At 41.2% G+C, this 63944-nt stretch overlaps 1 protein-coding gene and 2 pseudogenes across 5 annotated transcripts; all 3 read right to left on the reverse strand.

The window, feature by feature from the left end:
* Nucleotides 1-3081: 3081 nt before the first annotated feature.
* Nucleotides 3082-41007, reverse strand: LOC139469449 (transmembrane channel-like protein 7). 5 transcript variants are annotated; one of them, XM_071251624.1, is made up of 20 exons: nucleotides 40786-41007; nucleotides 35522-35727; nucleotides 33735-33929; nucleotides 32736-32937; nucleotides 32289-32361; nucleotides 29355-29660; nucleotides 27075-27223; nucleotides 26708-26858; nucleotides 25876-26031; nucleotides 23185-23327; nucleotides 22529-22601; nucleotides 21982-22079; nucleotides 20880-20975; nucleotides 18501-18576; nucleotides 18020-18150; nucleotides 17215-17379; nucleotides 16156-16234; nucleotides 13598-13733; nucleotides 11791-12278; nucleotides 3082-5266 (listed from the first exon to the last, which is right to left on the reverse strand). In XM_071251624.1, the coding sequence occupies exons 2-19, from the start codon at nucleotides 35631-35633 to the stop codon at nucleotides 11809-11811; spliced, it is 2811 nt and encodes a 936-aa protein (XP_071107725.1). In that variant the 5' UTR covers nucleotides 35634-35727; nucleotides 40786-41007; the 3' UTR covers nucleotides 3082-5266; nucleotides 11791-11808. The 5 variants fall into 5 exon arrangements, with proteins under 5 accessions (XP_071107725.1, XP_071107727.1, XP_071107724.1 ...); XM_071251626.1 differs by lacking the exons at nucleotides 11791-12278; nucleotides 40786-41007 and adding exons at nucleotides 8643-8661; nucleotides 37361-37458; XM_071251623.1 differs by lacking the exon at nucleotides 40786-41007 and adding an exon at nucleotides 37361-37458.
* Nucleotides 8683-10463, reverse strand: LOC139468823 (uncharacterized; annotated as a pseudogene).
* Nucleotides 10493-11337, reverse strand: LOC139469545 (uncharacterized; annotated as a pseudogene).
* Nucleotides 41008-63944: the final 22937 nt, after the last annotated feature.

A 63944-nucleotide genomic window follows, 5' to 3' on the forward strand; every position in this document is an offset into this window, starting at 1 on the left:
CCAGCAAGGTGGGCTAGCTTTGGTGGCTGGTGGCTTATAGCTCGTGTTTTAAACAGTTATAAATAATATTGTTAGGATAAAATATGTTTGACAAATTTGTTTTTATATATAACTTAGTATTCATGTCTCATTTGTATGTAAATATAATGGCGATGCGACTCACTCACACACATTATTACTGCGGTCAATGGACCAGTGTGCACTCGTTTATCATTCTCAGCTCCCTGGGGAGTCTACAACCCATGTTACCTGTGAGGCGCTAGCAAATATATCCAGGTATAGAAATGGTGACACTGGCCTTTGACTAAATAGGCCAAAAGAATTCACTTGCAGGGTCTCATCCTAGAAATTTTACTTTAACCTGTTTATTATGAGACATGAAACAAAGTACTATCCCCACTATTCACACGACTCTGTTGGCTACAGGCCTTCTGAAAATGTCTTTTTTTCATTCTTGATTTATTTTTCAATTCATATTGACCACATGAAAACATGACAATTAGATTGTTATAAAACTACTGTTGGTTGACAAACAAATTAAGTTGAGTTTTTGAGCATTGAATTTGGTGCAATGGACTCAGAGATAAAGGGAACCAATATAGTTTGCAACATTGTCAATGCCCCTGAAGTTGAATACTGATCATGATTCATAGAGCAACTTTGAATCTGCTCATAGACTGAATCTGCTTGTAAACTGAATCTTCTCGTAGACTGAATCTGCTTGTAAACTGAATCTTCTCGTAGACTGAATCTGCTTGTTAACTGAATCTTCTCGTAGACTGAATGTGCTTGTAAACTGAATTTACTCATAGACTGAATCTGCTTGTAAACTGAATCTTCTCGTAGACTGAATCTGCTTGTTAACTGAATCTTCTCGTAGACTGAATGTGCTTTTAGACAGAATCTGCTCATAGACTGAATCTGCTTGTAAACTGAATCTTCTCGTAGACTGAATGTGCTTGTAAACTGAATCTACTCATAGACTGAATCTGCTTGTAAACTGAATCTTCTCGTAGACTGAATCTGCTTGTAAACTGAATCTTCTCGTAGACTGAATGTGCTTTTAGACTGAATCTGCTCATAGACTGAATCTGCTTGTAAACTGAATCTTCTTGTAGATTGAATGTGCTTGTAAACTGAATCTGCTCATAGAATGAATCTGCTTGTAAACTGAATCTTCTCGTAGACTGAATCTGCTTGTAAACTGAATCTTCTCGTAGACTGAATGTGCTTTTAGACTGAATCTGCTCATAGACTGAATCTGCTTGTAAACTGAATCTTCTCGTAGACTGAATGTGCTTATAGACAGAATCTGCTTGTAAACTGAATCTGCTTGTAGACTGAATCTGCTTGTAGGCTAAATCTGCTTGTAGGCTAAATCTGCGTGAAGACTGAATCTGCTTGTAAACTGAATCTTCTTGTAAACTGAATCTTCTCGTAGACTGAATGTGCTTGTAAACTGAATTTACTCATAGACTGAATCTGCTTGTAAACTGAATCTTCTCGTAGACTGAATGTGCTTGTAGACTGAATCTGCTCATAGACTAAATGTGCTTGTAGACTGAATCTGCGTGAAGACTGAATCTGCTTGTAAACTGAATCTACTCTTAGAGTGAATCTGCTTGTGGACTGAATCTTCTCCTAGACTACCATGCCCAGTATAACATATATACCTCACTCAGACACGGTATACTGACTCCAACCGACCAGTCCTTGTTTCAACCCCTTAATGCCGAGCACCAGGCAGGGTAACAACAAGTACCGTCTTTTAACGTTTTTTAGTATGACACGGCTGGGGGTCGGTGCCGGACTTTCCGCTCCCTGGGCCTGCACTCTACCACTAGACCAGGGAGCCAGTCTGTGGGGTACAACAATCGCTTGTGTTGATGACTGATGTTGAATTATTATACAGATGATTTCAGTATAATTTATGTTTTCCTAAATAAGGGGCTTTTATCCTATGGAGATTATGTCCAGGTGGGCTTTTTACCTATGTGGCTCTTATCCACAGGGGCTTTTGTCTGCCCACCTTCAGCGTGTAGCAGTCTCAGTGGAGGTGTTGCAGAGCTTGTGATGAAGTTTCCTGGATATCAAAATGGCTCCATGGATATTGGTAATAGGTGTCATTTATGGCTAAGGAAAAAGACAAGTTTGACCTATAACAGGAAAACAGAACTCAGAAATTATTAAAAAATAGATTTTTTAATGTTCCTCATTCAAGGATAAACATCTGAATAAAATATTATATATACAATTATAAAAAGTAACTGTAATACGATACATGAACACAAAAGCACAATATCCACAATTGTAGAGTTTCAATATTGGTTTCTATGTTGTGACCATTTGTTGCAGCAACTAAACTAGTCCAGCTGCTGCAGCAAGTCAACTAGTCCCTCTCTCACAGCAACTGAAGTTGTCCCTCTGCTGCAGCAACTGAACTAGTCCAGCTGTTGCAGCAAGTCAACTAGTCAAGCTGTCATGGCAACTCAACTAGTCCTGCAGTCACCTCAACTGAACTACTTCCTCTGCTGCAGCAACACAACTAGACCAGCTGTCCCAGCAACTCAACTAGACCAGCTGTCCAGGCAACACAACTAGACCAGCTGTCCCAGCAACACAACTAGACCAGCTGTCCCAGCAACTCAACTAGACCAGCTGTCCCAGCAACACAACTAGACCAGCTGTCCCAGCAACACAATTAGACCAGCTGTCCCAGCAACACAACTAGACCAGCTGTCCCAGCAACTCAACTAGTTCTGCTGTCCCAGCAACTCAACTAGACCAGCTGTTCCAGCAACACAACTAGACCAGCTGTCCCAGCAACTCAACTAGTCCTGCTGTCCCAGCAACTCAACTAGTCCTGTCCCAGCAACTCAACTAGTCCTGTCCCAGCAACACAACTAGACCAGCTGTCCCAGCAACACAATTAGACCAGCTGTCCCAGCAACACAACTAGACCAGCTGTCCCAGCAACTCAACTAGTTCTGCTGTCCCAGCAACTCAACTAGACCAGCTGTTCCAGCAACACAACTAGACCAGCTGTCCCAGCAACTCAACTAGTCCTGCTGTCCCAGCTATTATGTCAGTTAGCTGTGGAAGTATAGACCTTGGAAAATAGACCTTGAAATGAGAACCACCAAGCCAAATCACTTCATTGTCCAGCCTTGTGATGTACTTGGTAACCCCCGGAGATAAAGGTGTGTGTATGCTAAGCTGCTATGTACAGGAATAATGACACTGCCCACAGGCATTACATGTCTGTTCTGATTTACATACAGTTGCATAAACAAGTCGGTATTAGTGCATGAGTTTAAATGCTTGTGGTACACACTCCCCTGAAGGACACGATCCTGTCCCTAGTTCTTACATCCTGCTACAAATACGACTGTGTAGAATGTAACACAAACATAGCTATATTTCACCAACCAATATGGAGCGAACTTGAATAGATATAAAATACTTCACCACTGGTACATCAAGATAGAATCTTAATGCTTTGTAACAGATTCAGTGGAGTTAGATTGTCACACCATCAACTGGTTCTACTGGTGATGATAATGCAATGACCAGTCACTGTTTGTTAAAATAAGCATATGTCACAGTGAATTGGCAAAGTTAACTCAATAGACAATGACCTCGTGAGTAAAATCTCAGAAACTGTAATCCCCATGTACGTTATTGCATCAGAAAATGAAGATTGACTTCAAAAAGTGATCTGGCTCTAATACCCATGCTGAATCCACCCTACCCACAATCATGTATATGCTGAATCCACCCTACCCACAATCATGTATATGCTGAATCCACCCTACCCACAATCATGTATATGCTGAATCCACCCTACCCACAATCATGTACACGCTGAATCCACCCTACCCACAATCACGTACACGCTGAATCCACCCTACACACAATCATGTATATGCTGATTGTCACACCATCAACTGGTTCTACTGGTGATGATAATGCAATGACCAGTCACTGTTTGTTAAAATAAGCATATGTCACAGTGAATTGGCAAAGTTAACTCAATAGACAATGACCTCGTGAGTAAAATCTCAGAAACTGTAATCCCCATGTATGTTATTGCATCAGAAAATGAAGATTGACTTCAAAAAGTGATCTGGCTCTAATACCCATGCTGAATCCACCCTACCCACAATTATGTACATGCTGAATCCACCCTACCCACAATCATGTATATGCTGAATCCACCCTACCCACAATCATGTATATGCTGAATCCACCCTACCCACAATCATGTATATGCTGAATCCACCCTACCCACAATCATGTATATGCTGAATCCACCCTACCCACAATCATGTATATGTTGAATCCACCCTACCCACAATCATGTATATGCTGAATCCACCCTACCCACAATCATGTATATGCTGAAGCTCTGTCACAGAATGACAACACTGTTACATTTGTCAACCAGTGACAGTCTATGTCAGACAAGCCAGGACCATCTTCAGGAGGCAAGGGAGTACAAAAGTCCAGTTTCCACCCTTGCCGAAGTAGGCTGGAATTTCTGGGCTCGATCGTAGTGCCACCATTGGCTATTACGAATAATGTCCCTTCTGTGTCCCTCCTATTGACAATCAGATTCCACCTCTCCTATTACATGCATTTGCTTCAAACAAAATGGCGCTCCCACTCAAGACAATCTGACTGATAATCAAACAGATCTTTCTTCGTGAAGTGCATCAAATCAAGTGAGCATCTTGATTAAAAACATGAAAAGATTTGGGAAGAATTTGTTGATGCCGAGCTTGCAATACACATGCTTTGCAAATCCTGCAATTGACCGAAATTTGCATGGCAGTTTACGAACCAGATGTCAATTTCATTACAGGATTTTCATCTGACTATGCATGGACTCATTAGGCCAGCCATAAGATCACTCCATAATTCCAGCCTAATTCGGCAAGGGTGGAAACAGGACTTTTATAGTCAGTATAATCCCTTGTCTCAGGAAGATGAGCCAGGACCTGTCTCACTACTACTGATGGAGAGTGTCTGAACCCTGACAGGCTGCAGCATAAACAACTGTAATACTTCATCACCACATTGTGCTGGTCACCATGACAACACAATCTCGCTGACACGACACATCAGTAGATGGAGGAGGAACGATGACACACATTTCACATCACCTCCGAGGCCGATTCACTGACTGGAAGATTGTCAGACATGTGGGCTGAATCTCACATTCGAGCTGACGTCTCCACCAACTGTCGTGCGAAAGCCCTTCCTCCTGAAACACAGAAAAGAATTTGTTTCTGCTGATGTCTTGAATACATAACACACAAGCAGACAATACACACTTGAGTTTAGGTAGATTGGGAAAATATTGGATTCATCTCGTCATCTCGTAATTATCCTCTTAGATATGTTATAAACAAGGAGCAGAAACACGTCAGGAGAATACATCAACATGACCAAGTGAATTACATTGTGTTGAACCAGCATCAGGCAAAGTACTTGCTGCCATAATTCATAAACACAATAAGAGACTTGTTAACTTTTGAGGTTCATTATATCAGTAATAGATAGGAGTAAAACATGTTCACACAAATCCGGTTCGGCACAAAACATTACATCAATTACATCATATGCAAGAAAAAATGATAATCAACACTGAAATAGCACATTGACTGTCCAAAGCAGGTACTACATCAATTAAGCAATAACTGTCGGCTTGAATCATTTCCAATATCAAAACAGCACTCTATATGGAATATATTTGTCCATGCTACAAAACCACTCAAGATGACATTGAAATAGTGGCATGGTTTACTGGGTCTCATGAAGCAGTCTTACACTAGCACTATCTCCCCCACACAGACCTACCTTCACTGTAGCAGTACCACTGCTTTGTTTACTGGGTCTCATGAAGCAGTCTTACACCAGCACTATCTCCCCCACATACAGACCTACCATCACTGTAGCAGTACCACTGCTTTGTTTACTGGGTCTCATGAAGCAGTCTTACACTAGCACTGTCTCCCCCACATACAGACCTACCATCACTGTAGCAGTACCACTGCTTTGTTTACTGGGTCTCATGAAGCAGTCCACACTAGCACTATCTCCCCCACACACAGACCTACCATCACTGTAGCAGTACCACTGCTTTGTTTACTGGGTCTCATGAAGCAGTCTTACACCAGCACTATCTCCCCCACACACAGACCTACCATCACTGTAGCAGTACCACTGCTTTGTTTACTGGGTCTCATGAAGCAGTCTTACACCAGCACTATCTCCCCCACATACAGACCTACCATCACTGTAGCAGTACCACTGCTTTGTTTACTGGGTCTCATGAAGCAGTCTTACACTAGCACTATCTCCCCCACATACAGACCTACCATCACTGTAGCAGTACCACTGCTTTGTTTACTGGGTCTCATGAAGCAGTCTTACACCAGCACTATCTCCCCCACACACAGACCTACCATCACTGTAGCAGTACCACTGCTTTGTTTACTGGGTCTCATGAAGCAGTCTTACACCAGCACTATCTCCCCCACATACAGACCTACCATCACTGTAGCAGTACCACTGCTTTGTTTACTGGGTCTCATGAAGCAGTCCACACTAGCACTATCTCCCCCACATACAGACTTACCTTCACTGTAGCAGTACCACTGCTTTGTTTACTGGGTCTCATGAAGCAGTCTTACACTAGCACTATCTCCCCCACATACAGACCTACCATCACTGCAGCAGTACCACTGCTTTATTTACAGGTCCTGGAGAAACATGTGACAATAATATGTAAAACTCTCAAACCTAAATGCCTGTAATATTGGAATAAAAATGGCGTGCAGTTAGTAAGATATGAAAAAACAACTATCTCCAGAAGAAAGTATGAATGACTCCATTAAACAGTAACAGGCCATATGCGTCTGTAATGCACACGCTTGAAATGATTGAGTAAGAGGTTAGTATAACAAAATACTATCTGAAGAATGTTAGTCAATAGCAGTGTTTTGCAGCATGTCTAAACTCTTACTGAATACAAACAGAATGTAAAGCTTGACATGCTAATAGATTGCACGTCCTATATATCCCTGTTCAGGTTCCACAAAGTATCCTTCACACAACCAAACGTGCAGCGTCAGGTTTCAAATACTAAATTTGCTTGCTTAATGTAATGCAGGAAACATGATGTCACGCTCTCGAAAGTGCCAACTTTCATTCTCTCTCCTTAAAGCTTGAAACACACTCTCTTAGCCGATGTCTATCATGTTTTCTGCCTGAAACGTACTGCCACACTGAATATTGTAGTAACCCCAACTTTGCATTTTGAACCTTCAATTGCACACATAATTATATAGAAATTCCTACAGACAATAAGTCTATAAATTTCAGCTTCTGGGGCAATGTGGCCATCAAATCATCTGTTTCAATATCAGAGATGATTATTGTGATTTGATACCACTGATTGACCAATCAGAGTCAAGTTTTTTCCAAATTCATGGTAGAATGATGATTACACTGGTCAGTACAAGCACACATCCAGGAGCTGTGTGAAGTACTTGAGGCAGGTAGCCAGTGGTTGAAAGCAGTAGCCACATCCCCCCCCCCCCCATCCCCCTCCCCCCTACACACACCTAGTCCCACATCCCCCACACCTAGTCCCACATCCCCCACACCTAGTCTAGAGTCCCACATCCCCCCATACCTGGTCTAGAGTCCAACATCCCCCCACACCTGGTCTAGAGTCCCACATCCCCCCACACCTATTCTAGAGTCCCAGATCCCCCCACACCTGGTCTAGAGTCCAACATCCCCCCACACCTGGTCTAGAGTCCAACATCCCCCCACACCTGGTCTAGAGTCCCACATCCCCCCACACCTGGTCTAGAGTCCCACATCCCCCCACACCTGGTCTAGATTCCCACTGCTGACTCATGGTCAGCACACAATCTCAAAGAGATGACTGCCCATATCTGTAAATTACTTGAAACTGCCACACTGTCAGATCCCCACATGAGTTAAAGCATGACACACACCTGATTCGTGCAAGTACAAAATACAAAGCGATATTTTGCTGAACATTACCGTATATATCAAACTACTGAATAAATCGAAACTCAGGGAAACATATATTGCAAATAGGTCTATGATATATATACCATCACACAGTTAACAATGTATCAGTTATGATAAATCCCAAAGTCCATACCACAATCATACCACAGTCATTTAGTATATCCCAAACTGCCAAAAATAGAATTCGGCAATAAACACAAGCCTATGATGCAGTAAATCACCAATTCCTTGTGAATGAACTCATTCAATCATCAGCATTCACCAAACTGAAATAAAAGTTTTTAGTTTTTAAATTTCCTGATCAATTTACTTTTCTACAGAACATCAGCATAACACCTACCGTGTTGGGTGGATCTGCAGCCAACATCTGTACACTATATAGGCTTAGTGAGCAGAGAACAGAAGCAGCTATGTAGGTATCAATCTTCACTAGGACCAGCATACTACATCTACCTGCTCAGGGATGTTATAAGCCAGATGGAAGGGCTGGTACTATTATTGGACTGTGTAAGGGCTATAGGCCTAGTGTGGTAGTGCTCAAAGCTAAACTCTCAAAATTTGTGTCATACCCTTGGTTAACTCGGGGACCTACAAAAGTTGGGTAAGAAATTATTTAGTTTTGTGAATGTCTTTTTGTGCAAAGTAAAAACATTATTTCTTATACATATCCTAATAGTTGAATCTTGTATGTTTATTCATAGAATGTGTCAATGTTTACCATCTTTGCAATTTAGGACACATTGTGGGAATGCCAGTTAGCGTAAACTAGCAGAAACAGTGACACCGTGACTTGGATGTGGAATGAGCAAGTTAGTGCGTGAGTGATTGATTGAGTGAGTGAGTGAATGTTGTTTACACCATAGTGAGCAATATTTCAGCCGTATCATGGCGTCTTTAAAATCATACAATCTGGGTCTGACAGTCTATAGCGGTTAGCACCAACGGGGCACTCCATCAGGCATGATGACACACGCCAAGTCACACAACAAACTCCTCAGTCGTTAGTTGTTACAACAAGCATGGGGTGATGGGAACAATCCCAAAATGCCCTGAAGGAAGGACCATGAGAGTCTTCCCCGGTAAGCCCTGAAGGAAGGACCATGAGAGTCTTCCCCGGTAAGCCCTGAAGGAAGGACCATGAGAGTCTTCCCCGGTAAGCCCTGAAGGAAGGACCATGAGAGTCCTCCCCCGGTAAGCCCTGAAGGAAGGACCATGAGAGTCTTCCCCGGTAAGCCCTGAAGGAAGGACCATGAGAGTCTTCCCCGGTAAGCCCTGAAGGAAGGATCATGAGAGTCTTCCCCGGTAAGCCCTGAAGGAAGGACCATGAGAGTCTTCCCAGTAATGCTCTGAAGGAGGGACCATGCAAGTCTACCCCGTAATGTCCTGAAGAAAGGACCATGGGGTCTTCCCCAGAATGCCCTGAAGGAAGGGCCCATCGGAGTCTTCCCCAGAATGTCCTGAAGAAAGGACCATGGGACTCTTCCCTGGCATGTCCTGAAGGAAGGACCATGGGAGTCTTACCTGGAATGCCCTGAAGGAAGGACCTTGCAAGTCTACCCCCTAATGTCCTGAAGGAAAGACTATGTCCTGAAGTCTACCCTGGAATGTCCTGAAGGAAAGAACATGCAAGTCTACCCTGGAATATCCTGAAGGAAAGAACATGCACGTCTACCTCTCAATGTCCTGAAGGAAAGAACATGCAAGTCTACCCTGGAATGTCCTGAAGCGACCATAGGAGTCCTCCACAGAATGTCCAGAAAGAAGGACCATGGGAGTCTTCCCCAGAATGTCCTGAAGGAAGGACCATGGGAGTCTTCCCCAGAATGTCCTGAAGGAAGGACCATGGGAGTCTTCCCCAGAATGCCCTGAAAGGAAGGACCATGGGAGTCTTCCCCAGAATGCCCTGAAGGACCATGGGACTCTTCCCTGGAATGTCCAGAAGGAAAGACCATGGGAGTCTTCCCTGGCATGTCCTGAAGGAAGGACCATGGGAGTCTTACCTGGAATGCCCTGAAGAAAGGACCATGGGAGTGTTCCCCAGAATGTCCTGAAGGACCATGGGACTCTTCCCTGGTATGTCCAGAAGGAAAGACCATGGGAGTCTTCCATGAAAAGTCCGGAAGCAGGACCATAGGAGTCTTGCCAAGAATGTCCTGAAGGAAGGACCATGGGAGTCTTCCCCGGTAAGCCCTGATGGAAGGATTATGAGATTCTTCCCCTGAAAATCCTGATGAAAGGACCATGAGAGTCTTCCCCGGTATTCCTCGAAGTAAGGACCATGCAATTTTCCCCTGGAATGTCCTGAATCAGGACCAGAGGAGTCTTCCATGGAATGCCCTGAAGGAAGGACTATGGGAGTCTTCCCCAGAATGCCCTGAAGGAAGGGCCATGCAAGTCTTCCCATTAATGCCTGAAGGAAGGATCATGGGAGTCTTCCCCAGAATGCCCTGAAGGAAGGACCATGGGAGTCTTCCCCAGAATGCCCTGAAGGAAGGACCATGGGAGTCTTCCCCAGAATGCCCTGAAATAAGGAACATGCAAGTCTTCCCAGGAATGCACTGAAGGAAGGACCATGGGAGTCTTCCCAGGAATACCCTGAAGGAAAGATCATGGGAGTCTTCCCCAGAATGTCCTGAAGGAAGGACCATGGGGGTCTTCCCCAGAATGCCCTGAAGGAAGGACCATGGGAGTCTTCCCCAGAATGCCCTGAAGGAAGGATCATGGGAGTCTTCCCCAGAATGCCCTGAAGGAAGGATCATGGGAGTCTTCCCCAGAATGCCCTGAAGGAAGGATCATGGGAGTCTTCCCCAGAATTGCCTGAAGGAAAGACCATGGGAGTCTTCCCCAGAATGCCCTGAAGGAAGGATCATTGGAGTCTTCCCCAGAATGCCCTGAAGGAAGGATCATGGGAGTCTTCCCCAGAATGCCCAGAAGGAAGGACCATGGGAGTCTTTCCCAGAATGCCTTGAAGGAAGTATTCTGCACTAGTGAACATAACCAAATCTGCATTTGCTGTGGTGTGTGTCAGGTGACCACAAGCTTAGTGAAAGCATGGACCATCAATGTTGATAAGAAGGCTAATGCTAAAGAACATATGCATGATTTGAAACTTAACTTATTTACATGAAGAGAACATGACTGAAACCTGTCTTAGAAAAGTAAATAGTAACATGCCGAAATAATACATTCATCTTTTCAAAGTATGGCACATGAGAACAGTGTCCTCCTTAAAATCTCACTGTGTTGATATATACATAGTCTAGATTGCTAGCAAGGATGTAATAATGGTGTACCTCCAGCTTATTTAAACTAGTAAATAGCTATCATAGATAACGTTATTCAGTGAGTGTCTAAGAACAAATAGCACATGTTTATGAATACATAACCTCTGAAATATTGTTACACAACATAAGTATTTGAATGCAAGAACAAATGTACTTTGCTGGTAGTGGGTTTAATCCTGCTGAGAACACATTCTGGAATAGTTTGAGATAATCAAGTATTGACGTGTTTGGCAAGTCTAGGCAAGACTATTGGCAGTGACCTACTGTCTGCGGACAGTGACAGGCATGAAAAGCTGCTGCTGCTGCTGCAGAAGAAGGGCCAAGTAGAGATGAAGCTTAGGTCTTACAGGGGTCAACATGCCCTGACCATTGGTCAGCTATACATAGACATGCTTAGATGCACAAGAAACATGCCACAAAACTTGAATGATACCTAGATGTGAACATGTCATCATGTTGCCTGGCTCGAGGCATCATTATTATCCTGATTGTCATCTTCTTCTTCTTGCTGCCAAGAAACAGCTGGCTCAGCCTGGGCCGTGACGACACTGTCTACTTCCTGTGCACAGACAGCTGGCTCAGTCTGGGCCATGACAACACTATCTACTTCCTGTTCACAGACAGCTGGCTCAGCCTGGGCTGTGACAACACTGTCTACTTCCTGTTCACAGACAGCTGGCTCAGTCTGGGCCGTGACAACACTGTCTACTTCCTGTCCACAGATAGCTGGTTCAGCCTGGGCCATGATGACACTGTCTTTTTCCTGTTCACAGACAGCTGGCTCAGTCTGGGCCATGACAACACTGTCTACTTCCTGTCCACAGATAGCTGGTTCAGCCTGGGCCGTGATGACACTGTCTTTTTCCTGTTCACAGACAGCTGGCTCAGCCTGGGCCGTGACGACACTGTCTACTTCATCGTCTGTTTCAAGTTTATCATGTGCAATTACATAAAATGTTTGAGATTCTGAATGAGCAAGAAATGCAAGACAGATATTCACCTGTCAGATATTCACCATCTCATGAACTACAGTCATGACTCTGACTAATGGGCTAACACAGACTGATGTTTTAAACAGAATAACAATTCAGTCCAATCAGACAGATTCCCTGAAATCATAATTTTCAGACAAATAAAAGATAACAGAGAAAAGTTAGAATCATCTTTACTTCTTTCCGACGTTACCGTATTTTCTTGAGTATAGTGCGCACTTTTTTTCCAAAAAACACAGCTGTGTAGAAGAGGGTGCGCATAATACATGCCATAATGAGTTTTGATGTTTTTTCCCCCAACACAAAGACATTACCGTGAGCATGTACCACTGGAAATACCATTTGTCAACAAATCCATACTGAAGTACGCAAATTAATCATGTCATAACACTGTCTGTCTATAAAAAGTGTTCATTGTATATCTGGACTTCTGTTTGTAACTTATTTAATAGATTTTATTGAAAATTCCTTTTCATATTGTTTTAATTAATTTCAGCGAAATTGTGTGTGAAGCAATAGTCAGATTATCATTATTGATGCCTTGAAGAAATTTTAGTTGACAGAGAATGGATACATATATCATAAATGCCATACTTTGACTCGTTAACAGTCATATTTGTTATAGTTTGACGATTCTATGTCAACACGTAGTTCTCGCAATCACCTGCGCGGAAGCCTTGACGGTGAAAAAAATATTGTGAATTTTGTGAAAAAAAATAACCGGCAATAGCGATCAGCTGCTACGCTTAGGGTTATTTTTATTTTAAATGTATTTAGTAAATGCTGCAACTAAAATAACAAGATATTGGAATATATTATTCCTGATAAAAAAAATAATTTTCAGATACACTTTTTTCCCGATCCTTGCACTAAAATCATGTAATGTTATATCATTGGGTGTATCTTGACTGAATCACCGGTAGATTCCAAGAAAACGTGTACAGCTGTTTGCTGTTTCTGGCTTAGTTTACGAGAAAATACACATTTAATCTTAATCCAAAATGCTGAATCCGCTAGAGGGGGTGCGCATTATACTTTGGTGTGCACTATACTCAAGAAAATATGGTATATATTAATATTATTATACAGTTTTTATCAGTAAACTTAAGTACTCAGACCACCAACGTACATGAGTTGATATTATGACACTCCAGAAAGAACATGTTGAACAAGTCACACGGGACAGACACGGGACAGACACAGCTGTAGATGACAGATATGTATATACAGGTACATATGTTAGCTCACCTGGTGACATGATGTCGGAGGAGGTTCCTGCACCAGGCTGCAGTCGGGTGCGCTTGTTCAGACCACCATCATCTTTCTTCCTCTTGCGGCTCACTTCCTGGAGAAGGTTGAGCAGGAAGTTCTTGTCTTTACCCTCCTGAAAATGTCAGTGAATGATTCTGGTCACTCAACCAATGCTGACATCTTGCAAAGTAACATAACCATCACTGGGAAATAGACTGTCAGTGTACCTCCTGTGAGAGGATGTAGGGAGCCATGGGAGGATGTAGGGAGCCATGGGAGGATGTAGGGAGCCATGGAAGGATGTAGGGAGCCATGGGAGGATGTAGGGAGCCATGGAAGGATGTAGGGAGCCATGGGAGGATGTAGGGAGCCATGGGAGGATGTAGGGAGCCATGGAAGGATGTAGGGAGCCATGGGAGGATGTAGGGAGCCATGGGAGGATGTAGGGAGCCATGGAAGGATGTAGGGAGCCATGGGAGGATGTAGGGAGCCATGGAAGGATGTAGGGAGCCATGGTAGGATGTAGGGAGCCATGGAAGGATGTAGGGAGCCATGGGAGGATGTAGGGAGCCATGGAAGGATGTAGGGAGCCATGGAAGGATGTAGGGAGCCATGGGAGGATGTAGGGAGCCATGGAAGGATGTAGGGAGCCATGGGAGGATGTAGGGAGCCATGGAAGGATGTAGGGAGCCATGGAAGGATGTAGGGAGCCATGGAAGGATGTAGGGAGCCATGGGAGGATGTAGGGAGCCATGGGAGGATGTAGGGAGCCATGGGAGGATGTAGGGAGCCATGGAAGGATGTAGGGAGCCATGGGAGGATGTAGGGAGCCATGGAAGGATGTAGGGAGCCATGGAAGGATGTAGGGAGCCATGGGAGGATGTAGGGAGCCATGGAAGCAAGAAGACTGCTGTCACTGGCAAGTGATACACACCAAGGACAGGTTCTGATTTCCCATAATTCCGCAGCAGTGACTTTTTGTTACAACCTGCTACCATGACAACATTATGTAAAACGGTCTCCAGGAACAAGATGTGTACTTAGAGCTACAGATAAGCTGCGTATTTGCATAAAATACCCCAAAAAAATATTCAAAACCCAATTACTTTCTATTAACTTGCGTACAGAAACGCATGCATTAAATGGAAAACGCAAAAGTTTGTAAACAGCACACATAAATACCCAATGAAGCTTTTTCAGCATGCGTATAACGAAACACAATTACGAGCTAATTTACTTTCTGAGTCAAGCCTATATTTAGAACTGTTATATACATCTAAAACATTATTTCAAATTTTTTTTAAATCTCAATATGCTTACTCATTTGGGGAAAAGCCCAATAGAGTGATGAATAGATGAGTGAAAAGATATCGGTTACCCAATGAAAAATGTAATAAACCAATTAAGATAGAAACCTTTGAGTTAAAACTCCATTGCTCAAAAAGTTATCTGGACCTCTGGTACTGCTGTCTCTGCTGCAGCCATCAGCAGGCTTCCCCTTCCCCATGGACATACTAGCCTGGTTATTGTGTTATTTCCATGCCTATTACAAGCATAAACAACAAGACAAAAAGTGAACAGGGCTCACGAATCCCCCAAAATCAAACTTTGCACTTCATCTCTCCTATAAATATAGAAACAGTATCCCTACCTGGTAAAGAATCAATGAAGAAGTCTTCAAGTTAAAGGTCACACAAATGTTGCAGTAAAAAGTAAAATGTTAAGAACATGCAAAATATCATATTTTTTCAGAAAATATACATAACAAAATTAAAGTTTGCACTGCCCCTCTCCTATTGGTATAGAAACTGTACCCCCAATTGGAAAAGAATCCATGTAACAGTTTTCAAGTTATAGGTCGCACAAATGTTGAAGTAAAACATTTTTTATAAGTTCACAAAATGAAAAACATCATATTTTTTTCACAAAATAAACACATCAAAATCAAACTTTGCACTACAACTCTTCTATAAATATGGAAACTGTTCCCCAATTTTGAAAGAATCCATGCAGTAGTTTTCAAGTTATAGGTCGCATATGAATACAATAATAAAAAAAAACTGTATTTTTTTAGAAACACATCTCCAAAGGTATAAAAAGTGTTCACCAAGTTTGAAAAGAATCTATGAAGTGGTTTTAATGTTATAGGTCACACAAAAAAATGTCCTCAGAAGGACAGAAAGATGGACGGAATTCCTAAGCATAACTATATGCCCCTGCCTGTTTAGGTTGGGGGTATAATAATCATCCATAACTGTGATGCATAGGACATAGGACCCATCTTCTCATGTCAGGAGTGATTCCAGGTCAGAACAGGCCCCCAGCAACGTATCCTGGTCCAATGAGGCAATGTCATTGATCGTGGTCAGACCTGGTTGACTGCATGTCATTGTACCTTGACGACGTGGGGTAGTGCTCAAAACACTCATCACTAGTTTGTTTGGTTAGACAAGATTATTTACAGGCCACTATCATATAGATGGAATATTGCTCAGTGTGGCCTTAAACAACAAACAAGCAACTAAAAAAACGAACACACAAATAAACGGACTTACTAGCGCCAGTTGCTGCTGCAGAAGTTTCACCATCTCCTTGTGGCCAATCATTGCAATTCTCATGTAGTACGTTCCCATACTGAAACAACAAAATAGCCAAGTCTTGATTCTTCTGGACAGTAGCTGCTTGATCAGTACAGGTAGTCAGAATTTCCCTCATGTTTGTATTCCTTCCAAGTTTTAAAAAAACCCACATAGATCTGAAGTGGATGAAGCCTCTCTCACTCACCACAGTAAGACTACCAGTCCAGCAATGAAGCGTCTCTCACTCACCATAGTAAGACCACTAGTCCAGCAATGAAGCCTCTCACTTACTACAGTAAGACCACCAGTCCAGCAATGAAGCATCTCTCACTCACCACAGTAAGACCACTAGTCCAGCAATGAAGCATCTCTCACTCACCACAGTAAGACCACCAATCCAGCAATGAGGCATCTCTCACTCACCACACTAAGACCACTGCTCCGGCAATGAAGCATCTCTCACTCACCACAGTAAGACCACTAGTCCAGCAATGAAGCATCTCTCACTCACCACAGTAAGACCACCAGTCCAGCAATGAAGCCTCTCTCACTCACCACAGTAAGACCACCAATCCAGCAATGAGGCATCTCTCACTCACCACACTAAGACCACCAGTCCAGCAATGAGGCATCTCTCACTCACCACAGTAAGACCACGGCTCCAGCAATGAAGCCTCTCTCACTCACCACAGTAAGACCACCAGTCCAGAAATGAAGCCTCTCTCACTCACCACAGTAAGACCACGGCTCCAGCAATGAAGCCTCTCTCACCACAGTAAGACCACCATTCCAGCAATGAAGCATCTCTCACTCACCACAGTAAGACCACTAGTCCAGCAATGAAGCCTCTCTCACTTACCACAGTAAGACCACCAGTCCAGCAATGAAGCATCTCTCACTCACCACAGTAAGACTACCAGTCCAGCAATGAAGCATCTCTCACTCACCACAGTAAGACCACGGCTCCAGCAATGAAGCATCTCTCACTCACCACAGTAAGACCACCAGTCCAGCAATGAAGTCTCTCTCACTCACCACAGTAAGACCACGGCTCCAGCAATGAAGCCCGGAGACGAGATGAAGTGGATGACCTCATGCAGCCAGGCGTGTTCCTCCTTCCAGGATTCGACCAGCTCAATGACGACCTCGTACGTGGTGTTCTTGCCCTGGTAGGGACCACAATTCTGACTTGGCTTGATACTGGTGGACACAAACAAATTGTAAACAATTAAATATTAACTCATTTCTCATAGTAATATTTTAGTTTGATCTTGTTGTATCACCAAACATTTGCCCACTCCATATCTCATCCATATTTAACTGAAGGATGGCCATGGTCTAAATTCACTAATCAACCAGTCCCGAGTATGTTCAATGTGAGATTCACTCGTCAACCAGGACTAACAATATGATCCACCAGTCTCCAGGACTTACAATATGATCCACCAGTCTCCAGGACTTACAATATGATCCACCAGTCTCCAGGACTTACAATATGATCCACTAGTCTCCAGGACTTACAATATGATCCACTAGTCTCCAGGACTTACAATATGATCCACTAGTCTCCAGGACTTACAATATGATCCACCAGTCTCCAGGACTTACAATATGATCCACCAGTCTCCAGGACTTACAATATGATCCACTAGTCTCCAGGACTTACAATATAATAAACCAGTCTGCAGGACTTACAATATGATCCACCAGTCTTCAGGACTTACAATATGATCAACCAGTCTCCAGGACTTACAATATGATCCACCGGTCTCCAGGACTTACAATATAATAAACCAGTCTCCAGGACTTACAATATGATCCACCAATCTCCAGGACTTACAATATGATCCCACAGGCCACTGCTGTGGTCGTGAGGAGGAAGAAACAGAAGAGGAAGCCGAGGAAGATGGTGTGTGATCGCGCCGCCCGCCACGGACGCATTGAAGGCTGACAGTTCTGTAAAACACTGACCTGAAACACACACCAGAAAACTTACATAGTCTCCACAATGAACAAAGTTATCCACTTTCAACGACACAAGTTCCTTAATTGCCTGTTCTATAAATGCTGACATTATCCACTGGGATAAAGAAATCAGAGACATAACTTTTAGTAACTCTCACCAAACATATAATTTCAGGTTTAGTAATGATTTCCATGAAAATATGTTCATCACTTCTTTCACCTCGTCAGTCTGAAGTGTGTCAAACATACAGGTACAAGGACAATCTCTTGAAAACATGCTGACACTTTATGATGATAAAAACATGTTTACCAACACCATGTATCCTTACTATCAAACTATAAGGAATGATACCTACCCTTTTCACATAGAAAATGATCCACAACTTTATGATCACAATGCACGAGAGCAAAGGACTGTAAAATGTTCCCAGCCTGAAAAAGAATTATGAAACATTAACAAAACTCACTCGGAACATGTGATTTGTGTGTTAAAAAGATCTGGGTGATGATGCACAAACAGGTGAGCTACAGCCACAAATAAGGATTACCATATTCACCATACTTAGTAAGGGTGAAACAATACATCGGTATGTATTTTTCTGTATCGATATAAGACGATACACTTGCTAAAATAAATTACTTATTACTTGTGATGACCTCAGCATTTTTGTCAGTCAAATATCACGAATGTGTTGTTATTAGCGTTTCAAGTTAAATACTAAAAATAGCTTCTACAAACGTGTCTACAGCTAGCTTTTCCTTTTGAACCTGCTCTGAAATATTTATAGTAAGAAATTTCCACCCGATTTGATGTAAATATGCGTATCACGATATGTTTCGTATCGCAACTATGTATCACGATATGTATTGTATCGCAACTATGTATCACGATATGTATTGTATCGCAACTATGTATCATGATATGTATTGTATCGCAACTATGTATCACGATATGTTTCGTATCGCAACTATGTATCACGATATGTATTGTATCGCAACTATGTATCACGATATGTATTGTATCGCAACTATGTATCATGATATGTATTGTATCGCAACTATGTATCATGATATGTATTGTATCGCAACTATGTATCACGATATGTATTGTATCGCAACTATGTATCATGATATGTATTGTATCGCAACTATGTATCACGATATGTATTGTATCGCAACTATGTATCATGATATGTATTGTATCGCAACTATGTATCATGATATGTATTGTATCGCAACTATGTATCACGATATGTATTGTATCGCAACTATGTATCATGATATGTATTGTATCGCAACTATGTATCATGATATGTTTCGTATCGCAACTATGTATCACGATATGTATTGTATCGCAACTATGTATCACGATATGTATTGTATCGCAACTATGTATCATATGTATTGTATCGCAACTATGTATCACGATATGTATTGTATCGCAACTATGTATCATGATATGTATTGTATCGCAACTATGTATCACGATATGTATTGTATCGCAACTATGTATCATGATATGTATTGTATCGCAACTATGTATCACGATATGTATTGTATCGCAACTATGTATCATGATATGTATTGTATCGCAACTATGTATCATGATATGTATTGTATCGCAACTATGTATCATGATATGTATTGTATCGCAACTATGTATCATGATATGTTTCGTATCGCAACTATGTATCACGATATGTATTGTATCGCAACTATGTATCATGATATGTATTGTATCGCAACTATGTATCATGATATGTATTGTATCGCAACTATGTATCATGATATGTATTGTATCGCAACTATGTATCACGATATGTATTGTATCGCAACTATGTATCATGATATGTATTGTATCGCAACTATGTATCACGATATGTATTGTATCGCAACTATGTATCATGATATGTATTGTATCGCAACTATGTATCATGATATGTATTGTATCGCAACTATGTATCATGATATGTATTGTATCGCAACTATGTATCACGATATGTATTGTATCGCAACTATGTATCATGATATGTTTCGTATCGCAACTATGTATCATGATATGTTTCGTATCGCAACTATGTATCACGATATGTATTGTATCGCAACTATGTATCATGATATGTTTCGTATCGCAACCTTGCTGTATCGATTCATCCCTAATACTAGGAGCTCCGCTCTTGTAAGAGCCCCAGAACATCCTCTAGACCAATCTGTAAGTAATGTTAATACGTGTCCCTGTATCAGACCAAACATTTACATGACAGACTGTGTTTTCTTGTATATTACACATCTCTTACAGAAACCAGCAGCACAGAAGGAGTATATAGCTGAAAAGTGACTATTATCAAAAAGGTTTGAGTTTGAACCATGTCTGATCTCTGAAAACAATTTTCCTTGCTGTAAATGATCTTGATAAGTGACCCCCTTTATCAATCTTCAATTATGAACTTATCAATGGTCTGGGGCACTTATTACAGTGGATACGGTACATTACTATGCCACATTACTGGTAGGGGTGCTTGGTATTACAAGTAAAAGATTTGAAATATGTGAAATAAAACAACCCAGTTACTTATCATGCAAACAAATGCTCACTTCTGCACATGACATACGTTAATATGATCCCTCATCATCATTACAGCAAATTGTGAGTTTAAACCATCTCACATCATCATGTATGATATTTCATACGTAAAGGTAATTTTTACATAATTAGCACATAGTATAGTTCTCACCAACACAATGCCTGGGAGTATATAAGGTCCAGCGTGTCACGGCCGATACCAAACTCTGCTCTGGTAACTCTCTTGAAGCAGAACTGGGAAATTATCCTGTGAATTAGAAATTGGGCACGTATTTAACCTGACACACAAGTACAGCCTGAGGTCATTGAGGTCAGGAAATACAAGCTGTGGCAAAGCATCGAGGGAGGAAGATTGTATGATGCTTTGGAAAATATCACAACGGGGGGACATCAGAATGGTCTTTACTCTTTACACTTTACTCCATGTGCAGAATAAAACTCGGGCTTTCGATGTGACAAGCGATTGCATTAACCACTAGGCTACCCTACCTCCCCAGTGTACAAGACTATGTCAAGAAGAGCTGCTGAATGTAAGTTAATGTTACCAAGATAAACAAAGCACCACCATGTGCCTCAACCCCGTGTTATTGAAAGGCCAAGCTGAGTATATAATCATTTTTTCATTTGATGTTTACACGATATACAGCTTTCCCATTGGAAGAGAGGCTGGTCACATGACCGAGAAACTGATGTTCATAAGAATGACACAATTTGACGTTCATCTGTATTTCACGAGACTGTATTCTTGAAATGATGTAAACATTTAGAGACTACTTCCACATTCCTGGGTAAACCCATGGGAATTCCCTTGCATGTATACATACAAAAGCATTCTTTCTGATCACTTAGATCCCCTAATCTTCAACTCAGCGTTTAAGCATACATTGAGAAACGTCAGAGAGTTTGACTGCATGATCGTTCATGAATATCCTCGCTATGACCCATCCTAGTGAACAAAATGTAAAAATGCACATCCACTTTTGTAGTATGGACTTGCATCTATTTGTCACACCTTCCAATGACCACCCAACTGATCCATGATGTGTAACACTTGTAACCGCCACAGCTTCATTAACAATTTCTAAAATCACTCCCCTCAAGTTTATCATAGAGTGAGGGCCTAACACTGAATGAATGATGTCGCAAGCTCTGACGTTCATACAGTTTGACCCTCACCTCTATGAAGGTTCACACTCCACACACAAAGTGAAAGACAATTCTGATTGAATTGCTGACAGTTTGTTTCCTCTTACCTTCTAATGAACTCAAAGAAGAAGGTATACAGGAGGGTGAAGATGAAATCAACGATGACAAGACGATATATCTCCTGGCCTACAAACGACTCCCAGCACTGAAAATGTACAAGAAATATTATATAATTATTTGATACAATGTTTATAAAACTATTCTTAACCAGCATAGACAGTGAGTGAGTGAGTGAGTATGGTTTTACACCACTTTTAGCAATATTCCAGTAATATCACGGCGGGGGACACCAGAAAGGGGCTTCACACATTGTACCCATGTGAGGAATCAAACCCAGGTCTTCGGCATGATGAGTGAACGCTTTAACCACTAGGCTACCCGACCACCCCACCAGTATAGAGAATACAAGTTAGTTCACATTGTTTCTATATCTGGTGACAACATAAATATCTTGGAAAAAATATGTTTACTTTTGCCAAATACGATTGCCATAGATGTAAGTGACATTGATACATCATGGCTTAGAGCAGAAACATCATCATGATAATAGACATATAGTGGGACACAATGAGTAACCCTGTGCAGTAGACTTACATCCTTCTCTTGGGCGGTCTTAAACCAGAAATACACCAGGACTGCCAAGTTGGTCGCTCGCAATGTCATTGTCCTGAGGACACAAAGAAGTGTATTAGATTAAGTGGTGATTATTTTTTTTATTTGAGGCCACTAATATACTCATACATTCATACACTAATACACTAATTCATTCATACACATTCATACATACATACACAAATACACTAATACATTCAAGCAAGTAGTTCTGTCATTTTTATCTACAACAAAACAAAGACCTGACATAGTACCTATGTCATCAAGCACAGTCCTTTTTTATTTCCTTTTTGTTTGTTGTTTGATGCCCCACTTAGTAATATTCCAAAATACATGACAGTGACAATCTGTGTTTGATATTATGAGCAACTATCAAAGAGAGTTTGCTGTGTCAAGACGTCTCTACTTTTTTTTTCACATGGGCAAGTTTCCATACATAATCCTGTTTATTTCAACAGGAAATCAACTCTCTCAACTTCAGCATTCACGTTCATCTGCTTGTGTCACAAGAACCATAATTACATCTTCAGTAAGCAAATCTAGCTCGACCTTCATCAAGTTAGTTATAGCTAGTACTGTTTAAAGTCATATCCTATATGTTTGAACACACCCCTTGCGGGTTGCGATTCACTACCAACCTGAGCATATGGATGTACAGCTCATTTTTGGGCTTCTCGTATTTCTCCAGATATCCCACGAGTGAGAAGACGGTCGGCGTGATCATGTTCAGCGACGTGATAACCAGGGGCAGGGCCAGCTCACTCAACACAGGAATCTTGTTCTGAAATATACAGCATGAACATGAACTGGACACAGGGTCTAGCAGGTGAGGTGAAATGGGGTTTAATGTCACATCCAATATCATTGCACTTATATAGGGACATGCATGCACATGTGTGTGTATGTGGCTGCTTATACTAGTCTGGACTGATACCGATTTATAGTGCTAGTCCACTGAGATACCATACCATGGTTTTTAACCAGATAAAAATATGTATGTATGTATTCTTTTCTGATATTTGCACACAATGGACAGACTAGCAAAAAATGGTATTCATCTTCTATCTCTTGGCAAGTACAATATTTACACAATCTGTTTTCCCTTGGTTTTGCTAAATGTCTACCTTTTCTATTAGAAGGTCATGAGAACTACATCTGAAATGGTTAAACATGAATACCCCACTCAGACACAGTATACTGACTCCGAGCCAACCAATCCTTGTTTCATCCCCTTAATACCGAGCGTCAGACAGGGTAACAATAAGTACAATCTTTTAACATCTATCTGAGGGCGGAAGCTCTACCACTAGACCACGGAGGAGGTCCACAGGTTCTAGGAGGTGCTTACATGCAGCCATAGTGGGGGACTGGATTGGACTTAAAGCCATTTTGAAACGTATTGCAGTAATTGGTTCGTTGGTTTGTTGTTTAAAGGGCAAGTTCACACGGAAATGAACCTTTTTTTCTTGTACTTTTTCCACATTAAAAGTGTTAACATAGAAGTGTCATAGACAAAAATATAAAAACATCATATTTAATTGACATATTTTTTGCACTAAAACGATTTATATTTTTCACATTTACCAAGTGTTCTATTTCCATAACAAAAACACCATGGCTTATGTCCCTTGCAATATGACGTCATTGGTGCCAATTGATAAACATTATGACGTCATCATGCTTTGTTAGAGCCGCTTCACGTGGTGTAGGTACAGTTTTGTGATTCTAGCATCTCAGATGCCAGCCAGAATTGTGTTATGCTGAGTCACCACTGCGCCGGAATGTGTCGTAGACCATGTTGTTTTACCGCAAACTGGTCCGTGATATCTTTTGCGTTGAGAATAGACAGGGACCCAGTTGAATTGGCACCAATTACGTCATAATCTAAGGGGGATAACTCAGGCCTATTTCGCTCGTAAAACGAAGGCCTCATAACGGCATATCACTTTCACACTATTGTGAGCTTCCTACTTTCACTGTGGAAAAAAATGAGTGTATATTTTCAAACACAGATACTAACTAATTCTAAAATTGCGTTTTGTTTAGAAAAAGAAAGAAAGTTATTTTTGCGTGTACACTTCCCCTTTAACGCCGCACTCAGCAGTATTCCAGCTATATGACGGCTGTCTGTAAATAATCAAGTCTGGACCAGACAATCCAGTGATTAATATCATGAGCATCGATCCACGCAATTGGGATCAATGACATGCATCAACCATGTCAGCGAGCCTGACCACCCGATCCCGTTAGTCACCTTTTACGACAAGCATGGGTTGCTGAAGACCTATTCTACCCCGGAATCTTCACTTGTTTATTGCAGTAATACCATGGGGAGTGAGCTTATTGTGGGAGGAGAAAAGAGATGTAGGTCCACAGTGAAACCTGGGCACATGGGTCCAGTGCTGACAGTGAAAGGATTCTATTGGCTGGAATTAGAACCTATGACCAGCAGATCCTGAAATGACCATAAGGGACACAATCCTGTACAGCCATTCACAGAAAGTCACATTAATCATCTATCTAACGGTTTTCAAGAGGGATCTTTTACTAAATCAGTGAGGCCAGGTTCTCAGTAAGCCCAAGCACTAAACACTCCTTCTCAGGCAGGGGGTGAACATGTTGAAGAGATGGGGAAAATGGATAGGGTTCTAATCTAAATCAAGACATCTGAGAGTGTCTGTGGTACAATCTGATCTACATTTAGTAGTTTCATACAAAAGATTTGTTGCCGAAAGACATCAAAAGGTGAGTGAGTGAGTTGGGTTTAATGCCACTTTTAACAGTATTCCAGTTATATTGCAGCATGTCAGCTTAATGTGGGAGGACACAGGTATGGTACTGACAAACCTAGAAACATAATCGGGGCAAACCGGGATTCAAACCCCAAATCATAGGTTTCTGGCATGCCCAAGGGATGCAACTCTGCACAGCGAATAGCGGGGCCTTAGACAACTGGGCCACCCATGCCCCTCCATCAAAAGGTATTCTGCCATGTTGAATGAGCCATACTAAATCTTTTTATCACAACCCTTGTGATTAGACTGTTCACAGCCAATGAAACACATCTAAACAAATGAGACTAAAATGTCAAAAATGTGTGTAGACTCTGTAGAAGAGGCCCAGTATAAGAAGCCTGCCCCTACAACACACCCATTCCACCCCACCCTGCCCCACCCAAAGGTAGAGTACAGGGTAAGGGAACCTACCGTCACAGACTCCGAAGAGGAGATCCAGAACATCCACCAGCCTGCCCCTATTGACACCCACTCCACCCCACCCTTCCACACCAAGCCCCAAGGTAGACTGAGTGTGGGGCAAGGGAAACCCACCTTGACAGACTCTGTAGAGGAGATCCAGAACACCAAGTAGCCCGCCCCACCAAGGAGTCCAATGACGATGAGGTTCAGGGCCACCCGTATCCAGAAGATCTGACATTTCTCCCCGGTGGTCTTCGCCTGCTCTTTCTTCTTCCCTGACAAATATTCCTGCAGAAAGAGGGATTTACATGATATTGTCCATGTAGACTTACGTTTATGTGGTAAATAACCAATACAAATACAACCCTTACATTTTAGTTGACCAAAACTCTCACACTCTCATACTCACCAACTCATTGTAGATGCTCTTATACTCTCATACTCACCAACAACTCATTGTAGATGCTCTTATACCCTCGGATTCACCAACAACTCATTGTAGATGCTCTTATACCCTCGGATTCACCAACAACTCATTGTAGATGCTCTTATACTCTCATACTCACCAACAACTCATTGTAGATGCTCTTATACCCTCGGATTCACCAACAACTCATTGTAGATGCTCTTATACTCTGAGACTCACCAACAACTCATTGTAGATGCTCTTATACTCTCAGACTCACCAACAACTCATTGTAGATGCTCTTATACTCTCAGACTCACCAACAACTTATTGTAGATGCTCTTATACTCTCAGACTCACCAACAACTCATTGTAGATGCTCTTATACTCTCACTCACCAACAACTCATTGAAGATGCTCTTATACTCTCAGACTCACCAACAACTCATTGTAGATGCTCTTATACTCTCAGACTCACCAAAAACTCATTGTAGATGCTCTTACTCTCTCAGACTCACCAACAACTCATTTTAGATGCTCTTACACTCTCAGACTCACCAACAACTCATTGTAGACACTCTTATGCTTGAGTCTAGCAGCTTCCTTGGATGTCACACCATAATCCCATCCACAAAACACTTTGCTGACAAAGAAGAAGTTGAACTCGGAGCTGCCCTCGATGTAGTACTTCCTGTAGGACTGTAATATGCTGCCACACAAACACAACAGAGGTGTGAGTAACCATGGCAACATATTGAATGTAAGTTTATTTACATGTGTAAGGCTCCCATGTTCTGCTGTCAGCAAAACACAACCATTAGTCTGAGGTCCTGTCTGATTTACTGACAGAGATGTTCCAAGGTAATGTCAATTTGAAAATTACACAGTTGACGAGTTGAGTGAAAGTTAGAAAGTGTGTTCTCACCTCTGAGCCAATATAAGCAAACAAAGTAGGTAGTAGCCTCCACAGGTGAAGACATAGGCATAGATCATCTTGTACTCCACGCCTGAGAACAGTTGTATAGTGATTCCCTTGTAGAAGCCGTAGTACATCTCCGTGTCATGGAACCAGCCCTGTTGGCATCAGACACACCATACATCATTCGCAAATCAATTCTGAATTCTAAGACATAATTATTAACAGATCTAAGGGGTTTATATAAACCTGCTCTTATTGATAGTTGTCCCTAAGTCTGGAGCAGATAAAACTTCCCAAATTTATGTTGATACAGTGACAGTTGAACCTCGATGTGTCGAACTTTGATGTCTCAAACTCACCTTACAGTCCCCTCAAATTCCTTCTATATTCATTTATGCTTAGATCTGTCAAACTGGATGTGTCCAATTTCCAGTTGTCTCAAACTCATTTTGGAGTCCAAGTATCCAAAGTATAAAATTCCACTGATGACAATTTTAAATATACGATAATGCCCACAAACCCACACTCACCAAAATTTTAACTTTTAACTCACTTCACATACTGCCATTGTGATTGATGCAATTACATCATGGAACATGCCAACATCCGACAGAGCCAACAAGCACACCTTACATCAATGGTGCATGCAAACATCCAACAGAGCCAACAAGCACACCTTGCATCAATGGTGCATGCCAACATCCAACAGAGCCAACAAGCACACCTTACATCAATGGTGCAGGCTGACATCAACAGAGCCAACAAGCACACCTTACATCAATGGTGCATGCCAACATCCAACAGAGCCAACAAGCACACCTAACATCAACGGTGCATGCCAACATCCAACAGAGCCAACAAGCACACCTTACATCAATGGTGCATGCCAACATCCGACAGAGCCAACAAGCACACCTTACATCAATGGTGCATGCCAACATCCAACAGAGACAACAAGCACACCTTACATCAATGGTGCATGCCAACATCCAACAGAGCCAACAAGCACACCTTACATCAATGGTGCATGCCAACATCCAACACAGCCAACAAGCACACCTTACATCAATGGTGCAGGCTGACATCAACAGAGCCAACAAGCACACCTTACATCAATGGTGCATGCCAACATCCAACAGAGCCAACAAGCACACCTTACATCAATGGTGCATGCCAACATCCGACAGAGCCAACAAGCACACCTTACATCAATGGTGCAGGCTGACTACAGTGCACACATCGGCACCAAGTTACTTAAGTGTTTTTACATGACTGCTGATGACACATGAACATTGTTACATGAGCAAAACGGATTAAGTACTGTTAGTGAATTAATTAATCGAGCAATGACAATGACCAATATAACAAAAGGCCCGGTTTGGGAAGGAATGGAGGTACTAATGAAGTAGATCAGATTTTACTACACCTTAAAAGAGAAAATTAACTGTGAAGACTATCAACACCAAGTACAAAGTATTTATCATTTGTATTACAATATGTTTGAAACCAGGTACGAAACCAAAAATGACTAGATTACATGTGATAAACTCTGAAAACATGTTTGCTTTTAGGAAATCCACTTTGTTGGTTGTCTCGAACCCCAGATTACTTGAACGTTTTTCAGGGTCCTTTTGAGTTCAACACGATGATGTTTGACTGTACAGCGAATGCAATGGCCAGTATAGGTAACTATATACTACATGGGACCAGAGTAGAGGAAGAGGCCTTAAACACTTAATTTACATTACTGCATTGAAAGCAGTGTCAAAATACCCTAGAATTGAGGAAAATAAAAACTTTGAACAAAATAATTATTTTTTCCCAATTTGCCTGTCAAACGTACATATAACAAATGTTATCATTGGGGTAACACTTTCTTAGTAAAGTACAGATTCTAGTACATTTTGGGGGTTGAGTCCCGTCTGGGATTCGAAACCCACACTTGCCAGAGTGAGGCACCTAATCGCCAGCACACAAAGTCAGAGATCTAACCGACTCAGCCACCGAGGCTTCCACAAAAATGAAAGTCAGACAACTGGTAGTCAAGATCACATACTTTGAGTATCCCTCTGACAAGTGTAAATTGGGACTCAACCCAAAAAAAGTACGAGAATCTGTACTTTCTTAAGAAAGTGTTATCCCAAATAAAACATTTGTTACATTTGACAACTTTCTAAATGGCATTTTGTATTCAAAACATACATAGATTAGAATCCTAGACAACTACCTCTACTGAAACAATACAAGTGTCATTCATTCCAACATCCCAGTGGAGCATGGTCTTACCGCCCCTGTCAGGAGCTCTTCCCCGGTGAAGGACGTGCCATTCCGCTCCGGGTAGACGTTTGCTAGTGGTTTCAGCTGTGGGGTGGCAGTCTGCGGAAGGTACCAGCGCTGCAGGACCACCGGCAGCACCACAAAGCCGAACGTCAGGAGGAAGATTGGGAGGTTGATGAAGAAGAGCCATTTCAGGAAGAGGAAGTAAGATGTCACACCCGTGCCGAAATGTCCTTCGATCTTCTTGAGGTGTGAGCGCCAGAGCTCCAGCGAGTACATCACCTCGGCAAGCTGGTACTTGAAGTGCTGCCACCCCTGAAGGAAGACAAACAGTACATGTGTGAATATACTCACTGCCAAAAGAAACATGAACCACAGAAACATATAGAGAAGAATGTACGTTAAGAAAACATGTTTTCAATGTGTACCAATTCAGGACAAAACTAACAATCGGTCAAGCGTTATTATAGAGTGTCTTTATTCTCATCACGATATGCTGCACATGATTTCCAAACTATACACGCAAATTCTGCACGAGACAAACGGTGCATCTCAATTCATGGGTCAATGATGTCATATGTGATGCGTTCTTGAGCATCGGTTCACACAAAATAACAGTATGTTCGTTTATGCATTGAACCAATCTGATATCTCTTGAATATGACAAGTGTTCATCTATTAACCAACATGTATGGTATTCACGTTTCTCTTGGCGGTGAGTATATTTTATGTGATGCCCATGGGGACTGACAAGAAGAATACTTTTCAATAAATGTAGGTCATTTGAAATTCAGTTTATTCATGTATGTTCATATGTCCACAGCATCAAATCATAAACATCACACAGGGTATTAATATTACAACCATGTGGGTTCCCTGTGTGCCCTCAAGGCACCGGGTTGGGGGGTCGGGTAGCCTAGTGGTTAAAGCGTTCGCTTGTCACGCCAAAGGCAGGGGTTCGATTCCGGACATGGGTACAATGTGTGAAGCCCATTTTTGGTGTCCCCTGCCGTGATGTTGCTGGAACATTGCTAAAAGCAGCATAAAACCATACTCACTCACTCACTCAAGGCACCGGGAACTTTCACAACCTTTCATAGACAATGAACAGCTCTTGCATTCTAGAGATGCCAGAGCTCATCATAATATCAGGGATATTTTGTCAGAGCTTCAACCTGTCAAGTATGAATCTGTAGACCAGGACTGATTCAAGGCTTGATGCATAACTTCCACTTGAAAATATCATGGCCCCTATCTCTATATATTTATTGACATTTTTGGGGGAGGAAATCAAAACACTTTTGCAAAGATGACTTTGGCATGTATGAAGGCAAATTGGAATTAACAAAATACAATCTCTACTCTATTGCAGCATGAGATAAATAGCATACACTGTACTATTCAAGAAATAGAATGTGTTCAGACATCATCTGTTGTCTATCAATGATGGTTAGGGTTGGGGTTGGGGTTAGGCCCCAAATTGTCGTAGCTCAAAAGGCTGAAGCATGGTCACAGTCACTGTGAGAGTTATTCCCCTTCATTTCTGACATCACTGATGGGCCACCGGTGGCCCAGTCGTCTAAGGTGCCGCAATTCGCTGTGCAGAGTTGGGTCCCTTAAACCTATGATTGTGGGTTCAAATCCCGGTTCTCCCTAACATGTTTCTAGGTTTGTCAGCACCATACCCGTGCTCGTTGGTTTCACCAAAGTGGTAAACGTCTGAGACCTGCATCAAGAGGCTTTCATCCCACATCAAGCTGACACGCCGTGATATGACTGTAATAGCGGTGGTAAACCCAACTCACTCACTCACTCTGACATCATTGAGATGGAAGTGGGATTTAACGATTCCTCAAACAGTTGCAGCATTAAATGTGTGTAGCACCATGCAGCACCCCGCAGCAGATGTGTCACCACGCAGCACAATGCAGCATATGTAGCACCATGCAGCATATGTAGCACCATGCAGCATATGTAGAACCATGCAGCATATGTAGAACCATGCAGCATATGTAGCACCATGCAGCATATGTAGCACCATGCAGCATATGTAGCACCATGCAGCATATGCAGCACAATACAGCATATGTAGCATAATACAGCATATGTAGCACCATGCAGCATATGTAGCACAATACAGCATATGTAGCACAATACAGCATATGTAGCACCATGCAGCATATGTAGCATCAAGCAGCATATGTAGCACCATGCAGCATATGTAGCACAATACAGCATATGTAGCACAATACAGCATATGTAGTACCATGCAGCATATGTAGTACCATGCAGCATATGTAGCACCATGCAGCATATGTAGCACAATACAGCATATGTAGCACAATACAACATATGTAGTACCATGCAGCATATGTAGTACCATGCAGCATATGTAGCACAATACAGCATATGTAGCACAATACAGCATATGTAGTACCATGCAGCATATGTAGCACCATGCAGCATATGTAGTACCATGCAGCATATGTAGCACAATACAGCATATGTAGCACAATACAGCATATGTAGTACCATGCAGCATATGTAGCACCATGCAGCATATGTAGCACCATGCAGCATATGTAGCACAATACAGCATATGTAGCACAATACAACATATGTAGTACCATGCAGCATATGTAGTACCATGCAGCATATGTAGCACCATGCAGCATATTTCTGGCGAGTGATGGAGATTATTCCAACATTATTAATACAAATACCTCAGTAGCCTGGATTCACTTAGTCTGACCACTAAGAAACTGTGCCTGCCCCTACCAAGGGGATGGGGGGGGGTCACGCAGCAACGTACAACACGATCTCTTGTCTAATAAATCAAAGGCAGCAACTTTGATCTTGCCTCTTTCCATGATGGAATATGATACTGATATGCTCAGCTTTCGACAAGAATTCTGATACGTAAAACTGAGACAAAATACTCACCATTCCAATTGAATATTTCAGCTGAGTACATCGTCCTGGCCGTTTCTTGGCCTTCCTTGAACTGAGGCGCCTCCTGCAATCACAGACATGTGATTCAATAGATGCAAACCATCCCACAGGAAACCTGTACTAGTTGGGCCATGTCATGGTGCTGTCAAGATTTATTTGAAGCAGTCATAAAATCTAAATTTAATACTGCCCAATACTACATTACATAGTAAACTATATAATCATACTATCACACCTCAATTATAATGCTGCCCTTCTATTTGTAATATTCCACAATATTACCATGATCACAAACCAAAAGGAAATCCATGATTAAGCCTCAATATCCACCCATGCTAAGATTTGAACCCAGTTCTTCTGCAAGGACCACAAACACATCAACCACTTGACTACCCCATTGCACTACTACATCTTGTGTGAACATCAGTGACACAGTACCTAATCTCCCTCTTGCCAGCCAACGTTGTGGTCATCCCCCTGATCATCCCCTCCAACTCCTCCCCAGGTTCAAAATCCTCCCCGTCACCAAGAGTTCGACTGATCTGCTCCAGGGCGTTCCCCGCACCAAGTCTCACCGTGCCGTGGTAAGACTTGTTTCTGCGATGACGTAGTGTGTGCTTGGCATTGGACACCTTATTCTCTGTTGTGGAATACAAAGGAGTAACAAGCATTATGACAAGCTGCTGCATACCAGATCTAAGCAGGACCTTTCATGTCCAGGCCACTGAGTCAGGTTTACAGTTAAATCAGCACTACCTATTGTATACATCCTAGACAATATCTTAAGCATTCATCGGGGCAAATAGCCTTGCTCCAAGGCTGTACAGAAAGATAAGTCCATGGATGTGTAGTAATTCTATCCTCCTAATAGGCAAGTCTCTTACAGGGACAACTTGTTTCTATGATTTACATAATCTAGAAATTATGATTTAAACTAAAAATTATTGCCTTGAAGACTTGTGCAAGTTTACAGGCCAAATATTGTCTGACAATGCTTACACCAGGCTCTAACCATGGTAACCAAATTAGTCACTAAAATTGTGTCAATGCCATACATCATAAAACTTAATGCAGTCTGTAATGTTTCAGATGAGAAAAAACACATAGAGTGACAACCAGCTAGTCTGCAGCCACGCTGACATTCAATCCTCATTTATGTCATCTACTACAATAAACACACAATATATACTGATTCAATGTTAATGTATCATTGCTGTTCAGCCTCTCAAGAATAAAATATTTCCACAGGATTAACGTGTACAAAACTCATAGGAATGTCCCAACCCTACAATATGTGAAATTATAGCTTTGTCTAAAATACCTATAAGCTATGTCAAATATTCATCAGTGATAAGCAATGCAAGCTCCACAACTCAAGAAACACCAGACATTTGTCAATGTCAAAAGAATCACTTCATTCAACAACTGACTCTGTACCTAACTGCCTGCTGGGCAAGCACTCCAGTAGTTCCGCAGTGTCCTGGTAGTCATGGCGCCGTGCGGAGCCTTGGGCCTGGTCGTAGAACCCCTCGGAACGTGGGCGGCGGTTAGAGGGGCGGGGGTCAACAGGCTGGTTGTCCCCAAACTGGTTCCATCTGCTGTCTCTGTGCTCCATCTGACCATCATTAGCATCTGTGCACAGACAAACAAAGCATCAACAGGCTTCAGCTGTCCCCATCTACTGCTGTGCTTATAATATATATCCCTTGATATATATATATATCATGGCAAATAATATCTCGGCCATGGAGCACTAGCTCTGTGGCGATTATGGGTTAGAATAGGTCCCCAGATTCACTTGAAAGGAGACAAGCAGATCGGGTGGTTGGGTTCGGGGCTTAAGTTTATTGCCTGTCAGTACATATTGCATAGGGCGGAGCTTGTAGTGTCAATCACTGATTTGTCTAATACAGAATATTTGCTGGAATAGTGCTTAATGCAGAGTGAGTGAGTGAGATAGAGTGAGTATTAAGTGACACCAGATATCGGGGAATCAAACCCAGGCCATCAGCGTGATGAGAGAACACTTTAACCACTTGGCTATCTACAGCCCGAGTTGAGTTGAACAACAATCATAACAAGAAGAAAACACTGACCACCATCTGCCTCCCTTACAAAGTGATTCATGACTACACACAACACGATAACCAAGATAACAAAACTATTACTAAAGAAGAGAAAAAGGTTAACACTTTCAATACAGGCCAGTTGACTGCAAACAGGGTGAGAATATTTTCAATCACACTCTGGGAAGATTGATACTACTGAGGACTAGCGAGGGACCTTGGTTTGAGCTGCTGTCAGTGATCTTATTGATGCTGATGCTGTGACACACAACTGTTGCTTGGTGCACTGTAACATGAGCATGAGTAGACGGCACCAGCAGTTTACAACCCAGTATGCTGTCAAAGATGAAATATGTTAATTGATGTTTCATATAAACAGGATATTGTACCCTTGTAAGGGAACTGATCCCGGTGTTCAGAGTGACAAGTGAACCAATGGCTACCCCCATTATCATGATTATCATAATTATAGCGAAATGTGTTCATGACAGTCGTCGTGGACCAAAATAAAGGTATGGTGGGGAATGGGTCCAGGTAACTTATCTTAATAGAATGGAGACTTACTTCCCTGGATGACGAGTATGATTACCATGATGTGTTGTCTGAGCTGTGTGTGACAATGACAACCAAATGCATGGAATATGGCATGATGTTATAAAAGCTGAATGTCCTAGCATTGTAAGACAATGCATAACATATTGTCAACAAAACAGATATTATTTAATTGTCTGCACAATTCTCTTTTCACAGTTACTTGAACAGCTGCAAGCCAGCTTGATGTCACTCTTCAAACTTCAGAACATGTCTGGGCTTCAAATCCCACTTTAGACTGTTTTTAAAACATATAATTGGTTAACGATTTTTCTCTCGAACTATCTTTAACCACAGAGAGTGAACATGGTGAAAGTGGGCAACATGAACTGACGAGGTTGGCACTGCGTGGTCAACAGTGTGAATAACAACCCACAATGCCAGGGTACGATGACACACTAACTCAGACAGGTTACCATGGCTACAGTGTAGCTGTCGGTAGTCTCTTAGTCCTTCATGAATTCTACACATTCTACTCTCATACAGATTATGATGTGAAAATGTCAGTGAAATACCTTGTAACCATGGTAACTTGATAACATAACAGTTCAAATTAATGAGACTCACATGTTTCCATGGGGATGTCGTAGGGGCCTGCATACCCATTTTGGTCATATTGGCTCCCTTGGCCACCACGAGGGTCCATGTTCTCCACGTAATAGGCTGTCTGACGATCCATAGTCAAGGTTTTGTTCCAACGATGCCTCACTTCTACAATGTCTTCATGGTCAGTGTCTGATCTGAGAGGATGTCAACACTACCACGTCCAGGACCTGCGAACCAGACAACAACATGCACAGCGTCTCATCCTGTCACCAGCACTGCATCTAGCAAGGTGCAACAACACACCCAAACTCTGATGCACCATGATATGCAGTCTTAGATATGATACATGAAACATACAGCTCTGTATAGTGATACAAAATACCTATTTTCTGCTATTGTAGAATAATCCTCTTGTTGTACTGTGCACAAACTTGAGATACTAGAAAGGATTGAAAAGGTCTCATCAGTTGCTCTTACAAGTGATGACTGAAGTGACCCTCATGAATGTGACTTCATTTTGTTCTTTAAAACAAAAATACACTTCTTCATTCATAAACTTTGTATACCTATTTCTGGCATATTGATATACATATCATGTTGTGACCAGTATATTGAGATACGTATCATATGGGATATTACATCCGTATCCCAGCAACCCTAGCATCTAGGTGTATTACTACTCTCCACAAGAAAGAATACTTAAACTTCAATTTCTACTAACAATGTCTTTATTCCCATGAATGGTAGGATTGATTAAAGCAGTCATATCAGACAATTTTCACCCAATCAGACACTACCTTGGTACATGTATATAGTTTCTGTGGATGTCATTGGTGCTAATATTGAAGGACACATACCATCATTAATCTTTGTGACTAACAGTATTGGGTGATCAGACTTGCTGACTTGGTTGATGCATGCCATTGATAGCAGTCACTGGATTGTCTGATCCAGACTTGATTATTTACCGACCACCGGCATATAATTGGAATAATGTTGAGTGCAGAGTTAAACAACAAACAAAACACAAGATACAAGTTAAGGAAGGTAATAGTCTTCATTGACTTGATAAAGAGAACGCAAATGCAAAGCTACTCCATGTACACAACCTGATCATTAGGAAAACACATTTGTGTGTTTATTTTATAGCATATAACACTTACATGTGATTATGATCAACATTTGCCACTGAAGGCACTCATAAACATTTGTGTAACAATATAATTTTATATTGTTCAAGAGTTGAAATATTACACTGATGAGTCAATAATATGACAATATGTTAAACATTATGTTGTGGCGACGTAATCACACGTAATTACGTCATCACAAATAATTACGTCATCAGGCGTGTTATAACGAAAATATATCCTGCTGGACCATTCACCAAAATCGGTAACGGAAGTTAGTCATTGTAATGGTGAACATTCTGAACAAACTTATTGGTAATGCAATGAACATACATATTCTAAGAATCATAATAGATCCCTAGAAACTTATTACCGCGACTTTAAATAGCATTCAAAGTCAAAATCGTGACAAGTAAAGGGGAAGGCCGCTTCTCCGTCCGTTTACCGTTCCAATAACGAATTAAACTGTTCATAAATATTTACGGAACATACCAGAATTTCGGAATTTGAAAAGGTCCATAAATGTTCTTATAAAAAGTTGTCGTGAGCAGACACAAAGTTGTAGCGGTATGTGTGGCGACCGCTTCTGTCGATGAGATCGATAACAGTGTTGACACTAACAGGCAGTACTGGTTATTGAAAGTTTCAAGGGAAGTTCTCCCACTTCCGTGTTGTTGATCACGACAGCGCTGTACATCGTTGTCCTCCGATATACATATGTAACACTTACCGTATATAAAATTACTGATAGCAGACGCGTCACACTTAAACACCTGTACTATTTAGTGTGTGTAGTTTTCTCCCCGAGTAATGCCGAGATCGACTGAGTGTTTGGGATGTTTTGGTATTAAGAGCGAGCTGATTGGCTGATAAAGCATATCCGGGTCAGGTCACTTAGGAGCGAAAATAACCGGTTTGCAATGTCATATTAGATCATCCATTCACATGTTTCCTTACGTGTGATGGATCTGCATCGCTGGGTATATTAGTGAATGTTGTGAATTATAAAACACTCACGAAATCCAAAGTAGTGTGAACTTACCTAGTTTGAAATTTTATAATAGATCGTTTATCAGAAACTCGGGTAACAATTGTAAACGGACTAACTACCAAGCCATCGATCGGGCCAGTGAAAGTAAACGTTATCATAAAGAGTGAATCGATACTGTGTATTCAGTGTCTGGCATATATACAACCTACAACCATGGCCTATCATACGTCACCGTTATCCTGTCAGGGAGTCTACACAAGTCTAATAAAGCCTCCCTGATTCTGGTCACATGTAGTATAAGTACATTTGCATGAAGGCCTCGGGACCACATACACAACCAGGAACACACAGCAAGGACGGACACTACGCCATACACGAGTGCCACACTACATAAATACAAACACACAAGGACCGTGTCAGTTCATCACAACCAATGTTCTTCTTTCATGTGCATGTACTAAGTAATGCGATAACTCTTGTAATAAACGTTCATTGTTAGTTCCCCAAACTGACTCTAGTGCATAACATAACATATTTCCAAAAGTTGTCCGGGAGATTATATTTTTTCATAATATAAGCAAATAAATAGAAAGCGTGATTTGTTCTCTCTGCCGTAATTGCAAACTGGACATATTCTTAGTGATCTATCAATAGCCAAATATCTCCCTCCACTGATTTTCAATTTTATAAAAAAGACGCGCTAAATGTTAGAATGTTTGTAAACAGATAAGATTGAGAGATATTGTTCTGTATCTAATATACAGTCTCTTAAGTTCTCTATGTGAATAGTAACTTCAATTAAAAAGTGATTGAAAAAGAAACATATTGATACATGTATCCTTTATTATGTGTACTAAAGACTGTTGATTGCCAACCGTTTGAAATGTCTAAGCAAATTTAAAACCATGAATAAAACAGTTATCAACGGATATTAGAGGCCATGTGTGGCAACCAAAATTATCTGAAAACACTAATATGTTACGAGTACGTGCCTTTTTAGTTAATCTGTCTTCGTGCATATGAAAAAAACAATATTTTGTCATTCTAATGAGAGAATTTATATAAATCGGAAAACGGACTATTTCTCCATATGGTATATCCTTTGGGGTTTGTAATACGATATTAAGAAACGTCTTACAGGCTAGCAGATGGATGTTTTCCGTTTGTCCTATTGATGGAATCCCCACACCTAAGAATCATTTAATAGAATTTGCTGACAGTGTATTTGCTTATAAAATGCCGTAGTTGAAAAAAATGTCAATTTCACTTAAAGTTATCCTTAGTTCACGGAGTGATCTTTTCCCCTAAATGGCTAGGTCTGGTAAACTACTGCTGAAATTTCCCGAAGAAGTAAAGAGTTAATCATAATATATTTGTAGCAGGGTACAACTTCATGAGTTTTCGTTTATAATATCCATTTTCGAAACAGGACCTCCCCGTCTTAATACAACAATTTTCGTTTTATCCAAAATTACCTTTATCGAAATGAGTTTCAAACACATTCAATGGTGTCTGTAATTCATTGGCGCTGTCATTTGGACAATCAAAATAGTGTATTACATTTACCTTTTCTCCTAAACAAGATTTAACATATTTGTAAATAATCAATAAAGCGTTCAGCATTGTACTCTTCAGACCATAAGGTTTTAAAAGAAGCCATAATTATATAACTTATCCCGATTACTAAATCAAAACCTTTCTACAAATTTACAGAAGCCACATAAAGTTTGCATTTCTTTTTGTTTAAACATTCAGTAGCTGAGTCACCCTGTCTGTACCCTGCCTGAGTTTCTGGCGTTCTATTCCTGATGTTTGACCAGAGCGTTAGTCGTTTACATAGTACACTGGTGTAGACTTTGCCTGAGACGCTGAGACGCGAGAGACAATGGTAGTTATCTGGTAAAGTCCGAGTATTTATGAATAGAGTTAATAACTGCTTTCGTCCAATCATCATCAATTATACATTGTATATATATATATGTGTATGTGTGTTTTTCAGGAGAGAGAGAGAGAGAGAGAGAGAGAGAGAGAGAGAGAACCATGTTTGCCGCCCATGAGAAGACAATATTGGAACCATCATCAGTGAGATGATGTTTCATCAACTAGCATGCTATAATCGCTACATTATTACCCCTGTCAATGGATCAGTGTACAAGATAGTTTCTGGATTAAGTCATTCTGTGTAGGATGCTATTTCATCTGACTCTTCTATTTCAGACTTTCAGGTTTGAGTCCTATATGTTCACGTATAAAGCCATATCTCTTACCAAACAATAACACCCATTGCCTTACAGTTTACCCGTAGGACAGTTGGATTCCATTTCTACAGGATGAGGTAAATAACGTGATTCTTTCTCACAACATAAATTCAAATTCAATTCAAAAGTAAACAAACACAATTTATCTTGCCAAAAAAAGTTGTTTTTAGACTGTCCGTTCGATTTGTAGCTTAGCTTTTCACTTTGAGATTACTATCTTAAACCTTAAGACTACAGCCCGACCTTTACATTTGTACTTACATCTGTCTTAACATAAGTGGGGGTTTGTGTTGGCGTGGAACCCAGGCCATCAAAGCCATCGGTTACATGGAGTTGTTTATTTCAACGTGACCCACATTCTCCTACTGTTGACACCAGTTACTGTCTTTCTTCTGATGCTACTTGCACGCCCGGACACAAATAAATAGATACATGTCTAAATACACTCACATGTCTCATAGCTAATACAAGCGTAGTTCGTGGTGGATATCTTGGATGGAACCAGTTTCCAATATACAATTTGTCCTCCTGTTTCAATGATATATGGTCCAACGAAAGAAGCAAGAAATAGAGACTTATGATCGTGGTGGTTGTGATTATCAAAACTGTCGAGAGAGAGACTGACAGACAGACATAGAGAGAGAGAGAGAAAGACACACACAAAGAGAGAGAGAGAGAGCCAGATAGAGAGAGAGAGAGAGCCAGACAGACAAAGAGAGAGACAGAGAGAGCGGAAGTCAGAAAGTGAGAGTTCAGACAAGAGACAGACAGAGAAAGGAAGCGAGAGACAGACAGAGAGTGCAGAAGAGAGGAAAATGAGAGAGGGGGGTGGGGGCGACTGAGTGTGGTAAATATGTGATTATTGTTCCAGAGGGAGAGCGAGGGAGAGAGCTGTCTGGTACTCACTACTTGATTGCTGTAGAGTACTTTAAACTTCCTGGTTGTGAATTCGACAGCCGCGGCCCGCCCGTGTCAATACTTGTCCCCGGAGCCCGGGTGCAGCTAACCCCCAGCGTCACGATCGCGACCCTAACTTGGATGCACCCACATACACGTGACCTCTTATGTGCTCCGTACTAAACATTCGTCACCAATCGTGTTATTCCGGGTCAAGCCGATAAACGATCTTGTTGCAGGTGACGTAAGGGGCGAGTGGTGACGAATGACGAGGCGCCCCAGTTAAGGTGGTGTTCTTATGAATACAGGCATGAGACGATGTCACTGATCTTATACCGAACGGCATAGAGACACGCCGATGTGTCCCCCTGCTACATGGGCGGATACAACTTTTTTGAATGGATGTGTGTGTGGGGGGGGGCATTAAGATCTATTTATTGTCTTTGGTGGTAATTAATACAGAAATAAAGATTTTTTTCGAAATAAAAAGGGGGGGGGGGGGGGGGTGCGCCCCCATGAGCTATAACGCTGATCACCTATCAGCCATCACGACCACGAATCTATCCCCTAGCTTGTGCCACGTTGTTTGTTTGTGTACGGCGAGTTTACTAGTGTCACGTTACATGTGTCATCAGGGCGGCAACACAAGTGAACCCGAAGCCCTGATTATGACTGTTAAAGTTATACCTTATTTGATATGTACTATCAAGCGCCCCTCACTATAAAAACACCACCACCACTACTACTAGTACTACTACAACTACTACTACTACTACTACTATTACTACTACTACTACAACAATCGTTACCACTACAAACCCGAGGGAATTCCGGGTAAGAATCTAGGTCCCCAGTAGAAAATGCTTGTTGTAAGGGAGGGTTGACTAGATCGGGTGGTCAGACTCACTGACTTGGTTGACTGCGCGTTATTTATCCCATTGCATGGAGCGGTGCGCATAATGTCAATCACTGGATTGTCTAGTTCAGATGATGACAGACCGCTTTCATATAGCTGGAATAAGCTATTACGTTATTACTAGGGGACACGTGTGTTATTATCCAGTTCTGTGAGGTGCCACGATTCCGATGCGCCCCTCGGTGTGTCAGAAACCTACGATAGTGGGTTCCAGTCCTAGACTCGCCCGATATTGTGTGTAGGTTTGCCAGCACATACCCGTGCTCACGGGGTCCACCTAAGTGGTAAACATCTAAGACCTACATTACTTTCCTCCCACATCTAACTGAAACGCTATGATATATAAGTAGCGGCCATAAAATTTCCGAGTCCCGTGATGGGATTCGAACCACCGACCTTCTGATCCGAGGTCGGACGCCTTGTCCACATGACCAAAGAGGTTAACCCCGTCAGCAAGCTGACAAGGTTAGGATGTCATCTGTGGGATGACTCCACGCCCTGCTACATATACATATGAGGTACTATTTAAACTGAAGTTAATCCAGACACACTGACTCTAAAAAAACACTACTTCACTGGCCGATCACCACTGCGAAAAGTTGATTCATTATTAGATTTTAACTGGTCTCTGATATGACTGTCAATTCGAAGCCTAATTATATAAACCAACATCCACTACTTGTCTTGACCAATTGCCCCCCCCCCCCCCCCCCCCCAAACACACACACACACCTCTTTCATTTCATGTAAACATTGAAATTTCCGAATGACTTTTATAAAATCGCAAGAACATATATAGTTCTAATTAAAATAACGAAATTGTATGCCTTTTGACTATCAAACAGGGGTGTTTTGTTGGTTAAAAGGCATCCAATTTAAATTATTTTAATCAGAACTTCAAATGGACGTGATACAACCTACAACATGCCCCTGAATTTAAACCTTATTAGATTTTAATTTCCTTATGCAGCCCTACAATGCCTTGTGCTGCAATGTTGGTGCGACTCGCAAGGCTGTGCAAGTCAATATGTTCATATACTGCGTCCATTCAGACAAGCAACAGGTGGCAACGCCATGAATGACATCCCCTTACTAGCGTTGATACACCGCAACTGGAGCGTCTCTAATCCACGGCAGTCGAGGTGTGGATTGTCACAGACATGTATGCGTATAGGTTAGAGCACTGAAGGACCCGTTTTAATCATTGAAACAGTCCTCGACTTTTGATTACCTGGGCTATGACAGATGTAACCATGGGTAATATTGATTGAACTAATTAAGCACCTAAAATATTTAAACACGAGGTTGGTTTGATCACCGTAATTATACTGGTACCATACAGAACTCTATGCTTGTCAGTGAGAGCACTGTATGGGTCGCCCCTGTTTGATTCATGTGAAGCATATTCCCGGAGCCTTTCAGGGTTGGTGGGTTACCCTCGTGGTTAAAGCGTTTGCTCGTCACGCGAAAGGTCCGAGTTCGATTACCCATATGGGTACAATGTGTGAAGCCCTTTTTTGGCGATATTGCTGGAATATTGCTAAAAGAGGCATCAAACCATACTCACTCACTCACCCCGATCCTTCCACACATGCAACGACTTAGATCCGGAATTGTTTGTCCCAGGGAAAGGATACACCTCCTATGGGAGCAACCCAAGCATGTTTATCAATCACTTCAATATTACCTAACTTCAATATTACCTCACTTCAATATTACCTCACTTCAATATTAGACCCGTGAAGATTCCGGGGTAGAATAGGTCTTCAGCAACCCATACTTGTCGTACAAGGCGACTAACGGGATCGGGTGGTCAGGTTCGCTGACTTGGTTGATACATGTCATCGATCCAAATTGCGTGGATCGATGCTCATGATGTCAATCACTGGATTGTCTGGTCCAGACTCGATTATTTTACAGACCGCCGTCATATCGCTGGAATATTGCTGAGTGCGGCGTTAAACAACAAACAAACAAACAAACAAACACTTCAATATTACCTCACTTCAATATTACCTAGAAAACATATCACTGCTCAAGATCAAGAATACATCATTTCAATATGTTCCAAAATAAACCAAATTATAACACGTTTTCATATTTTCCTTCACAAGCAGGTTGACTTTTTATGTGTTGATGTAAGTATTTTCACTCAGTTTCTTCCGACAGTTGCCGTGGCAGAACATTACATTCGTTAACCTGTGAGCCGGACTACCGGGTTCGAATCCCACCGGCAGTACACATCCAAATTCTCAATCGCCAGCTTAACTGAAGAGAGTAAGGTGTGTATTGACTATAGCGGCGTATGCATTACGATGAGTGAGAAAGATCATGGACTTATGTATAGGTCATTGGGTAAACGCATAGTAGTTGCTGCGGAGAATTTTTATTCGAATGCAGTATCTTCAACTACCTTGATATCAGCCGAGATGAAAACGCAAAAATAATTAACGCTTGCACATGAGATTGAAAAAAATGAATGCTTTAGTTTGCAGTAAAACCTATAATTACCGCAAATTCGTGGATTTAATTTATTGTCAAGTCAAAGATATTTATTGTATTTAAGGCCTAGAGCCCATATCCAAATGAGTTACATATAGGTAGTTTTACATATTCGGATACATCCTAGTGTTTAATCAATTCGTTCTGAGATAAATTGCATTTTAAACATATATAGCCAGTTTTAATGTGACAGCAGCATCATTTGAAGAGAGTAGAAAATGTAAAGTTGAATAATGAATTATTCAAGCCAATGCCAACAGACTTTACAAACCTTAAGGTGTCAGGTGCAGGAGAGTTAAATGTCCTTGATGTGGTAACCATCGCACGTCCAGGCGCTTGTTTGAGGTTCTGTGAGAGCACCTGGCGGGCATGGAACCGCAGGTGTCACAGGACATATGGACGAGGGTTGTGTCCCATTTAATATAAGCAACCTTTGCCCGGACTGTGTGGACGGCAGTGTAGACTTGCTGTAGTCTTCCCTTCCAAGAACATTATTCCCCTCAGTATTCACCCGCTGACCGGACAAGAAGCAGCTCTGAAATGTCGTGGCAAAGAATAAACGTTGGTATCCATAAAAAGGGTCATGTATGCATGTACATTATCATACCATCATATTCATTCGAGGAACCTCAATCGATTTTGTTTGTAATGTTTTACAAAAGAAATGTCTCAAGTAGGAACAATCTGCCCAATCGGTTACAATGACGATGGGAAGTTGATGATGCTGTTGACAGTTTTGACTGAATGAGTGAGGCTGGTTGTATAATGATGAGTTTAGTATTATTACATCTATGTCGTGAGGGAGGATCAAGAACGGGGTTCATATTGTATACCCATAAGTGGAATCGAACTCAGGTTTACGGCGTAAAAAGCCAACATTTTGACTTGGCCACCTTATCGATAAGATGGTGGAGAGGTGACGATGGTAAACGTGGAAACAAAGAATTGATTGACTCACCGACACAGCAGCGCCCAGCAAGTCACTATCACTTAAACGTCAATACTCAAGGTTATTCGAACACTTACACTGTCGCATGCATGCTATGAAACAATTACATAAAAAGAAACCGAATCGATAAAAAAAAGTCTATTGAACATCTGTTATTTCCGAACCGCCCGACCGATTTTTAGTTGATGCCATGGATGTTCAATAGACTTCTGGTATCGATTCCCCACATGGGTGCAGAGTGTATGGTCCATTCTGAGACGCCCATCCTTGATATCGATGGTATATTGTATAATCGGCAAAGTACATCTCCCGCAACTGGCCAAGTCTTCAACTCTGTATAAGGAAGCATCAGCAAGTCTACACCGTTAGGATTCCAGGTAGTATTTTCATTTGCAAAACCACCTTCTGAAAATATTGACAGGTTTGTCGAGAATACAACCCCACACCTCCACGGCCGTTCCTTGACGTCTCAAACATGGCCGTCACTGACCTGTTGACAATGAATTTGTGACGACATGTGTTTGATAACCAGGTCTTTGTGTGTTCGTAGTTCACGGAGTTTGAGTATCAAATTACTCCGAAGGTTTCAAGGCTCGAATTTTAAACTCAAACTTGTTCAGGAATTGAAAAACTGTTGCTTCAAAAAACACCGCCGTTTGTTGTTGTCGGTCTTTATATTTAATTTAAAAGGTTGGGTCGTCTGCAATGTTGCTGCACTGGTGATGAATTTAGACTTTGCAAAAATTGCTGTTGCTGAAACACCTCCAAGCCTTTGATAGAGCGCAAGGTAAACGTCCATGCACAACGAGACATATGACTAAATGCATACTAATCATAGACCACACGGAGACGATGTACATTGGAATATCACCGATATGTCATGTAAAATATTTTCCCAGCATAATTGGAGAATTTTCGTTTTTTAAATAAATAAATTGTTACATTTTCAATGCGATTTTCTTCAGGTCATACTTTGTGAACAATGAAGTCTCAGAGTAAAGGAGTTTTTCAGCCTGTTTTAAAAGATGTTTTATGCATGTTTCCTGGATCTACTTGTCAATAAACAAATGTTTAACTGAAATGTACGTGTTTCAATTTCAATTTCACATTTATCACATCACATTGTGCCGTGACAGAAAAGGTGTCGTTAATAATTTTGTTTTTGTGTTTGTCCTTGTTGTTCTACAACGTTAATCATTCTTCACCCAAGATAAACACAGTAGCGTTCTAGAGAGAATGGGCGGATAGTTTTTTCCGCCATTTTGCTATTATTTAACATTCAGTGAATATGTAAACGATTAGACTGCGCACAGGGAGACACAGGGGAACACCTGTACAATACCTGCAGGGCTCTTGATGTTTTATTCTAACATAGGTACATCCATTCATCGAACAGTTACCTCTGGATAGTGATAATTCATATTGAAATAAAAGACGACAAGAAACAATTCAATGTTCAACTGAATTCATTCTAACTCGTTGATTAATACAACTGTAAGATCGGTATTTTGAAGATGTGATTGCGAACTTATCAGTCTAGGGGAAGTGGCATCCCCCTGGGTGTATGGTATGAGTATGTAGATTCTTGGAATATACGTTTATCTATCAGGATAGCTTGTTTTCATGGGTGAGTGAGTATGGTTTTACGCCGCTTTTAGCAATATTCCAGCAATAACACGGCGGGGAACACAAGATACGGGCTTCACACATTGTACCCATGTAGGGCATTAGTTAAGATGAAGATATACGCTGTTCACTCATCCAACGACATGCTCATTTTCACTCATTTTCAAAATATAATTTTGTGGGACAATGTTAATATCCCCAGAAAAAAAACAACCCCAAAAACCCATCGGAACGACCAGTTATCAACAGTGGTGTCTGAACAGTCAAGTTGGGATTAATGCCAATGGCGGTGACAAAAGCCTTTCTTGGAGTCCGTGCGTGCGTGCGTGCGTGCGTGCGTGCGTACATGCGGATCTACGTCGTCGGACTACGTTGACACGCAATCAGATAAGTCTCCGAGACCCTGACCGCGCGATCCATTTACCGTGGGACATATTGTCATGGACAATAAACCAGCGTGCTCCTTTCCTTTGAGAAAACTTTAAGAAAATATTCTGCTAGTGAACTTGAAACTCCAAATGACTGACACCACCTTGATGGTGTCGTCTTGAATGTAGGTTAGTTTATATAAGGACAGCCAGTAACACACACATAAGCATATAAATATAACACATTTAAACATCAAAACACAAACATGAAAACACATTACCTATGGAGATCGTAAAAACATGGTTATCTTTTACACATTGCATGAACCTTAAACGCCTTTGTATTGTATACAAAAGATATACTTTTCACTAAAAACGTATTTAAGAACCTGTAGACTGGAATAGCTGAACATGTCAAAAGCTAAATTTGAATAGATGAATAAGTAATAAAATGGTGACGGACAAGAAGGACAGAGTCTATTTTAAAGACGAATAGGCAGCTCGATATGTCGCCCAACCTCACATGCTATAGGTAGGCTGCATGCACGCTATCTGGTTAAGGTTTTGATGTCCAGACATAACTCTGGTCACATATGGTTCTAGGCATAAAGGCAGTCTGTATGCGCGCAGCTTATTGCCATTCACGAGGTTACTGTTGCCACTCCACATGTCTGCAAACCATTTTTGTTCATTTCAAGTGCATCATATTTACTTGAATATCTCAAGCATGGGCTTCGCTTTCTTTATCAATAAGCTCTGCCAAACCCAGTGACCGTGTGTGCGTCGATGACCACGTATGGATTATGTAAGGACGGACAGAGAGACAGACAGACAAATAGGTTGGCCTCTGGTCATACATCATGTTACTTTATGTATTGGGTGGCGACGACGGACATACATAGTTTTGCATTTAAATGTCGTTTCTCAGCTGGAATGCTTCATAATGCTACCATCACACCAAAGTAGTTCTATCCCGTTCTACCCCGTTCTAAACAAAATACTAGAACGGGCTGTTATCACGGTAGAACGCGTAGTTTGGCATACAATACGATGCTAGTTCGTTCATAAGCAGTCCTCAATGCGTCTATCTCTTTCTTTGCCAGTCTGCAGTCCGTTTGTATCCAGTTCAGATCGTGTAAAAGTGCCCGTTCGCATCATCCCGACAACGTTTCATTCTACCCCGTTCACAATACGTCCAAGCCAGTTCTAACTAATTCTTAACCCGACCAACTCGTTCGCAGTACGTCCTCATCTCGTCCAAAGTGCGCGTGTATTCGCGTCCTGGCCCGACTCCTGTGGATACCGAGGGCGTTGTAGCCAGTCTTCATTCAAGTTCAGGGCTCCGAGCTGTACACATCATGTCTCCAAAGAGAAGTCGACCCGGTCGGTGTGCACACGTACTGCAATTCATCTCCGACTGCACCACGTCGTAACACGTCCCTAGTAGGTTCGAAGTACGACAATTCCTTTCGAAGTACGGCAATTCCGTTCGATATACGTCTTTCTCGTTTTGAGTACGTTGTCAATCCGACTAATTGCAGAACGGGATGGACTGGATACAATTTTGAGCAGACTCAATGTTCTGGAGCACCCTCCCCGTCAGAGCCCGTCCATCAAGTTCGTAAAAAGACTTTCAATAGTTGCTACTACGTTTATACACTGTTGGAGCCTGTTCCACAACATTTTTACTAACGTATTGAGAACTAGTATGGTGATGGGGGTATAAGGGAGTTTCCGGTACACCAGGTAGCCTCCGACACAGTCTGTATACCTCCATTCGTTGTTTCGTGACGCTTGAGGTCCAGGTCATGTCTCCCCCAGTGGGAATCTTCGAGGTATATGCACTAGCGCCGAGGTAAAACCTACTAGCTTTTTTTAAAACTGTATTTATCACTATTTGTTCGTGTAAGCCCCATATGCCGACACAGTATGGAGTTATCGATCGGACAATCAAAATACATAAGGCTCTGTACACAACGTACATCAGACCACCCATATCATAACACATGCTACACGGGGCACTAAGTGGGCAGTTTGTTGACTAAGCATATGCATTATAGCCAGTTTAAAGTATTCATCTATCCAAAGTCTAATTTCTTTTATCGCCATATTAAAACTTGAAATCAGAGCAATCTGTATCAAGTCGTCTCCAATGTACGAACTGCGGCTTATCGATGCTAATCTGCAGTCTCCACAAACATGTGCTGTAAATGGTGACGGTTTATTTACGCTAGGGTTTAAAGTACCTAATGAAGCAAAGCAAGGATGCTCAATGTCGCCGACCGTGCAATATACACGGATGATCTCGCACTGGATACCAAGAATTTAAACTGTAGAGATGTTAGTGACATTAACATCAGCCTCTTACTCCATGCAGACAGAACTGTGCTCCTCGCACCTACAGAGCAACATGTACACAAGATCCTGGACAAGATGCTTGGCTGGTGTGCCAAGAAGACTTGCGACGATATATACTCACATGGACTTTCAAGACAGGTGCGCTAACGTGTGTAACGTCAGTCATACAGGAATCGTTCGTGTGTCAGGGCTCACCACAAGGGTTTGCTAGGGTGAGATACTGATGATCCCACTCGGTGTGCAGCAATCGTTAGGTAAATAACTTGCTTAGGCACGGCGTTACGTATTCTGCGGATTGTGCAGTGTCGGGGCACGACATAGACTGCCGGAGAGAGACGACACTTAAGCCCCATAGACAGGCAGACATTTACTTATACAAAGTAGTTGTGTATATAATGTATAAATTCACATGTAAGCAGGAGTATATTTACTTCGTGTTCACCTGAGAAAAACAACAATGGTGTTAACTGGTATTTGCACACATACTGGCATTAAAGCAGTTTTCCTGCAGACGCAACTATGAACTGCCACTTATTTCGTATAGACTACTTATTTCAAAGAGAAGAGATTATCAGGATTACTAATGAGCGGGTCTGTGACAATGAGGCTCAAGGAACAGCCTCGTGCGTGGTGGACTGAAGTTGATCAATGGATAGAAAACAAAGATAAAAGAGGCTTCCTATATCCAGTGAGAAGAACTCCGACCAAGTCAGACCAGTTATGTTCCTCCAGTGCGGGGTCCCAAGGATCTGGATCTCAAAGTGGCTATTACCCTCCACTGACAGAGAAGGTGCACGATACTAGGGTGTATGAAAATTCAGAAATGGGAGACAAGCGGAATAACTTGTCTGCTTCACAGATGTTGTTCAATTATAAGCCCAGTGGGGCTAGAATGACAACCGAGAATTGTTTTGGATGTTTGAAGGGTAGGTGACGATGTCTGCAGACACGATTGGATGTGAATGTTGGGTTTACAAGGTTGTCACATCGTGTGTGATCCTCCACAACCTGTGTGAAATGCGCCATGAGAGGTGTGTGGGTCTTTTTCACCAGCAGGAGCACGAGGGTGTGCACTATAGAGGAGGAGGAGAACCTTCAGCAAGTGCTACAGGTTTGAGAAATGATCTGGCAACCTTCTTTGCGACTGCCTGAACTCTTATGAGTGAACACTTTAGTTTCGCTGGTTCCTAGTGGATGCTCCTGAGACAGTTTAACTCACATGACACTTCATTTCCGTAATATCTACATCTACACTAACCATTTTGTATTGTAACTAATCATGCTTCATATCAATAAAAGAGAAAACAATGTAGTTTGCAAAGGTTTCCTTATTTTTGAAAGTTTTGTCCCACGAGTGTGACATCTTCAAACATTAGCAGATATAACAAAGTGTTTATACATCATGTGTTTGATATGCAGGCAACTCTAGTCAATTACCGTGGGGACCCCGCATAAGATTGTACGTCCTCAGTGACCTATGATTGTCCTTAGAGGCGATCGAACATAAGCAGTATGATATGACTGTATACACCTTACTACTATACATCATTGTGTACAAAAAGTCACTATATGGCTGAAATATTGCCGATGTGACTTTAAATATTAACTCACTCATTGTGTATAGCGACATAATACCTGGAGGTTTGGGGAGCAGTTTCTGAACGTCATGTAAATAGTGTTGTTTGATATAAAGTCCAGTTCCTTTGCTGTGACGGGACAGAATAACAGAATACACTCTTAAAATGAATGTTCAACACATGGTCACAGACAAAGGATAAAGCAGAGACAAACACTTTACTCTTGGTCAAGGTATCAAGCAAGTCCTTTACTGTAACTTCACAATATCACAGATCAAACAAATGTTTACGTTCATGACAACATGTCAGTGATAAATAATATGGTTTGACTTTTCTTGTCACTGGGACGTTCAGCAATACCCCAAATCTAACAGCTATTGGTCATCAAACGTAATAATGAAACTTGCAAAGGCCATTCGGCAATACAAAATAGGGTGTGCCTGTTGGGAGATGATTACATATCATAATAGGATAAGTCACCATAGGACACACTGGACTGGGTGGGTGGTCGACTCTGTGAAGCACTGTAGTGTTGAGTAGAGGTCTACATATCACTGAAGGCGGAGGATGGTACTCATTCTGCTAATCTTCATCTGCATTATTCGGACTCGGGTGGTCACGTTCTTCTCTTTTTTCTCTCTCTTCAATTTCTAGTTTGTGCTTCTTCAGTTCTATTCTTTTGGATTCAGCATCAGCCTTTTGGCTTTCTATTTCAAACAATGTTGCCTCAAACTTATTATTACTTTCAGCAAATCCTGTCATTTCTGTGCCTAAAGCTGTTTTCTGTTTGCATACTGAGTATATCTGCACACGTATGCAAATCTGTTCACAAGACAATTTTAATTACCACAAGTAAATATACTCACGTGAGTATCACTGCTCACGTGGGAAGATGCTTGCATGTGAATGAAGCAGTATGGTACTTTGGAATCGACTACAGACGCCAGGAATGTGGAAGCATTATCGTACTTCGGAATCGACTAAAGACGCCAGGAATGTGGAAGCATTATCGTATTTCGGAATCGACTACAGACGCCAGGAAAGCAACCTCACCTTCCACCAATAAGGCGTATGTATGTTAAAGGAGTGTATGTTATCTTTCACTTCACGACATCTATCAAATAATGGAGGCTGGTCCAGACAAACAATGGTACAGGCAAAATCCTCCTGTCCATAATCCCAGGGGATTCTTGAACGGGTTATTCCAATCTGAAGAAAAATTTAAAGTTATCAAAATATTGATAAATGTGTAGAAGTGACAAAGCCCTTTCAATATCCAGTAGAAATCCCTTCATAAAGCAGAGTCGATTGCTTGTACGATTCCGACTATATCATGAGCATGTGTTTATGGATTACTATCAAATAGTGATGATACCAGGTGTTCGCGAAAAGGTGAACGTATTCGGCCACACCGGTGGCAACCGTCACAAATACATGCAAAGGCAAGTCAATTGTTTGGAAAAAAACGGAAACATATGGTACAAGTCAAATTAGGGAATTGCATCGGACATCATTTTTGTCACTGATGCGTCAACTTTGGAAATGTCCTCTATATGTCTACCATAAATAAATTTTGAAAACTTTGCTGAGGCCTTCATCTAACAGCTTCTGACGCACTATGATATCTTGTTAGAGAGAGCATGCTCGATTGTATCTCAAAAGTGGTGAAATGTAAACACCAAAGGCTGGAGCTGCTGGAATATTGCTCGACATGACGGGAAAGTTGACTACTGGAAAGGTGAAGTCATCCCTCTCATCATACAGTCTTGTGGAGAGTGTTTTGTCGCTCTGAATCTTTATCTTTAAAGTCTAACAATGATACACACACTTTATTTGATTGTTGATGTATGGGTATTTTAAAGAAGGAACTCTGGTCAATATTACCTTGGGGATTCCGGGTAAGAATGTAGTCCCCAGCGACCTATGATTGTCGAAAGAGGCGATCGAATGGATCTGGTGGTCAGGCTTTTGATAGCGTACCAACGTACACTGACGGCGTGGAAATCTTGTATTCCGAGTGCGGTGTCAGGACCGAAGTACCTCGAGGAACTCATCCGTGCATATCAACCAAAGAAAGCACCGAGATCCAGAGATCAGCTTCTCCTGATAATGCCGTCAGTGCGCAAGCACTCTTGTCGTTCCTTTGTTAAAGCTGTTCCCACTTTGTGATGGATTCTACCCTCTAACAGAAGCCTGCAAAACGTGGCACCATTCAAGTCAAGGCTAAAACACAACTTCGGTTATATGTACTTAGACAACTCGGGACACGGGTCAACGAGCGAGATGTCCATGTAAACAGCGTCCATGGACTGTTTATTACAAATGTGACAGATAAAGGGCGGATAAAGACGATTCAAATATGTTTGTTGTTAAATGTTTTGGTTATGTTTATAATAAAGAACCCCGCTGAGCTGAGGTTATGTACGCAGTGTAAGTGTCACAATGACAGGTACTCCTGGCTAATGACGTCTCGTTAACGTTGTCGTTAATTCTCAATCTTATAAAGGGGAATGAACCGCAAAGAATAAGTGTGGTGCCTCTGACAACACTACAAGACCACGACGGACAGTTAGAAGCGCATTACATTCACTTAAAACACTAATTAGCTGAGTTGAGTGTTATGTCAATGCTCCATGTAATTAGTGATATTTGGGTGAAATAACTGAACATGTATACTGTATATGTTAGCATATTAATATGTTTGTAATAAGTAAGTCTGTTTGTAATAAGTATCTAATTGAAATACATTTATCACGAGTAGTTTGGTATGGAACAAATGTAAATTGATATTTTAACGTATGTTATTCTCAATAAACTCCCTTTTCGAAAACAAACACTAAGATTATATATCATATAGACGTAGCAATATATTGATATACATGTACGCGTAGCAATATATTGATATATTTTCATCCATTGTAATATATATTGATATAATTGACCCTTGCCACACCAAAAAGAAACAGACAACAAACAAAACAAAAAGAAACATGTGCCAACAGGTATGTGTTGAAAGAATGACCGAGTAAAGATGCAGATTTACCACAGAGTGAATATATAGTATAGAGAATTTATATTAATATTCAGAAATTCGAAGCTTTGCGTAAGCGTTATTTACGGTAAAACAAAAATGTTTTACGAGCACCTGATAGCTAAGCGATCATTGAGTGCTATTCACATTAGAAAACCACGTCTGTGAGTGTCATGCTCCCAGCAAACATCATAATTGTCAACAGTACATCAACATTTACATTGTGAATTACAACCTTAAAAGCCGAGGAGATGTCTTTATTAATATGTATTGAAAGATGCATTACTAGTATCTAATATGTGAATAAATTTATTGACTGAACTTGAATGAAACACACTTCCTTTTTCCGTTACTACAGAAGGCCTTATGTATACATGTGTCGGGATACCGCCTTCCACGAACGTTTCCCTCGCGTAGCGTTGCGTCCCTCATTTGTGCAACATTCTACTGATTAATTCTTTATTTCAGTATTAAGGCCATAGGCCTACGTACAAATACTCATTGAAAAATACAGTATGAGGCAGATGACAGAGGGTATTAAGTGACAGTATTTCGGATTGCAAGTGCTTCCAGTATATACTTAACACAATTAGTTACAATACTGGTGCGGTTACAAGATGATAGTGGTCTATATTATATTTAAATAGAGTAGGATTGGAAGAGTAATAAATAGGTAAATACTTATTTCTTAAATATCTGTAACATGGGCAGACAAGCATAAAATGAAACTCATCTTCATACCGAAATAAAGAATTGAATTCTACTGATTATAAAGAGAAACGAATAAATGCTAATGATAGTAACTAGTTAATGTATAAAAAACTAATACATAATTATGTATTTGTACAATGAATAACGCTGCTTTCTGGCATGGATCTATATATGACCTACTCTTACGCAAGAACGTGAAATATTATACCTTATACGTGTATGTATTTGACAAGCATTGTTCTGTGACTTCAAAATACTGCTGCAGATAGTGCCCCTGAGTCACAAGTCGATCACACCACACCAGATTTCTCCAGCTTACACTAGCTTCCTGTGTTTTACAGAATCATTTTCAAAATACTTTGCCTCACCAACCAGTGATGGTAGGTGATGATCCACTTTACCAACGCGATCTACTAAAGATCTACTCCCCAGCACGTGCCCCCTGAATGTCACATGTCCTCTGTGCACCACAAGTAAAGACTGTCAGCCATTGGCATTTTTCATTGCTGTTCTACCACTCGAACTTACAGTTTCTCCAACTTGTCTTTTAGCGTCGATTAAAGAGTCGCCTTATCAAGCTCGCCTTCATTGACTGACATGAAACCGTTCTTGTGCGCTTCGAGCATACATTGCTTGAGGAGTTAAGCGCTTTATAAGTGGACTATCATCATTATAAAGCTGCATATAGGCTCGAGTAGGAATTTTCCATTCAGAGGCATGCAAACATAAGACGGTACGACAACAACTTGTATTGATTAGCTGTCAACACAGTTTTCATAGACACTTAGATCTGTTTATATTTCCCACATAGGTAGTTGTGTATATATTTTGCAATGTTAATTATCTTTATTTTAAAACAACCACGGTGCGCATCAACGTCAAGCCATTTGGGCAGATATGTCAACGTTGTTTCCACTCCTTCTTGGGCGTTATAATTTTGAAAAATAAACAGGAAATGTTGGGGAAAGCGCCATTTAGATCATTGCAATGTTTATACAACTAAGGGAGGCCAAGATACCGTTCAGGGGAGGCCTGAATATATGATCATGCTAACTCTGGTTCAGCTGTATTTCGACTGGCTAAGACAGCCTCCGTAGTCTAGTGGAAAGAGCGTCTGCCTGGTATGCTGAAGGTCGGTGGTTATATTCCATAGCCACGTCATGCCAAACTACGTTAATAGATGGTACTTGTTGTTACCCTTCCTGGTGCCAAAGGCTGGTCGTCTCGGGGAATAACGTGTGAGTGGGACATCCATGTTCAACTACGGAATGGTATCTGAGGGAATGGTATCTCAGGGGCTAACAGTATATAATACCGGCATTCATCAGGACTGGTACAGACAGCCACACACATATGCATGCACGTGCAATAATCCTGAACGCAACGTTAAACCTCATTTCACGTCACCACCTATGACTGGACACATACAGTAAACTACGGTTAGAACGAACACGCTTATAACGAACTGACTGATATAACGAACATATTTTTTAGTCCCGGCTATTTGTTGTATATATGCTGTATATATGCTTATAACGAACTACGATTATAACGAACTAAAATAAGTGGTCCCTTTGAGTTCGTTATAACCGTAGTTTACTGTACTTCAAGTTATAGGGCGACTATAACGTTAGTAGGACAAATATTTTGGTTCGTATATTTTGCATTCAAGGTTAGGCAGAAAAGGAAAGTGTAAGTTCAGTTTCGGAAACGGCAACTCCAGTCAACAACAAAACAACCCAACACATATGCTTAAAAACAGATTGGTCTCACGAACGTTGGTTTTAATGATGAGAGAAAATTGTATTTTTACTAACTCGTTGAGCCAAGATCAAGGTAGTTTCTTTCCGATCGTTGCGTGAGTGTGCCTTTGAGATCGTATGATTTGCGGTCCAACCCATGAATGTGAACAGTAGCTTAGCTACGAAATGCATTAAGCAAGTCAATATCACATTAGCGATGGTCCGACTGACTAGCAGTTACCACGCTTAGGTTTCATTCAGCACATAAATGTAAAGCCGAATTTTTGTGTGTGCATAATCTTCTAAATTGAGAATATTCCAAACATTTTACAGGAAATTCTTAATATCGTTTTTTTCCGTGACAGGATCACCTTATCCTGTGGGTTGTCATGGTACCAGGTAAATAGTCTGTCACTGATACGAGGGCGTGTGTCCCCCACCGTGGCCAGGGCTTTGACACCACTAACTAGACCCCGACAATACATGGATTAACATGGTGTGGGTTTCAGGTATATACATTAGGAACAAGCATGAACTCAAGGTCACGCTGCACAGAAGACAATGATGTCTTCACTTGCTATTGAAACAAACAGTTCATACACAATGGTAACGATCCAGAAGTATGGCAATTACAACGATGAACACTCATTTACTGTACAGTGGAGAATACTTTCAAAGCCTTTTCACTTTAATACTTTATTATAACTTAAACAAAATGACTCGCATATTTCGCGCATATGCTAACGATGCCTTTGTCCAGTTAGATGAATATCGCAGATTAGAAATGATACTACTTTCAAAACTATACTCAAGTTCAGTCAGTGTTTATTCAGGTCAGAGAGTAGGACCGGTGGTCAGTTCGTTGATTGTTTTATTGCATGTCATCATGTCCCATTTGCTTGGATCGATGCCCGTGATGTCAGTCACACGGTTGTCTGGTCCAGACTCACGTATTTGTCGACGTCCGTCATACAGCTGGAATATCGCGACATGGAGTGAGGCGACAACCATGAAACAAGAAGCTATTGACCTCTTTCAAATTATCGATGAAATTTGTTTCTGATATCAATTGGGTTCAAAAACAGAACACACCATGTTTTGGCGTTCAGTGTATACTTTATAGTATGTAGAGCTGATTGGTGTACCTGTGTGTACCCGTGTTTACCTGTGTGTACCTGTGTGTACCCGTGTTTACCTGTGTGTACCTGTGTGTAGCTGTGTGAATACCTGCAATTACGAACACTGGCAGCCACCTGCTCCTGGACCGGAGACAGCGATTGGCTTTAAGCCCTGACATGCCCAGATCCGTTATAGCCATAGGACCATTGCACGGATGAGTAGATGAGTCTCTGACAGCTACCCAGACACGTCACGGTACACCTACACCCAGAACAGCAGGCCTCTACAATATATCGGATGATTATACATTGGAATACTGACAGACATCTCCAGATATGACGACTACGTCGGATGGTAGGTACCATTACATACATAATTGCTATAACCTATGTCTACTCTAAGCAATTAGAAACATGGACAAGACTAGGAGCCTCTGGTCAATCAGTTCATGTATCTCAGAGTAGAGTGGTCAATAGTTTGTGTTAGCTATTTTAGGCAATGGCACGCAAAACAACAGGGGTGTCACTTTCTGCTAACATTTCAACACAGGTGTAATTGAAGGTGTGGTGTTCCCTTCAGTAAACTGATTGCTAGGATATTTGATACATCTGTTTACGAAAATGGAGAGGGGAGTGTGTGTGTATGTTTGTGTTTATATGTATATATGTATGTGTGAATGTATGTTTGTGTGTATGTGTTTGTGTATGTTTGTGTGTGTGTTTGTGTATGTATGTACATGCTTTTGAATATATTTGTGTACATTTGTATGTGTGTGTATGTATGTATGTTTCTGTGTGTGTTTGTGTATATTTGTGTACGTTTATGTATGTATGTATGTATGTATGTATGTATGTATGTATGTATGTATGTATGTATGTATGTTTCTGTGTGTGTTTGTGTATATTTGCGTATGTTTATGTGTGTGCGTTTGTGCGTGTTTGTGTATGGGAGAGAGAGAGAGCCTATATCCCTTCAGACACACACGCTCGTGTATGCGACAGACATCGTGTAGCAGACGTTGATGTGAAGACGTGGTACCCAGGGTCGCCGTTTAGCGTTCTAGCTTCTTTTGATTACAGGTGCAAAGAACAAACCATGCACATATTCAAGTGGTATTTGGTCAAAACATATAACTCTAAGCACCGAAACATTACAAAACGATGTTTATGATATAATATTTATCAACCGTTGTTAAAGGTCATAGTGCCCTACTTCCCAGCCCTGACACTGTGACCACCTTATCTCCCGACGTCGTGGTGACTGCAGCAGACGCTGACGGGGATATTATCCAGTCGTTACATGTTGATAATTGGCTGGCGATTCTCGTATTTAACAGCAGGTATGCTTTTGTTGTACCACAAAGTCCATGGAAGTTATGCTTTATTGAACCATTAGCAAAGAAAACCTTCGACCGCGCTGCATTAATATTGCAAGTTGGATTTAGTCAAAGAACTAGTATTGGTTTGTTTAATCAAAGTATAAACAGATTTGAACTTCCATTCTGAGAATATAAAGGACAGTTTTCATCAATTGTAACACTTCTTTGGCTCGTTCCTACACAAACTGACACTCTTCCTGTAGACATTGTAAACAAACCGGTAGTCATATTCTTCTATTGACAGGTGAATAAGTTAGTGAGCGAGTATGGTTTTACGCCGCCTTTAGCAATATTCCAGCAATATCACGTCGGGGTACACCAGAAATGGGTTTCACACATTATACCCATGAGGGGAGTCGAACCCGGGTCTTTTGCGTGATAAGCGAAAGCTATCCCCACCGCCTGACAGGTGAATAAACAATCATGTATTGAAAGTAAACACACACCATTCTGTCTGCTTGTACTCAATGTGTGGGTGTGATGTGTAGTTGTTTATTGCGGTAATTGGGCCATAGGCCCATGTACATTTCAGACATAAACATTACATATTTCAGGGACGCATTACAAACGTAAGCATAGGCAACAATCCTTGGCAGATTTTGCTAAATTCATGAATATGACAGGAATTGCTGCCTTCTAATTTTCTTAACCGAGTAGAATATTGGACTTTCATAGTGGTAAACTGGTATATACTTGTTTCTTATTGTAATATATGTCGGACAGACAAACAGAAAATGTATAACACTTTCATGTTCACTGAGATTACAAACTTGGCAAACACGAAGAGATTCGTCAACACCCTGCCTTCGCTCAGTCGATGTTTGAATAGGCAACTCCTCTAACCTCAATAAACATCAAAACCTTCTGCAGTCCCTATCTCTTATAGTCATACCATGATACTCAGTATTTCACATTTGTCTGGCATATCATTCCGTAACCTGGTAGCTGAATTCCTTTTATCAACAACAATTTCATAAACTGTATTGTCTAGAAAGAATCATTTACAGTACACTATTTGTATTATCATGTGTGCAGCTGTTACAATACACTATTTGTATTATCATGTGTGCAGCTGTTACAATACACTATTTGTAATATCATGTGTGCAGCTGTTACAGTACACTATTTGTATTATCATGTGTGCAGCTGTTACAATACACTATTTGTATTATCATGTGTGCAGCTGTTACAATACACTATTTGTATTATCATGTGTGCAGCTGTTACAGTACACTATCTCTATTATCATGTGTGCAGCTGTTACAATACACTATTTGTAATATCATGTGTGCAGCTGTTACAATACACTATTTGTAATATCATGTGTGCAGCTGTTACAGTACACTCTTTGTAATATCATGTGTGAAGCTGTTACAGTACACTATTTGTAATATCATGTGTGCAGCTGTTACAGTACACTATTTGTAATATCATGTGTGCAGCTGTTACAGTTCACTATTTGTAATATCATGTGTGCAGCTGTTACAGTACACTATTTGTAATATCATGTGTGCAGTTGTTACAGTACACTATTTGTAATATCATGTGTGCAGCTGTTACAGTACACTATTTGTAATATCATGTGTGCAGCTGTTACAGTACACTATTTGTAATATCATGTGTGCAGCTGTTACAGTACACTATTTGTAATATCATGTGTGCAGCTGTTACAGTACACTATTTGTAATATCATGTGTGCAGCTGTTACAGTACACTATTTGTAATATCATGTGTGCAGCTGTAACAGTACAGTCCTGCAGTAGCCTAAAAATCCGCCCAAACTAAATTACGTTGGAAGTAAACTGAGCAAAATTACGCTTCGAAGTGTAGTATTGTAGCTTGGGAATTCATCTCTCCAGCCAAGTTTGAACAATACATACACCCAGCTTCTACCCCAAGACATTGTCCAAGACACATGGATCAGTCCTCGGGCGTTAGCAGAGCTGTCAACTTCCATGACGTCCACAACTGGATGGACTATGATGCCAGACATCCACTGTCACAATGGAACCACCATTAACCGGAAGGACCAGGGACAAAAAACAACTGCGAATGCTTTCACTGTCGCCCAAACCGTTTAGTGCCTCATCGGCATCCTGAGATTAAGCCCTTGTGGACGTAATTAGAAAGGTCGAAAGGGCTGACCTTGCAAAACGTCTGCAAAGGGACTTTGGCGCAGCTCCTCCGCGCAGGAAGTGGGTGTGCAGGGAAGTGCTGAAGTTGGCTTAAGAAATTTACCTTTTCTTAAAAATAATTATAACCCACGAAATGTACACTTTACACATATTATAAGTACATTTCTTAATGTATTAACGACAAGAACATTTTCTCAATATGTAGTCTATTTAATGTGCCAAATCACATTATAGAACTGCTGGACCAAACCATTTTAATATAGGTAACAACTAGGGGATTATCTGTTCAATCAGCCATGTAGTTTGTGGTTTGAAGATGTCTGACTGATGGGAGCACACCTGTTGATGATGTTTGTTGCTAATCAATTTTCAACATACTCCAATCCAAGGTCCACACATTTCTGCCGATGGTGGAGTGCCTGGATCCCACTGGTGTAGAAGGCTACCCCCAGGTGGTGTCGAGCGCCGCTGGAAAGTTCTCAGCCAAACTAGGAAGGATTTATACTATATACAACACTTCCCATGGTTACATGCTGCATTTGAACCAAGAACACAACCAGACAACATATTTCTGGGGGCATGAACGTGACTAAGTATTTTCTGAAAATGGATAAAATTGGCCTCCGCCCCTTGTAATTTACGGACAGATAATCCGAGTTTCGACGGAGTTATTTTGTATTTCACACACATCTTTTATATCTTTTTTTACTGATAGAAATGAAGAAAAAAGGTTCATGTTGTGTGCACGACGTCACATAATTTCGCCTGTGACTTAATGAACAATTAATTATTTACAATGTGTTGAAATGATATAAGAAACATTAGACCAATTAGAGTGGACTAGCAAATCAGCAGGAAAACAATTCAAATGATCAGTGAGAATACTCAAACTAATTTAAACGATGTGCTTCCCTCCCAATGTAACATTACCTATATCCTCCTAGTGGTTCGTCCTGGGGTATGTCTGTTGTTTACCAGGTGTGTGTATTATTTCATTACAAATGTAAAACCTTGAAACGAAATTCTCCCTACCTAACACACAGGGACGGAACACCAACCCTTGCATTTACGACTTAAAAAGTAATTTTGTGTTTGCAAAATCTTAAGAAATATCAGAAAAAGTAACAAAACATATTTAGGGTCGTGAAAAGTCTTTACCATATATTTAGATGATTATGATCATACACAAAATGGCGCTGTGCGAAACGAACAATCTCGATTGACGAGTTAAATGAGAAATTCACAGTTTATAACGAAATATTTTCAAGAAGCGACATCAATGTCTGTCATTATTTTGTTTTGCAAATGTGGAACTCACGTAAAAAGGGAGCCAAAATTTTCTGTTCGGGCTTGACACTACGATAAAGGGAGACAATTTGAGGGGAAGTCACTCTTGTATGACAATAGTTCCGTTAAAGTGTTATGTTCACGGCAGTGAAATATCAAGTGTTATGTTCACTGCAATGAAAATATCACTTTTCTCAAATCAGTCAGAAAGCTCAGTCTTTAACACTGACGTTGATATAATAAATGCCGCCTCACACCTGTGCACCCACACACTGTCCCTTCCCTGGAATATAAGGATCTCGCGGCCATATATCATCATACAAACTCGCATAGTTTGGAGCGGACAAGCTATTGCCAAATCACAACCAGTAAATACGTTTGAATATGGTTATCGACCTATCTGATTCTGGTTTCATATTACTTTGTTGTTTGTCTTCCATGGCTCTTGATTCACTGTGTAAACATCAGATCTGCATGGCTGAAGGTACGGCTATAACAGGCTTCCCAATATATTAAGACCTTTGGGTGACCCGGTGTGTGTCCTACTAGTCTCTTAAATTGTTGACTGCGGCTAAGTGGGTTCTGTTCTCCGGGAGGGAGTCGGTAAAACACTCACACATAACAACACTTCCACAAGTCAAGACCACTGATTGTTAGCAGCGGGACGAAGCTTTGAAGTGCAGGTTGGAGACATGGCTGTTTCTTGTCGGTGTCTGGTGAGGGATGTGTTCTACCAGATTCAGTAGACGTAAATCATATGGAGACATGTTAAGTCTTTACTGAGGTTTGTTGAATATTTATAAAAGTAATATCCATGATGTTACAGTATTTATCACTGGCATCAATCGTTCACAATGTGGCCTTGGATTGAGAAATTAATAATGGCACATGACCAGATGTTTACGTCCATGTATTGACCACGGATTTGACCAGGGAGTATTTGATGATAGTCGAATCGAGTCTGTAGGGAACAAATGGTTTTGTTCTTGGTTGATTAGGTTCCCAGTGTCCTTGGGTCGACTGCCGGACGGGGTGGTCTCAATGTGTGACTGTCAACAGGAGTATAATAATAACTAACTTATTCTCATCGTGATATGGTTGCAATATTGCCGATGCGATGTACAATTATAACTCAATCACTCAGTGTGTGACCTTGTCGTTAAAGGCGCCGTCCTTCCCAGAGTATGTAGAGTGTTGTTCATGCGAATCCATCTGTTATATCAATACCCTATGTAGTACGGCATAAAACAACCGTCACTCAATCACAACTCCGAATCTGACAGATCACACACAAGGTGGACCTTGTCTACGTGCTTGTACTCATCTCGTGTCCATGCATGTCAGCATTGTAGGGACCATGCGCAATACGTATTCTGATCACGCAACCGTTGTGTAGCGCATGATATGAGGTTCATCTCGGGGCATACTTGCACCGATAAATACACATCAATCCATAAAACAGTGAAGGA

Source organism: Haliotis cracherodii, unplaced genomic scaffold (assembly GCF_022045235.1).
Source record: "Haliotis cracherodii isolate W230 unplaced genomic scaffold, xgHalCrac1.p SCAF_2, whole genome shotgun sequence".
Classification (NCBI taxonomy): domain Eukaryota; kingdom Metazoa; phylum Mollusca; class Gastropoda; order Lepetellida; family Haliotidae; genus Haliotis; species Haliotis cracherodii.

Bases quoted from the DNA above. Each gene is read 5' to 3' on its own strand.
- LOC139469449 (XM_071251624.1), bottom strand. From the start codon at position 35,633: ATGGATCGTCAGACAGCCTATTACGTGGAGAACATGGACCCTCGTGGT. The intron at 18,577-20,879 runs GTGAGAACTATA...ATTCTTTTTCAG, and splicing joins TACTCCCAGGCATTGTGTTG to GCTGGGAACATTTTACAGTC. The intron at 16,235-17,214 runs GTGAGTGAGAGA...TTGTTGTTTCAG, and splicing joins GGAGCCGTGGTCTTACTGTG to TATGGGAACGTACTACATGA.